The sequence below is a fragment of the Cervus canadensis genome, chromosome 18 (assembly GCF_019320065.1).
Source record: "Cervus canadensis isolate Bull #8, Minnesota chromosome 18, ASM1932006v1, whole genome shotgun sequence".
NCBI lineage: Eukaryota > Metazoa > Chordata > Mammalia > Artiodactyla > Cervidae > Cervus > Cervus canadensis.
The window spans coordinates 38826442-38898530 of NC_057403.1; the positions used below are offsets into that span (position 1 = coordinate 38826442).

General features: G+C 44.7%; 1 long non-coding RNA gene across 1 annotated transcript; it reads left to right on the forward strand.

Moving 5' to 3' along the window:
* The first annotated feature begins 16247 nt into the window (after positions 1 to 16247).
* LOC122420823 lies at positions 16248 to 58683 on the forward strand. Its single transcript, XR_006263389.1, has 4 exons — positions 16248 to 16537; positions 19147 to 19187; positions 20172 to 20244; positions 57506 to 58683. It is a non-coding gene; the product is annotated as an uncharacterized LOC122420823 (long non-coding RNA).
* Positions 58684 to 72089: the final 13406 nt, after the last annotated feature.

Here is a 72089-nt window from a genome sequence, read left to right on the forward strand (position 1 = left end):
GTCTGGTCAGGACAGACAAGCCAGTTTCAGGTTAAAGCCCAGCCCTCCAGGGACTTTAGCTTGTCCCAATAGCCTGGGCTATATGGACGCAGTGCTCATAACTTTATCTTAAATGGTTGTTGCAGCTCTACAATAAATACCTGTTGAAGAGTGAACCAAAATGAATGAATAAGCTATTCAAATGTTGACCTTGTCTTTGGCTACCTGCGGGGCCTTGGGGCAAGTCACTTCACTTCCCCGTGTCTGAGATTTGTCAGCTATAAAATGGACTTTATAATACAGCGTGTTGTTAGGGAGATGAAATGAAATAGTGTGGAAAAGTCCAGCTCAGTTCCTGGTATACAGTAGGTGTCAAGTACGGCATTCCAAAGTCCGGTTCAGACAGGAAAGGACAATGTGTTTCAGACTGGTTTCGTGCTCATCGGTCCCGGGGCATCCTTTCCTCTTTATCTAATCCTCCTGGAACTGGAAACGTGCAGCTGAAAACCATTGTTCTCACCACCTCAGCACCTCTGGAAACACACACCCTGTTTATTCTCAGCCTCCTCATCTGCAGAATGGGGACACGGGACCCTCATGCAGAGAGCTCCACAGGCAGCATGGAAGGCCTCGCCCACCCCTCAGGGCCCTGGAAAGAATGTGTGAGGTGTTATTTCCACCGGGCTGGGCAGAAGGATGGCAATTAGGGAGGATTAATTGTAATTACCTATTTATCTCTGAGATTTGACCTAGGAGTGTTTCTGTTCAAACAGTGGTGTGGAGCGGTGCTCAGCTAGGCATAAAACCTCCATCTGCTCCTTGGTTTCAGTGGACGGGCCCGCGGTGGGGGTGGACCGTCCGCCTCTCAGCCTCACAGGCCTGCGGTGTTTTGTTGTCACCTTGAGTTGATCACTTTGCAGAAACACCAGTGGTGGCTTGAGGACCAACTTGTCTGTCTCTCACTTTTTGCTTGAGGAGTAGAAAGGCATTTCTTACTAAGCATTTGTGGACAGAGACTTAAGGAGGGACATAGCGGCTTCTAAGAAAATGTTAGGATTTTTTTAAATCATTGAAGTATTAGAGAAAAGATAAGTGACTTGCTCTGAGGCTGCTGTGCTAAGGTGAAATATTAGAAGGAAAATATCTGTTGACGAGGTTCAGTTCAAAGCATCCAATTGTCTTTTAAGCCACAAAGATTTAGAGATGGTGGTGGGAAAGATGTTATGGCGGGTGCAGAGGTAGGTGGCAATGGTGAACTAAAAACAATTAAAGTAGAAGTGTCTTTAAGGAGTCCAAGGTCAGGTGAGAGAGACTCATCATGGACATTAACAAATATACCAGTCATCATGGAACGCTGACCTGGACAATGTAAGGGCAGGAAGCCAAGATGGGCTACTTAGGTGGGGTGGTGGAAGGTTGCTTCCTGGAGGCAGCATGAGTCTTCTTTTTTTTGGCTGTGCTGGTTCTTAGTTGTGGCACGTGGGATCTGGTTCCCTGACTAGGGATCAAAACTGAGCACCCTGCATTGGGAGTGTATAGTGTTAGCCACTGGACCGCCAGGGAAGTCCCAGCATGAGTCTTAATAGAGGGAAGGATATAAGCATATAAGGACAAGAAGTGGTCATTTGGGCCTAAAAGGCCTTGGATCAGAGGCCCTGAGAAGGGTCTGACTATGGGACTGGTGGGTGCAAGTCAGAATTGCTTAGGGATAGGCTGGGTGGAAGACTCAGATCCCAGTTTCCACTTTGTGAGCTGGTAGCTGGGCCCCTGGGCTGGGTGACCTCCATCCCAGGGCATCACTGTCCTAGTTAAGTCTCATGATTAATTAAAGTAAGAGTATGAAAAGAGATGTGATAGGCAGAGATTGATTTTGGTTGAACAAACGCAACTTCTCCTTATTCTTCTAATTTCCTGAAAATCAATTCCATGTGCATAGTGACCACTGGAAATAAGATGAGGAAAGCCCGTGACCCACAGATGGTCATTGGGTGTGACTGGCCAGTGTTATCCTCATCCTTCCCCTGGAGAACTGATGGGGAGTCTACATCAGAAGGTGACAGCCTGAGACTCTGTGACCACAACTATTCTGGGCACCCTCACAGCCATGCCAGGAATATGAACCAAATAGGTCTCCTCTGCCTGTTATCCTTCAGCTGAGATCTGACATCCCACCATGGAGTTAGGTACACGCTGCAGCTGCTTCTATGGCAAAATATTCCTACAAACAGTGAGGAGAACTTCTGTAGAGCCTACTGTGGTAGGCAGAGTAATGGTCCCCGAAGAGGGCCCTGTCCCAATCCTTGGACACTGTAAATATGGTTCCTCACATGGCAAGGGGAATTAATTAAAGTTGCAGATGAAATTAATGTTGCTAGTCAGATGTCCTGAAAATAGGGAGATTATCTTGGATTATCTGGGTGGACCCAGTATATAATCACAAAGCCCTTAAAAGTGGAAGGCAGAACAGAGATGGCAGTGTAGCAGCACAATAAAAGATTGGCTCCACATCACTGGCTTTGAAGATGGAGGATGGGACCATGAGCCGAGGAGTGTGGGCAGCCCCTAGATGCTGGAAATGGCAAGGATACAGCTTCTCCCCTGGAGCCTCCAGAAAGGGACACAGCCCTGCCAATGCCTTCATTTTTGCCCCGAGAAACCTGTGTCAGACTAAAATCTATAGGACTGTAAGATGATAAATTTGTTTTGTATGAAGCTACCAAATTTGTGGAATCTGTTACACCAGTTATGGAAGATTCCACCTACCCTCCACCTCTAATTCTCTTTCCTGAATTCCAAAAGACACTGTCGTTCATGTGTTCACTCATTCATTCGTTCATTCATTCACTTGTTCCTACATATAACTCATGTATTCCTATACTTTACTTTCCTCTTTTGTAAATAGAAGTTAATAGAAAATATTTCATGGAGTCTTCTTGATGATTAAACAAATTAAACAAAATGGGTAAAGGGCTTAGCACATTGACAGGCTCGGTGCAAGCTCTTATAATGTTAATTGTCTCTATTATTATTATTATTTTTCTTGTTGCTCAGTCAGAAAACAGTTCTTGGGCACCAGGCTTATCCAAGCTCTTCCTGAGCTCAGACCATGGTGGTTTTTGGATGGAAGAACAGGTTGGACGAGGGTCAAAGAGGGTTTTGCTCAAAGCCTCTCTCAGTAACTGTGTTACTGGTCATTGCTACTTACAAGGCAGCCTGCTAGATTTAGTCCTTCCATTAGGCTCATGGCTGCTCTTGAACAAAACCAGAGTTCTCTTATTAGGGAGGCTGGATTTTAGTAGGAAATTACCCACAGTTGGTAAAGCTTGGGAAATGAGGTTAGAATAGGCAATACTTATTTGAACCATTAGGTACCAAGGCCTTCTGAGATGGCACTAGTGGTAAAAAAACAAACAAACAAACAAAAAAACCCTGCCAGTGCAGAACATGTAGGAGATGCTGGTTTGATCTCTGTGTCAGGAAGATCCCCTGAAGGAGGGCATGGCAACCCACTCCAGTATTCTTGCCTGGAGAGTCTATGGACATAGAATCCAGGCAGGTTACAGTCCATGGAGTCACAGAGTCAGACACACCTGAAGTGACTTAGCATGCATGCATTAGGTACCATATCTTTTATATGTCTCCTTCCACTTAACCTTGAAACCGCAAAGTTAGTGATCTTGTTCCTGTTCCAATGTGATGAAACAGAGACACAACATCACACAACGATAGGCAGGGCAGAATGGAACCCCTGAACTCCAAGAACACTGGACTCCCAAGTCCATGCCCATCTTTCCACCACTACCTCATCTTCAAGGTGGTGGACAAACCCAGCAGATTGAAATCCCCATTTCTTCCTGCTCTTTTACTCTCTGGCTTGACTGTAAAATGAGGTGTGTTTTCCCCTGCAGGACACAGGCTGGTTTCCTCAGGTCTTTCCAGCACCTCTCCTTCAGTGTCGGGGGAACAGTGTTGCACTCAGCACCCACACGACCCTTATCCCTGGGTGAGTGCAGTCAACAGGGAGCATCCCATGTAGAGCCAACGCGAACACAGCCATCACCGCTGAACAGGGCTTCCAAAAGAAACGCTGTCTCTATCTCTGGCTCTTGAGAAACCATGTGTCCTATTAACATTTCCTTTGCAGCTTCCCTGGGCTGCAGGGGGCTGTGCCCAGCACTGCCTGGCACACACCAAGTTCCTCCTCTCACCAGGGTGTTTCTTGCATCACTGAAGCCCATTTAACCTTTCTGTTCATACTTCAAGACAACATCTTGTTTCCTGGGCGCCCACAGGACAGCCGAGCCCATCTCGTGTGAGCCAGTCACATGGAAAAATCCTTCAGGTGGCAAGACACAGGCAAGGGGTCCTCATGGAGGGTCCATCTGTCTGAGCCAAGGTCTGCCATCAGTTGCCCTAACTGAAATTGAGGCACACTAATAATGACAGGGCTCCCCAGCTGGCGCTAGCGGTAAAGAACCTGCCTGCCAATTCAGGAGATGTAAGAGATGCAAGTTTGATCCCTGGGTCAGGAAGATCCCCTGGGGGAGGGCACAGCAACCCACTCCAGTATTCTTGCCTGGAGAATCCCATGGACAGAGCAGCCTACTGTGCTACAGTCCATAGGGTCGCACAGAGTTGGACATGACTGAAGCGACTTAGCACGCACACACACAATAATAAGACAGTCGGCCAACAAATAAAAGGGAGCCTTTAGCTAACATTTGGAAATAATTCTCCAAGTAAAAATCGGATGAGTGATCAGGCCCGGTAGCTGAGGTGAAATCTCTTAGACAAAAGCAGTTGTGCTTTTAGATGCCCAAGGGTGACTGATGGTAGAGGAAAGCCCTCGTGCATCTCTGGGATCATGTGCATCTCTGGGAGGTGTAGGCAGGGGTTTCATAGTGTCCTTTCCTAACCCTCTGTGGGAAGGTCCTCTGGGGCTGAGCTGTGAAGACTTGAACCACAGGACTGGAGACACACCTGTGACTTTCCATGTCCAGCATTCTCTCATCCAAACAGCATGTTTTCCTGGTGTGGGCTTGAGAAGTCTTACTCCTAAGTTAGATTGGCAGCCTGAATTATCAGCCGTCATTCGCAGCCACAGGATGGCTGTGATGGGTAGACAAGGCCGGGTGTGTGCACTGCAGACGTGCAAATCACCTTCACATGCCCTAAGCCTCCCTCACTGGCTTTGTCAACGTTTCCTCCAGGAGAACAGGTAGGTGTCCTGTAGTTTTTCCTGGTTCTTTCTCTGCATGTTTATTTTTCATGCAGCTGAAATAGAGTCCAAAAAAGACAACAGGCAAAATAAAGTTGACTTGATAAAGTACTTACTATGAGTGCGGCTTTGCTCTAAGGGCTTTATAATAATTATATTGTTTCCTTATGGCGGTACTCTTATATCAAGTCTACAGATTGAAAACGAAGGTTTAGAGAGATTATCCTGCCCAAGAACAGTCAGCTAGTAAGTCCAGGATTCAATGCAGATTGGTTTAACTATGAAGGAATTCCTTGCCATTTACACTATATAAATTAGAAACCTCCAATAATCCACATGTTTACCCTCAAGTCTTAGGCAGTGGATGTTTCTTTTTATTTCCTGAAGGCAATACAAAATGCTACCGTACCTTTGAAGCCTTCAGATAAATATTACATTATATTTCATTAAAACTTTGATCAAAAAGCCTGTTGCCATGTCCCCACATTGAAAACTAGAATTCCTGGCACGAGAGATCTGGTCCCTTCCTGTTAAACAGAACATTCAACTCACCAGAGCATTAGGATCCTGAGCATTCCGGGTAAAAGAGTTTTCTCTGTAAAAAAAAAAAAAAAGTGATATATACATTTTGGAGAACTCACAGACTGTGTTTTGAGAAATACTTGGGAGTTAGTGGTGGCTGTATCTAATGACGGATGGTCTTCATTCTGTTCTCTCCTTTCTCTTTGGTTTCCATGTCCTGTCTGGGAAGGTGAGAGGGGAATAGAGGAGGAAAATTATTCATGCTTCATTTTTGCCTTTTATATGTCTGCTCGCTTCATGGGTGGGAGGGGAGATGGTACAGAATCCACAAATCACAGTGACAGTGGAATGTGCTCTAATCCACTGGTAGCTTCCTCTTCTACACCAGGCTTCCCATCTGATAAAGAAGAGGCTTGAGTTAGTCTGCTCCCAAGTCAAAAAGACCTTCTGTTGGTTGTATCTGTTGTTTTCTCTGCATTCCCCGCTTTCCTCAGGAAGGGACATTGCAAAGGGATCACATGTCTATGTATCATCTCATCTCAACACACAAGTCCTCCAGGCTAGGGTTTCAGCCAGTTTATAGACAAGGAAATCGAGGCTCTGGGCATTTAAATGGCTCATCAAAAGTCATGTAGCAGTGGGAGAAGAAGAGGGTGGGATGATTTGAGAGAATAACGTTGAAACATATGTATATATAACCATATGTAAAATAGATAGCTAGTGGGAGTCTGTATAATGCAGGGAACCCAAAGCTGGTGCTCTGTGACTGCCTAGAGGGATGGGGTGGGGGGGAAGGAGGGAGGGGAGTTCAGGAAGGAGGGGCCACATGTATGCCTATCACCAATTCATGTCGATGTATGCAGAGGCCATCATAATACTGTAAAGTGATTATCCTCCGATTAAATAAATATTTTTAAAAAGTCATGTGAACAGTAAGTGGTGGAGCTAAGCATTAAGTCTAGGCATTTCATACCCTGGTAGGAGTTGGGGTCTTGTAAGAGGCTACAATTTCCAGCAGGGAACACTGGTGCAGAAACTCTGCCCTGGAAGAAACTCTGCCCGACCTGGGGGTGGGGTGTCCAATGATACATCCTGGCTTTGTCCACAACCCCCACCTCCTGCATCTTCAAGAGAAGGAATTTGTTGCCTATAAAACTCAGAATAAAGTTTTACTTCTTAAAAAAAACTATCTCACTCAAACGTTATAAATAAGGCAAAGGGGATTGAATGATTGAATGTTAACAAAATAAGCCCCTTAGAAATAAATGAACATTTCATATTGTGCTTCATTTCGGTTTCATGAGCTCCAAAATAGCACTTCAAGTGATTGATGTTTTCTTTATTAACCATAACTAAACCCAAGTAAAACCTCACTCTTTTCTCTCACAAGTTTCTTAGATTGAGGTTAGTTCACTTCTTAACAGTAACCCTTTGGAAGCCACTGTAGTTCACAATGGTAGAGAGAGTATGCCCTTTGTGTCAGGCAGACTTGGGCTCATATCTCGGTGCTGTGACTTCCTAGCTGTGTGGTTCTGGAAGAATGAGCCTTAACTTCACATTATAATATGGAAATTTTAATGTGAGCCTCACAGAATTATGACAGTCTGTTACCTTGGTGGTCCCCAGTGAGCCAGGTCTCCTGGCAGCCATGAGATTTGAATCTAGGCTGTATTTATGGCTTGTTTTAACCAACAGAATGTGGTAGAACTTCCAAGAATACTTTAGGTTTTCTAAAGTTGTGATTCTCAAAGGGAGACTTTTTTACCCCTCATGGGACATTTGGCAATTCTAGAGATGTGTGTGTGTGTGTGTGTGTGTGTGTGTGTGTGTGTTCCCCAGTTGGAAGAGTGCTACTGGCATCTAAGTGAGCAGAGACCAGGGAGGATGTGAAACATTCGGTAGCGCACAGGGCAAGAGTCTGCCACCCTGTTGTGGACTGTAGCCCACCAGGCTCCTCTGTCCATAGCATTTTCTGGCAAGAATGCTGGAGTAGATTGCCATGCCCTCCTCCAGGGGATCTTCCTGACCCAGGGATCAAACCTGCATCTCTCAGGTCTCCTGCACTGGCAGGCAGGTTCTTTATCACTAGCACCACCTGGGAAGCCCAACAAAGAATTATCCAGCCCCAATTGTCAATAGTGCCAAGGTTGAGAAACCCCATTTTCCCATAAAGGCTTACACTGGGAACTGGCCCTCAGTCTTCATGTAAGAAAACCCATTACCTCGTTGGAAAAACCATACAAATATGCTCCCTGGAATTGTTGAGGCCACAAGTAAGAAGAAGAAGCCCTCAGACTCCCTGGAGAGAGGAAGAGAAGCCTGGCCAGCTCATCATCCAGCTGAGCTCAACCCATCACAGCCTCCTTAGCAGCAGAATACAGCCAGTGAGAGGTCACCAGTAAGACCAGCAGAAGAATTGCCCAGCCGAGCCCAGCCCTGTTGGCAGAATCATGAGCAAAATGGAAATGTTTTGTTTGTTTCAGTCTAAGTTTTGGGATGGTTTACATCAGTGAATAACTAAAGTGATAGCATATATTAAAGGAAACTAGAGTGTCTCAATCAATATAAGATTCATTCAGCAGGGGATGCTGTGATGTGTCAACCAGAGTCCCTCTTCAGGACTCAACATGCATCCCCCTAGCTGCTAACAGTATTGATGGCTGACAGTTCACAGTTGAGGGCTTCTGTGGGATTTGCCTTCTATTGAAAACAGTCGCTTCATCCAAGCTCAGAATGCCTTCCCTGGGATAGCTGACATCAGATGACTGGTCCATGTGCAGGAAGAAAGTCCTGGAACACTTGCCTTCAAGTAGGTCAACAATGAAGGGTCATTTCACCACTAGTGCTCCCTGGGACCATTGCTGAGATTGCGGTTACTCAGCCACTCCCTCAGCTGGCTCCAGCTTCTGTTACCTCCTCCAGGTCTTAATCTTGAGGCAACTCCTCCCAAGAATCTCCTGTATGCAGATCTCGATCTCAGAGTCTCTTTCCCAGAAACCTGACTTGGAATATCTTTCTTCTTCCTGTCTTCCTCCCATCTGGAAGTTTTTGCCATAAGACCTCCAGGACACAAGATAATTTGGCTAAGAGCACATCCTGGGGCACTCAAACTACAGTCCCTGTTCCATCACTGGCTTTGGGGGTCTCTGTTAAGTTTCATTTGCCTTGACAAGGAAGAAGCAAAAAGCCATGCCCTGAACGTGACAAGAGATTCAAAAGTTTAACTGTAACTCTGGGAAACTTATAAATAGCAAAGTAATACAGGGAAACATATTAATCTTTACCAGAAACGCAAGAAGTGCAAATTAAATCCACCTTGAGATACCATTTTACACTGACTAAATTAGCAGAACAAAGTAAAAATAAATTCAAATACACATTGCTGGTGACATTGAGGTGAATATTGGGTCCTCTTAATCTGCCAGTTTAAATATAAATTGCTAAGCACTAGAAGAAAGCAATATGGCACTACACAGTGGAAACTGTAAATATGCAGTTGCCCTCTGGCCGATTAATAAGAATGCATCTGAATAAATTTGTTTAAGAGAGGTTTGGGGATTTAAATTCTGATCTCTTAAAATTTCACCAGGCTGGAAAACAAATGTAGTGTAAATAAATATGTACTGGATAACAAGAAGCTAGAACATAGAATTGGAAGATTGGGAGATCTGTGTTATATAAGAGAAAAAAGAGCAGCATTGAACATGTGGTATTGTTTCTCGGAGCATAGTCTTTTGACTACCATTATCCAGATTGCCTGGGGTATTGTTAACAAGTGCAATTCTGAGTCTGACCCCAAATCTCATGTAGCACAGTTTATGTGAGTTGGGCCTGGGGACCTGCATTGTAAGTGAATTTTCCAGGTATCCATATGCCTCCCACATATAACAGATCTAGATTGAAACAATCCCTTTATGCCCTTTGAGGGGTGGTAGAATTGGGAGGAACATTATCTTTTTCAGATTTTCTGTGGTTATTTTGTTATGTTTTTATGATTGTTAAGAGGAAAAAAAATGTAATTTTCCTCGTGCACTCTGGAGAAAAGTCATTTTAATTATAGGTGTCTTAATAGTTCCTCATTAAGGGGCATAGCTTAACCTCATCCACAGGGGTAGGTTAAGTATCAAGAGAGGAAAGTCTTGCACTAAATAAGGGGATCATTCTTACCATAATTCATCTTCCTGGTAATAGATATTTATGATATATTTAAGAATCTTCCATTACTAACCACTCCCGAGTCCCCTTGGGTTCTGTGTCAAGCACACTGTTAGCTCCCAGCTTGGGAGGTTGGGATGGCTTCAGTGTGGTTGGAGCCGTGTCACTGGGCTTAGGGAGAGCTGTTCTGAAGGTTGAGGCAGATATATTAAATCCCAAAGCTTAAAAATTTTGTACTCTTCAATCTGGAGAGGGGCAGAACACCCCCGAGACAGGCGGAACACAGGCATGGAATTAGGAACACAGGCAGACACATCAGATTTAGACTATGTCACCCCCTCCTTGCCTTGTGGAGTCATTAGCACACCGAGATAAAACCAATGTATATTTCTGTCTTAAGACCTTGTTCCAGTGACCATGTGTTTAGTATTTATTGATTTATTTGGTGGTGCCAGGTCTTATTGTGGCATGTGGGATCTTTAGTTGCAGCTTTCAAACTCTTAGTTTTGTCACAAGGGGTCTAGTTTTCTGACGAGGGATGAACCAAGGCTCCCTGCGTTGTGAGTTCAGAGTCTTAGCCGGTGGACCACCAGAGAAGTCCCTCAATGACTATTCAACTCTGTTAACCTAGTAAACTTTCTGTTCTAGAATTTTAGAAAAATATGCCTGGCTTTGTCAAACATTTTTTTTTTTTTAAGTTGGTGGTTCTGTATGTGAAATGATGTTAACTTTATTTCATGTTATTCTGGTCTGTCCTTGGTAGCTCCGTCAGTAAAGAATTTGCCTGCAGTGCAGGAGACCTGGGTTCAATCCTTGGATAGGGAAGATCCCCCTGAGAAGAAAATGGCAAACCACTCCAGTATTCTTGCCTGGAAAATCCCATGGACAGAGGAGCCTGGAGGGCTAGAGTCCATGGGTCGCAAGAGTCTGCAAATTTGAAGAATTGATTGAAACAACATATATTGATACTTCTATAGCAGGTTTGTTTGTATGAAGTGCTTATTTGAATCTCACTGTATGTTTTTAAATTAATTTTTACTGGAGTGTAGTTGACTTATAATGTTTAGTTTCTGCTGTATAGCATAGTGAATCAGTTGTACATATACATGTATCTGCTGCTTTTTAGCTTATTTTTCCATATAGGCCATTACAGAGTATTGAGCAGCCTTCCCTTTTCTCGACAGTAGATCCTTATTAGTTATATATAGTAGTGTGTGTACATCAATCCCAGTCTCCCAATTTATCCCTCCCCCTTCCCTTTCCCCCTTGGTACATCTTTAAGCTCTGTATCAGAGGAACATTGGTCAGGGAGATTTTTCAAAGGTGAGCCCTCAATGCCAGTTTATGTTTCCTCATTTCTAGCCCTGTTATTGATTGGAGGGAATGAAAAAGGATTAGAAAGCAGGTATGATTCATGTGTGCATGCGTGCTTGCACACACACACACACACACACACACACACACCATGAAAGAGCCTCAAAAGGACAAATGAAGAATACAGTGAAGAAATATTACGAGGTTATGGAAGGCAAATACTGATGATGATGAAATCAAATGAGAGAGGCCGAAACATTCATTTCCATCTCTGTTACGTCTGAAGAATACAAAACAAATGTCTGTCCTTGGGTGTACGTGAGCTGGGACCAGGTCACTAAGGAACCAAATGGCTATAGGGGCTTTGACTTCACATTAAGTTGTGTAAACCTTGGTGTCCAGAGAAGTCTCAAAGGTTTTGCTTTTTCTAACGAAAGAAATAGTGATTAGTAAAGGACATTTCTCTTAAGATGGATTCCTATGATTGAGATTTCACCAAATGGATTAAGGATAAGTATGGATAGAAAAAGGTATTTAATTCAATATCAATCTTTATTTTCTTTATATCTTTCCCAATTTATTTAGCATTTAAGCAGTACATCAAGAAATGCTAGTTAAGGTAAATGTGGTCAAATGTCCTAACTAAAATGGCCTTTTTACTTTAATATTAAACTATTCAATTGAAAAAACTCATGATTGTTTTCTGAATCTCTGGTAAAAATGTGTGTCTTATAATTTAGAACATGGATCTCATAAGGGAGACCCTTTTACTCATCTGAAAAACCAAACATAGAATGACAGTAATCGTGTTACAGTAGTGCTAAAGTCTTTAGGTCATTTAGTTCTAGGTACATGTGTGCATGTCTTTTCTTCCTTCCTCTAAAATAGTTTACTTATAAATATAGATTAATATGATACAATATTTTAAAAACATAAAAATCTGAATATTATCATCAGTTAAAACTTAGGGTAAAAAAAAACAAAACACTTAGGGTATACAAGGATCATTTATTGAGTTTGTTTTTGTATTTAGCTATATGCTTGAAATAGTTTCCTTCTAAAAGCAAACACATAAGCAGAAAAATTATCTGGACTATATATAAATATATGGTAGACTTCCTGTGTGTGTCACAGGTAGTAGGCAGAAGTGTTTGTTTTATAGGAATCAGCAACATTTTTGTAGAGGGACAGCTCATAAATATTTTCAGCTTGGTGGGCTATGCAATGATCTCTGTTGCATCTACTCAGCTCTAAAAGCATCCATAGAGAATACGTTAGTGATTGGATGTAATTGAGTTCCAATAAAACTTTATTTACAAAACAGATGGCGGGCCAGAATTGGTTGTAGTTTGCCAATTCCTGGTTTAGAGAGTGTACTGGGCATACTGTGTATCATTAGAACTGTCTTTTCACACTCACCATTTTACTTAAGAGGAACCCAAGGCCCACCCAGCTGAAGTGACTAACCCCAAGACGCACTGCAAAGAACCATATTTCCGTGCTGTTCTCTCAGTCCCTGTAACAGAGTGGAAACCAAAACGAGAGCTCCCTCCGTAGAGTGGAGGGGGCTGGAGGAGGGGTGGAAGGGCAGAACAGAGTGATGGCGTGTGTAAAGGTGCCCCCATGTCTCTTCTCCCTAATGATCGTTGGGACTTGTCTGCATTTTGCCCATGTTTTCATGTTTGGTTTTCAGTGGTGGAAGAACCAGCAGGCGGAAGGCTTGGACCTGCCATCTACTTGGTTCTATGGCCTTGGAGCAGTCACTGCTTCTCTCTGGGCTTCGTTTTCTTTAACCTGTGAAATGAGGGGCTTGTCTTGATGATCTTGAACTCCCATTCTGTTCTCGAGTTTTTCTTCCAGTGTCTTCTTCAGCATCTTCCCCATCAATCCACGATGATTCCTGAGTTGGAATTTACTCTGGCCTTGGATGCAGAGGGGCCATAAGTTAGTAGCCCCACCCAGGTGTCACTGGGTTACCTGTTTTCTCTGCTTACCTGGTCAACTCACTTCCCTCAGAGCATCCCAGAAACCCTGATGACCTCATCGCTTCTTGGGCCCAGAGCTGATTACCATAAAAAAGGCACCCACCTGCTCACAGAGCCTTTCTGTTTTTGACTCTGAACTGCTGAGCTGGGCATTTTACCAACTCAGTAGTCTTACTTATAGATTTATCTATCCCTTTAGAATCTCCACTTCTCTCTGAACTTCTTCACAGTAAGCAGTTTTACAACAAACCAGGCCCTGGCTTCAGCATATGCTGGGCTGGGCTAGATGCAGCCCTCCTGTGGACTTGTTCCCGGTGAGTGTGTTATTGCCACTCGTCCGTATATTTTTGCCAAGGACTCAGATTGTTCTTTCTCCACTCCAGGACTTGCATCGCTTAAGTTAATTTTAGAACTCTAGTTCAATTTTCTTTTTAGAAAATATGGTGCAGGAAACGGAGTACTGGACTAATCTAGAGACCTAGCTTTAAGTCCTGTTGGCATCACGACTTAGATGTGTTACCTCGGGCAAGTCCTGTAACCTCTCTCAGCGGCCCAGGCACTCACTGTTACTCTCCAGGTGATTCTAATGAGCAACCAGGCCTGAGAGTCACAGGTTTTAATCATCTAAATGATATCACTGATATAAACACACATTTCTAAAGGATTTAGCAATGTGTTGTGCTATTACTTTTGTTATTTCTATTTAAAAGAAAGATACCAAAATCCTGTACAAATAAATCCCCAAGAGAAATAAAACAGGCAAGTGAATAAAATGAAGCAGTGCAATACGTGATCTATAATAAGAGATGTATGTTTTGTTTTTGTTCTGTTTATGGCTCAAAGCTTAGAAGTTCTGAGACATAAGACCAGTGATAGTATCTTTTGCTGTGATATTTGGTCTCTTGTCCTTTATTCCTGAAAGGGCTGCAGAGTCATAAAGGTGAGATGAGTATCTTCTTATTCTTAACAATTCCCTTTCAACCACACCTGGGTTTTGTTAATGAGGTTACTTCTGGAAATCTCCTAGAGCTAGGGGAGATAATTGGCAGCCCAAAGCTGGTTGCCTGGGGAGCCAACCATGTGATTGGAGGGTTGGAACTTCCAGTCCTGCCCCCGATCTCCTGGGAGGGGAAACGGGGTGAAGATTGACGTCAGTCACCGATGGCCAATGATGTGATCAATCATTCCTGTGTCATGAAGCTTCTACGTGAAACAGAATGCTGGGTTTGGAGAGCTGGGTTGGTGAACAGCTGGAGCTTCCTGGAGGATGGCTGGCTGGAGAAGGCGTGGAAACTCTGTGCTTTGCCCTCTGCATCTCTTCCATCTGACTATTCCAGAGTTCTGTCTTTCTGTGATAAAACTGTAATCTAGTAAGTGAATGTTTCTCTCAGTTCTGTGAGTTGCTGTAGCAAATTAAACAAACCCTAGGAGGGGTTTGGGCTTGTTGGAACCTCTACTCTGTAGCTGGTCTATCAGAAGAACAGGTGACAACTTGGGCTTATGACTGACATCTGAAGGTGGTGGGGGAGTCTCGTAGGACTGAGCCCTTAACCTGTGACACCTGACGTAATTTCCAAATTGATAGTGTCAGAATCGAGTTAAATTGTAAGATACCCAGATGGTGATGGAGAGCTGGCCTCAGAATCTTACACAGCCCATCCTGTAACATATTTTAGTTTTTGAGATTTTCTTTTGAGGTATACAACCCTTCTAGACTAAAATTAGGGTCAAGTAATTTAACCACCCAATAGCCGCGTGGGACTGGATTAAACGTCTTGCCAATTTGTTTAATCCTGTGGAAACTCTGAGTGTTGAGGTTGGTGGCACCATTTTTCAAAGTGAAGCAATTAGAGCTTGAGAAGGCAAATCACTGTAAGGAAGCTTCTGTCACTGCGAGTGGAAGTGATGGGACCAAACGTCAGAGTCAAGGGCACCTTGCATTAGATCTTTGCTGCTTCCTGATCCTGCCACATGGAGCTTAAAATCCCATCCTTTCAAATTGCAGATGACAAGTGAATAATGCTAATGATGGCAGTAATATCACAGTATCATCTTATGTGATATCAAGTCTTCAAGATGCTTTTATGTATTTTAGAGAATCATCATATTGAAATCACAACCACAGACGTGACTACTAGGAGGCTGTCTTTAATATTAAAGGTAGAGCTTCTGAAGTGACTTTGCCTGCCTGCCTTACAAGTTCTAATAGGGAGTATCTTAGGGAATGAGTGCTGTAAACACATAGTTGATAAAGTTATCAGGCTCTCCTATTGTTACCCTACACAACGCCAAGGAGGACACTGGGTCACTGACTGCTTAGGACACCACCAGGGAAGACAAATTTACCAAGTGACCCAGCAAATCCACTCCAGGGTACCGAACAGAGACATGAAAACACTTCTACACAAAGACTCACACACCAGAGTTCATGACAATACTAGTCGTGATTGCCAAAAAGTGGGAACAGCACAAAAGTCCTTCAACACATGAACCAGGTAGACAAAATATGGAATACCCACGTGAGAAAATATTATGTAGTCATAACAAAGAACGAAGTACTGATACTGGCTACAGCATGGGCAAATCCAAAAAAGCATTATGCTGGTTGAAAGCAGCCAAATGCAGAAGACTATATAATATATCTTTCCCTTTATGTGAAATACCCAGAAAAGGCAAGTCTACAGAGACAGTAAACTAATCAGTGGTTGCCCGGGGCTAGGAGGTGGAAACAGGGATTAATTACAAATGAGCAAAGGATCTTCTGGAGCTGATAGAAAAGTTCAAAACTGGAATTGTAGTCTTGGTTGCATGCTATGTAAGTTAACTAGAAAAGAAATCATTGAATTGCACACTTAAAATGAGTAAACATTATGATATATACATTCTATTTCACTAAAGTTGTTTTGTGTGTGTGTGTGTGTGTGTGTGTGTTTTAGGAGCCCATCAGGAGTATGACAGCAAAGTCGGTGCAGTTCAGACTTTGACTTCTCCTTTTATCACCTAATTTTTTTGGTAGAACATAGGAGGAATTCCAGCCCACAGGGAGTTGCCCCAGAAATTAGATTCAAGAAACATGTTCAAACCAATCTGCAGCCCATAAATTTATATGAAGAAACTGATCTTCCCAGAAACAAGGAGGTGCATGTCGCCCCACCAGGGCTTCGACTTACTGCACTGAATAACCAGGAACTGACTTTCTGGTTACGGCTGGATAAAAGCAGTGGGTGATGGATGGGGTCAGGGGTATTTCACAACAGCCACTCAGGAGACCTGGGACCCAAACCAGCCACTTTCCGGAGAGGCTGTTCATGGACCAGTTTGCTCATGTTCCCAGATCCGGTGACCCTTCTCCTGGAAGTTGCAGGTGAGTCGTTGTCAAGCCTGTCCCTCTCTTTTCTGCTTTGCCACGTTCCATTCAGACAATTACTGTTCTGTTCCAGCAGTCTTTCTTCAAGCCAGCCCATTGTGCAGTATTTTAGGTTTCTTTGTCCTTCTGCATGATGACATTACATATCTGTCTTGAAACTTTGGTGTGGCTATACTGACCCACCTTCATGAGAGTAAGGTGTGACTACAGAGGCCAGTGCTCCCTGGACTCCCCAGAGGCCCTCTTCTGGACTCTGGAGATGTCCACTCCTGTGGGCAAGGTAGTGCATACAATGGCTGAGTTCAGTGGTTTGCGCCTGATAAACTTCCTGTTCTCTTAATACAGATGGAGCAAACAGCTGCCTGTTCTCCACGTGGGTTCAATACTGGAATGCCCTAGCATTCTCCCTGCACATGAAACCCCGGTCCCTTCAGCTTCCTCCTGCTCCTTCCTCGTGGAGTGGGATACAAAGACTGGCATAGAACCGGGTGAACAGTGTGCAGCTGTCACTGTCACTTGTGGGTGGGCCAGTCTGACATGTGTATGTCGCATCATTTCTGCCCCCTCATCTCCTTGAACTGCCCATGACTCAGATTAGGATGCTTGATGCTGGCAGGGCTGTCTGCATGTTTCCAAATTAATTAGTGAGCTTTGGCTGCTCCTTGGGAAGGGTCTGCCAATGGGCTGTCCCCCAGCTCCAGCCCTGATCCCAACCTTCTACTTGCCATAACCTTGGCCTTAGAATTGGATGAACCCTATCTTAAATACGATGAGAATACAAATCACTTAACCATGATGGCTGATACAACTTCATTGCTAATATTATTATTACACTTTTAGCTACTGTTTTATCCTAACCCTAATGGTAGAATCCTATCTTCAGATTTCGTTTTAAAAAATCCCTTCCTTTGTTGAATGCTTAAAGTGTCCTATATCACAATATCTTCCATCTATCAATCAATTTATCTATAAATTGATAATCTATAACTCTCCAAAACAATTTCATTAGCTGCTAAGCTATCTTCCATCATCTGCCTATCTTCCAACCCTGCCTAACCAATCCAAGGTTTTTCAGTATCAACATTATGAACATTTTGGGCTGGATGATTTTTAGGACTATGTCCTGTGCCTGTAGAGTGGGTAACATGATACTGAACGTCTGGTCACTAGATTTTGGTAGCTCTCCTCACCCAAGTCGTGTTGTGGCCGTCAAAAATGTCTGCAAACAATGCCAAATGTCCCCTTGGAAGAAGGGAACAAAATCAATCTAGTTGTTCATTTATCCATTATTATTTTATTCCTTCTTTCTAGAAGGTACAACATAAAGACTCTTCTCATTTTATAGGTGAAGAAACTGAGGCTGAGAATCTAGGTGAATTATATAAGATTGCATAAGTATTATATGATTGATCTGGGTTATAAAATTAGATTTGCCTTATTTTAAAACACCCATGTTCTCTCTATCATACATGGCTATTTTAAATTAGACACCATGATTACCTTTGATTCTCAGTGCCATTGTTCTCCTTTATTCTCAATTTAAAGTCATCCTCAAACTTAAATCTGACCCTCAAGCCCAAACATATGTCTTCCAGCTGAAACATAGGTGAAGGTATCTACACCTCAAACCTCCATTCTAACCCTGTCCTCAACTCAAGATGTAACCCTGTTTCCAGCCCCAGTTCTTAGTTACTTTCTTTTTCTTTTAAATTAATTTATTTTTTACTTGAAGGATAATTGCTTTACAGAATTTTGTTGTTTTCTGTCAAACCTCAACATAAATCAGCCATAGGTATACATATGTCCCCTAAATCTGGTTTCCCATCATCCCAGACGATGAGAGTGTTAACCTGAAGAGCACCTTCCAGTGGCAGTGAACCCAGTGGCCGTAGATAAACTTGTTTGCAGCCAGGGACATGTATATTACTCCATTCCAAAGAAGCAGGATGCAGATGGTCCCTTCTCCGCTGATGCACTGGGTTCATGTACAGGTAGGCCCTGTCTGTCGCAGACCCCCTTAGGTTGGGATTTTTGGCAATCCCCAACAGTGGAAAGCTTCCGTTTGCCCTCTTCAGTGACAGGCTACCTCTGAAAAACTGAGCAAATGAAGAGGTTTGAAACTGATCCGTTGGCTTCTCAGAGCCTGACATATTGGTTCAGCTTCTTCCCAGCAGTTTTGATTCCTGCCCCAATACTCTGAGGCCTATTAGATGGCTGACAGCTTCTGGCCTCCATGTCCAGAATTCAAACATGCAGAGACTTTTTTTTTTTTTTTAAAGCAATTAACAGTGATGCTTGGAAGAGATGGCAACAAACTGAAAAAAATTAATTGAAAACTTAACCTTCAAATAAAAATACTTAGACCTTAGGCATCCATTTGTAAGCAGCTTACGCTGTCTGTGTGCATTTTGTTGTATTATTTAAGTGTTTTCTACACCATTTCTGATTAATACAGCCATGCTATTTTCCAGTCCAGTCTCCTTAATAAATATATGTGTCAAATATCCGTTTCCTCCCCTGAATGCAGAGGCTTTTAATTCCCCTTGTTTGCATGTGCTAACTGGTTGTGTAACGAGATTAACAGCTCTGTCTTTTTCTTTCTGCAGATTTTAGAAGAAAAGCCAGTGGGCTCCCAGAGTTAAAAAAGGTACCTTCTTTAATTTTGCATATTGTTAGCTCCAAACCGGTTGCTAATGTTTGTTTTATTTCCATCTGTCAAAAGCAGTGCCAAAATACGTTGTGTTTGCCTTGAGTTGGCTCAATTAATCCTTCTCTGGAAACAGTTCTGTCATTTCATGTTTGGTTAAGGCCCTGATTCAGTAGCTACCAAACGGGGGGCTCATCTCTGCCAGTGGCAGCCAGTGCACGTTTAATACAGCTTTCTGGGAAGAAGAATATCTGTTTGACAAAAGGGAAAGGTGGGGTAGCGCCCTTATAGGGATGTTGATCTGGAGCCAGCCCCATCGCTCCTGTGGCTACAGATATGTGTGTTTTGGCTTGGTCCTGGGGACCAGCTGCTGGGGAGCTAAAAGAATCCAGTAGATGGATCACACTGTGAGAATGGCTTGCTGGGGTCTCAGTCCGGGGCAGACCACCCTGCCCAAAGGGCAGCCTCTGTCTAAGTCTTGATGATGGTGTATGCGTCAGCCAGGACTGCTATAACGAAATACCACAGATCGGGCAGTTTAAATGATAGACATTGATTTTCTCGAGGTTCTGGAGGCTGAAGTCCAAGATCATGGTGTCAGCAGGGTGGATCTCTTCTGAGATCCTTCAACCTGGCTTGTAGGTGTGGCTCGTGTCTTCACACGGGCTTCCCTTTGTGTCTGTGACTTGTCTGTGTCAGAGTCTCCTCTTTTTATAACCACCCGTCATACTGAAACGGACCCACCATAATGAACTCATTTTAACTCATTGACCCCTTTAAAGACCCTGTGTGCAAGCACAGTCACATCCTGAGATGCTTGAAGCCAGGACCTCAATGTATGCATTTTGGAGGGATGTAATTCAGCCCCAACAAATGGTAACCAGAAAAAAATGAAAATATGATGAGGTAAGAAGGGAGAAGTCTTAGGCCAAACACTATAAAAGCAATCACTCTGTAATTCTCTCTCATTCCTTCCCTTCTTAGCTTCTCGCTTCTTCTCTGTCTCTGAAGAAAAGCTCTCGTCACCATTCCTGTGCATTAGCATATTTTACAGAAGGTAAGCTTTTGAATCAGCATGCTCTGAGTTCAGATCCTGACTTGACTTCTTCCTAGCTGTATGACTAAGGGCAGGTTGTTTAAATTCTGACTCTCAGCTTCCTTCCCTTAAAATGGGGCTAATAACTAACCCCATTGATTTTGTTTTGTAAGGATAATAAGATATATGTGTGAAAACCAATGGCAAGCCAAGATTGGGGAAATGGGGGTGGTCTGCCCTGAGGGCAGGTAGTAGTGGGGGTATGTTGTCGATAGGAAATTTTAAAGTAATAACACAATTTCCATTTTAAAATTAAAAATTTTTTATTTGGCTGTGCCAGGTCTTAGCTGCAGGACTTTAGTTGTGGCAGATGGGATCCGGGTCCCTGTTGTTGTTCAGTCACCCAGTCGTGTCCTGCTTTCTGTGCCCCATGGACTGCAGCAGGCCAGGCCTCCCTGTCCCTCACCATCTCTCAGAGTTTGCCTGAGTTTGTGTTCATTGCATCGGGGATGCCGTCCAGCCATCTCATTCTCTGCCGCTCTCTTCTCCTGCTCTCAATCTTTTCCAGCCTCAGGGACTTTTCCAATGAGTTATCTGTTCGCATCAGGCATCAGATGACCAAAATACTGGAGCTTCAGCTTCAGCACCAGTCCTTCCAGTGATCATTCAGGGTTGATCTCCCTTAAGATTGACTGGTTTGATCTCCTTGCTGTCCAAAGGACTCTCAGGAGTTGTCTCCAGCACCACAGTTCGAAGACATCAATCCTTTGGCTTTCTGCCTCCTTTACAGTCCAGCTCCCTTAATCCTATGTGGTCACTGGGAAGAACATAACCTTAACTATCCCTAGTTCCCTAACCAGGGATCATACCCAGGCCCCCTGCATTGGAAGTGCAGAGTCTTAGCCATTGGACCACCAGGGAAGTCCCAAAGTTCTATTTTAAACAATGCCTGTAGTAAAATACTGTTGCCCCTCAGGGGAGATGCTGCCCCATGCTGACTCACCCTCCCTTGTCTGGAGTTTCTGTCTATTGCGTATTAAATGCATGTGTTTATCCTTGCCCCTCCCCCCACACACTTGTGTCTTGAATTTAGTCATTCTCAGGACAACTGAACCAAAGGTATTTCGCATGACTGCACATCTTATTTTTTATTCATTTTACTCAGAAATTGCCAAACCTCAGAGCTAAATTATATATGTCAGCGGAAAGTCATCATTTAGTTGTTTTGAAAAGAGGAGGCCCAGTCATCTCTGGTTAGAACCTTCTTCTTCCTTCCCAAATCCCTTCAGTTCCTCCATCCAACTTCCAGGGCTGGTTCCTCCCAGAAAACATCCTGATATGAGTTAGGAGTCAAGGTAGGCAATCCCTTAATCACAGGAGAAGGGTGTGTGTGGCTGGGTCTGTTGCTTTTATGATTCCAGACCCCTTTCTGAAGTGGTACCCCATCCCTTGGTGTCTTTATATGAGGTAGCTGCTTGTGTAATTGCTGTAATATGTAAGTAGCTATTTTATGTAAACAGAAGAACAGAAGGTTGGTTGTGCTAAAACAAAAAAAAAATGGCATCATAAAACAGAATTCCTTTTCTCAATGGATGACATCTGTCTTCATACAGCATCAAAAAGCCTAAACCCTTGGCAGGAATCTTTAAGCTTTTCCAGAAAATGTTTTACATTGGAATTTTGCAAAGTGACTTCCTCAGCCTAGATCTCCGAAGGTAGAAGAGATAGATGATGGTATGTACATTGCATGGGTTATCATGCAATTATTAAAATGAAGGCTTTGATGGCCATGTAATAAAATGGAGCTTTTTGATCATATTAAGTGAACAAAAAGAAGCAAAATGCTATATAATACATGTGCTAAATCACTTCAGTTGTGTCCAACTCTTTGCAGCCTTATAGACTGTAGCTCGCTAGGCTTCTCTGTCCATGGGATTCTCCAGGCCAGAGTACTGGAGTAGGTTAGTCGTTTCCTCCAGGAGATCATTCTGACCTGGGGATGGAACCCGCATCTCTCCTGTTGCCTGCATTGGCAGGCAGGTTCTTTACTACTTGTGCTACCTTGGAAGCCCCATGTAATACATGTTGAAAGTTTTAACTGCAAAAGGCAAACACATCAAATTATATCTAATAATATGTAAAATTTGGCACACTCACACTGGAATGCCTTTGGAAAGGGCCCTTTCCTGTGGAGAGAGTGGTAGGTCTTATATCTACTCTGTCCATGTTGGGTATCGGAAGCTTAAACCTGTATCTTGCATTAGTTTGGGCCTGACTTGGATTTCTGTAGTTAATGGGTTGTATGAAGTCTGAGGGTGAAGGGTGGGATCTATTAATAATTTAGGACTTAACAATGGCACTCAACAAGGGGTTAGCATGGTGGAACGCAATCTGAGATGAAAACTTGATGGAGATTTCTAGACAGTTGACATAGCCATAATTCAGATAACCGTTGAATATATCGAAGCAGGGCCTTAACAAAAAGCCACAATGTCTTCTTAGTAGGATACAGTAAAACATCTAGCTTGTATTTACTATGAGAATCATCGCTCAGATGACTCATTTTTGCCAGCCATGTTCTCTCCTCGTGCCCTTCTGGACACATTATAGACTTGCCCCAAGACAACACTTCTGTGGGTCAGGCCTGTAATTGGGAGCTGCAGACTTTTCCAGTTTCTGTTACTAGAGTCTGTTCAGTTGCTAGAATGTGAATAACCAAGTTATTGTAAAACCACATGAAAGGCACCCTGCTCTCCTCCGTGCCCCACCATGTGCAGCCACACCTCTGCTTTGTTCTGTGTGGCTTCTTCTGATTTCTGGTCCCTCATCTGACTTCTCTGTGTTTGCCCTAGAACATTGAGCTGTGGAGGGGTTTTGGTAGCAGCAATTATTTTTCAAACTGGGAAGATACGAATGATAAAGGGACTGTGTCAGCTGCAGGGCTGTAGGTTCCATGCCTCTTCCTAAACGCCATGATTCGACCCTCCCACTAGAGTCTGGCTGGTGGGTCACTTCACATCCAGAGCCATGAAGCTCCACGTGGAACAAGGGGTCTGGAAGGACACATATGGAGATGTTACTAGTGACTGCATTTCAGTCTTGGGGTTATGGGAATATTTTCTTCCCTTGTTTTCCAAATGTCCTTTGATGACTTTGATGAAAAAGAAAAGACTATTTTGGGTTTTTTTTTTAACCATAGTAGTCTTGCTACTTTTTGATGTGCATGCCAAACTGCTTGATATCATGTGAACTAATTCTGTTAATTCAACATTTTTTATTGTCACACATGAGAAATGGAAATACTGAAATTTATAAAGAAGAATAATTAAAAATTTCCCTTAAAATCATTACTATGTGCTGGATGCTGGTAGGAAAAACTTTCTAATTTAAAAATTTGAGAACCATATTTGTGAACTAAAATAATTAGAATAAATAGAAAGAAATAGAGATTATTTTCCATGATATTAAAAAATATGTGGCTCTGGTTCATCCCAACCTTTATTTAATCACTTGTTTATTCATTGAGCATTTTATGTGGACTTGGCCATTGGATGCACTGATGATCCAAGTACAAAGTCCTTGCCCTCAGGGAGCTTACAGTCTAGGTTAATTTTCTATCAGAATGTATTCTTGTCCTACTCTTTGCAACCCCATGGACTGAAGCCCATCAGGCTCCTCTGTCCATGGAATTTTCCAGGCAAGAATACTGGAGTGGGTTGCCATTCCCTGCTCCAGATTCTAGGATTAACAAATACTAAATTAAAAGTGGAGAAAAAGAAAACTGATGGATTACAGAACTATATTTTGCATGCATGGGAGTATGTAGGATAAAACTTCATTTTCCTCTTCACCCAATACCCCCCCCCCACACACACACATACACACTCATAAACACACACCCCTACACACCTACAGTGTCACACTGTCTTTATCTGGCTCACAGACCCAGGATTTATATAGTCATAAAAGTAGTCAGTCATTTATTTAAAGCACTTGTTCTTAAAAGGAGCATTTGATTCCCCTACATCTTGTTCACTCCCAGTGATATCTACTCATGGACAGTTAATAAATAAATGAAAGCAATCAGTGAGGTCAATCAGGCACCCTTATATCTGAGGGGCCATCACTCCTTGAGGGAAAGGGCTGTATTTGGGCAGAGACAAGAAAGCCCTGGCAGCAATGCATACAATAAAGGTGCATTTCATTGAGTCATTGGTTTAAAGTATCAGAGAATCAAACAGATGGATTAGTAGATTATCTCATCTCAGTCTGTCAGGACCTCAGTGGAAGAACACTTATTAAAGACTAGCAATTTCATGTGGCATAACTCAAGAACTTTTATTAAAAAATATATATATATTTTGTAAGACAAAGGGGTGGTTGGGAATACTGCTGAACCAAGAAAGAAATAACTTCATCTTGAGAATGATCTGTTGTGTAAGTAGGATGTGGAGGGCACATATAGAATGTTTGGTAAAACACAGGAAGTTGGGATCCCAAAGCACCATTGGAAAGCCTTCTTGGGAACAACTACAACATAGTCTGATATGGGAACAATGGAGTGAGTAATGTAAGAATAAGTTCCAAGGAAGCTAACACTCAGCTTGAGGGTGATGAACCACTAACTGCCCACGGTGAAGACAGAAATACATGATCAGAAAGTAAAATCCAAGCTGAGTAGGAAAAATCTGAAAACATGTTCCCAGACCAGATCCTTCCTTCCCTCTCTCCCTCCCACCCCACCCCTTCCTTCCTTTTCTTTCCTTCAAGACTGTTTATCAAACAGCTGATAAATGTCAAAGAAGTACAAAGCAAAAGATGAGGTAAGGACAGAGAGACAGGACAAGTATAACTCACACGGTTTTAGATATTTCTAAAGATTAAAAGCGAGCAATTGAAAGAAAACAATCATCAAGGGTGTAATTAGATACAATTTCTGAAGCTGAAAGGATCTAAATATGGAGATCAAAAATCCCCACTGTATTGTTAAAAAAGATAAAGAAAGATCTACACCTAGAAGAGCAGAGTAAATGCCAGGAAATGAAACAACTTGTTCAGTGTTTTCACAGAAAAGCATGTGACTCAAGAGTGTTCTGACTAAATGGCCACTTATGGGTGAAGGAAAGAAAAAACCCTAAACTTCAAAAAAAAAAAAAAAAAAAAGAAAAGAAAAACTCTATACACAAACAGAAAACAAAACAAAAACCATACTGAAATTGAAAAACTTCCAAAATGCATTACCAATAAAATCTTATTTGAGGAAAAAAGAGCTTGAATACAATCTATACACAACAAGTAACTGACTTGAAATTAGTGACTCAAAAATGGGAAAACCATGGCATTAAGAGTATTTGTGAGAAAAGAAAACAATATAAGGTCAAAAGCTAGAAATAGCCTTCCAATTTGAATATATATTCCAGTGTAATTCTCAAAAAAGATGGTCTCAATTATGCTAGTTACACAGTACTAATAGAAAATGAGTTTAGAAAGGGGACATGAAAAACAAACTCATTTAATTGCTCATCTTACAAGAGTATGAGAGTTGACATTAAATCTTACATGTCGGAGAAAAATATGATCTAAATATATAAAAGTCAACCAAGGCAAAATTCACCTGATGAATGGGTGAGTTCCTCCCAAACTCCAGAGGAAAAATAAGTCAAACGTAGCCAAAAATAAAGAGAGCAAGTGATAACAGGATTGATATAAAACAAGATGGCCGAGTCGGTCAGTGTGCTAACTATTCATGTGTATGTCATTACCTCATTGAATCCTCTTACAGATGAGTAAACTGAGGTACAGTCATTTTAAACACCTACAAAGTGCTTGGATTAGACCTCTTGATAGATAGTAACTGGGACATAGATTAACTTGCCATGTAGGAGTCATATAGTGACTTGACTCTCGACATCTCCCATGGCATTGTAGGCAGGCAAAGCCCTCATCTTAACCTGCCTTGGACAGAAGATACTGTCTAAAATCTGTAATATGAACTTCTCATATCTTATCCCCGTATAACGGTATTACGGCTCCACTGTTGAGAATATGGAAAAAGATGGCAGAAGGAAGAAAAATACCTGGAGAGCCCCTGACAGAGAGTACTGTTACTGTAAACAAGTGATGAGGTTTTACCTAGGGGTAACGTATTATTTGCCTCTCATTTTACCTGTGTTCTCCGAGTGCTGAGCTGACTCTATAGCCTAGAGGCATGCGTGCTTAACCAAGACATTCCACCTGGTAGCCAGGAGTGAAATGAAGGGCTGACAGTTCACAGCTCTGCCTCCCGGAGGCAAACTGCACAAGGGAGCTGGGTGTAGAGACTGCTGATGAAAGGTGTCTCTCAGCGATTTTTGGATCCTTTTAAAAGATCCTGTATGATTAACAATATTTTCCAAAAATTGAGAAGACTGAATTTCTCCTATTGTGTTCAACAGTAAAATCCCATCCAGGACTACATTAAACTAAAAGAAAGAAAGGTGAAAAAATCGGTTGCAAAATACTACTGAGGGAATGCAAAAACAAAGAAAGCAGAGCTGACAGCCTTGGTTTCCAACAAACTTTATTCCAGGCCAAATAATATTAAAGGAGACAAAGAGTGTCATTTTACAATCCACAGTACAGATAAAATAGTCATGAAAATTTATTTGCCGAATGACACAGCATCAAAATATATAAAGCTAAGAATGTTAGAAATAAAATGGGAAATTTACAGAAACACGTTTGTTTGGGGAGCTAGTAACATACTTCTTTTACTCAAGGCAGATAAAATAGAGTAAAATCACTAAGTACATATACAAATTTAAATAAAACAGGAAGACTATTCCTATGTTAAAATTGAAATGCTTAAGCTTCACCAGAAGTTTTATAAAATTGTGTCTTATTCTAAGCCACAACTATAAGCACAATAATTAAATAAAAATAAATAAGCAGATGTTTTGTAAGGTCAACTCTCCAAGTTGAAGGTCAGATAAATACAAATCAAAAATAAAAAGAAACAAATAATGAACATTAAAATTTCTCTCTAAATAATTTTGGGTTGATGAATAGTAGGAAGTCAGTTGCTAATTACTTAGAAAATAAAGGTAAGACCATGCCATTGTAAACACATGTTTCACTGCCAAATTCATATGGTAAATCAGTTCCTAATTTAACAAGAAGTGAGAAAAGTAAGTTAATGAGTCTCTTTAAGATGTTAGACTAAGAACTCAAAACTAACCTAGGGAGAGGAGGTAAATGCAAATGATGAACATAAGCACAAAAGTAAAATACTTATAAATATAAATAGAAGAAATAAATCATTGTAGGAAATGGTATTCAATCCTTCTCCCCCACACCCATAACTTCCCCCCCCATCATATAATACTGAAAGTAAATAAAATAGATACCTAGGTCAACTTCTGGTAATCTTATTAAAGAAAAAACAAACAAACAAGAAGAATCACCATTCACCCTTATGGAAAATTAGAAATACTGGATAATGCCAAACATAGAGAGCATTTAAAAATAAGAGAATGCCGTTAGGGTGTACCACTTGAGATAAACACACTGATAAAATTATTGATAAAACCAATTATTTAGAGAAAAAATAAAATTAACTGGCTCAAGGAAAAAAAAAAAAAGCCCAGCTAATTAATTGCATAGATGAGTAACCACAGAAGAAAATGAAAGTACTATTTTAATGTGGCAGACAGTTTCATCGATGGGCACTCTCAAACTATTGAAAATCAGGGAATTTCTATGATTCATAAATTCTTCCAGAGCACAGACAAAATATGAATATGTACTTCTAAGCAATACCACAGACTATACAGATTTGATATACCTTCTACCTTTGACAGTGCAAGAAGACAAACTAGCAAATCAACATAAATTTAAGAGAGGACTGTAGGAATACGCTACTGAGTTTATGGAATGGATTGAGATGTAACAGTCTTAAAACCAAACAGGCCCTACAGTTTAGAAAATCTAGAGAAAGCTCTCAACCTGTCAAGTTCTCTCCTGTTTTTTATCACAGGTACATATTCCAATGCATGCACATATTTATGTATTCTCTCCTACATGCACACACACCGGCAAACACAGAGCTTTGAGACTAGCCCTCACTGTCTACCTTTCGCTGGAAGACCCAGTAGTTCCTCTGATGAGAACAGTAGGTAACCATCCACAAACATTATGGGAAATTTATTATAAACGTGCATGTTCCAGAACCCGGCTCAGTGCTCAGGTTTCCATTAACTTCTCTACTGCTTTGTCGTTTAGTCACTCAGTCATGTCTGTCTCTGTGACCCCACGGACTGTGGCCCACTAGGCTCCTCTGTCTATGCAATTTTCCAGGCAAGAATACTGGAGTGGGTTACCATTTCCTTCTCCAGGGGATCTTTCCAACCCAGGGATCGAACCCACGTTTCCTGCACTGGTAGGTGGATTCTTTACCATTAAGCCACCAGGGAGGCCCCCACTTGCTTTTAAAGATTTAGAAATGTAACTTAGAGAGCTGCAGAAATAAAATTGGTGGCAGGAGAAATGTTTCATTCTGGATTATTTATCTGTGTGTGAAAAAGTGGCGTAACTCATGGCAGGGAAGCTGCTTGTCGGAGTAGGAGAAAATTAAACTTGAAACCAATGAATGAACGGCTATGGCCAGTATTCCAGGAAACCTGGGTGGTGACTACTGATGCTCTTGACCTTGGCTCCTAAAAAGAGTAGGTTTAGTTTTTTATTCCTCCCAGTTTGAGGTGAGCAAAATAAACAAATAAATAATTTAAAAAATCACCGTGGCAGCCTTTGCTTAAGAGGAAAGAAACATTCCTCTGGAGACTCAAAGAAAAAGTGTATCTCTAAAGATTATATTTTCTAAGATAAGTCTAAAATGTAAGAAGTCTAAGACAAGTCCTAGAAACAGTCAACCTCTGTGAAATAGAATCATGGTGGTACAACAAAGGCAAGAGATTAAGATGAATGCAGAGGGGCAAAGAGAGTCCCTTGGGGTAAGAACAGAGGACCAGAAATCTCAAAATGTCATGGTAGAATTTTAAATTTGCATTGGAGGCAACAGAAAACAACTCATGTCACAGTATAATCTGTGACATCCCTGGAATCAATTATGTGGACTGGAAATAAGAGAAGACACATTGTAATCTGCCATATGTTCTCACTGAGGGATTTGGAACGTATTTTAATTTACGTTTTGATAATTTAGGATTCTAATTTTAATGTCCCCCTTTTTTTTTTCACTCCGTTCTAATCAGATGATTCTTTTAGAAGCTTCTGGGTGTATGTAGACTGTGTAGACTTCGACTTACATGCAAAGTTACCCCAGCCTGCTGCATAGTTCTTGGGTCATTCTTAAAATTTTTCTTCTTTGTCATCCTCTAACTAGAGCCCCAATGTCCATAATTTCCTTCTGAGTTAGATCTGCCTCTCTTGCATCCCTTCCAGGCTTTACCTTTAAACATATATGTCTTCTAATCGACTGTGCAGTAGAAAAGCAACTAACCCATGTTATTAGAAGTATGTGAAAAATTAATTGCCATTAGATGTTAAATTTTTTTAATGGTGCTGCCTGAGGTCATGAAGAATTCTTCTTTGAGAGTCAGTTAGGAGACTTTATCATTATTTTAACTCCTCAGTATTTTTTTTTTTCTTCATGGTTCTTTGGTCATTATTCACTCTCATTCTACATAGCAGATGGATTTAATTATTTAGGTGTTTTGTATATAAAATCATCTTAATGAGTATTGATTGAAGTGCACATTTGTACAACTGCCTTGGAGGTATCTATAGAATAAGGCCATTGAGCTTCTTTTGGAGTAATTCACAAAAATGGGGTGTCTGTTGTTTAACAGAACTAGGAGCTGTTTGTCTCAGTTGTAGGAATCGTTGGAAGGCTTAGAGATGAAGGTTAATGTAGGACATTTCTTTAACATTCCTGGGAGCTGGGATGAGCCCTCCATCCCAGCCCCAGCTGTTCTGGAATTCAGGGAAAGCCTCAGCTTATACTTTGTCCCAAGCTTCCTTTTCTAGGGTTGATTGCAGCTGCCAGGCTGCCGAGGGACCATGTCTCACTCAAGTTGTCTGCATGGCTTGAGGTTTAGTTTACGTAGTCACAGTGGAAGGAGTAGGGTGGCCTCTGTGTAGGAGGTGTGGGTTACTGCAGTGGAACTGCCCCCTCAAGCCAGTTTGCCTGACTCTTTTTGTATGGAGGGCTTCTCAGCTGAGGTTCCAGTCATATTGCTCTGTAAAATTCCGTGGGCTGGACTGGAAATCTCCCTGTGGGACAGTCAGTTACTCACTTGCTCTCTGACAGCTCAAGGACTAGAAAATCCCTCTGGGTATTTTCTGTAGTTCCCATTGAGCTAAATAGGGATTCTAAATTTTAAACAAAACAGCCTGAACTATTGGATAGCAGGAAGGGCTGAAGTTGTTCTGGGAACCATATTTTTTAGCTCCTTGGCTTAGTGGTTTACTGAGTACTACCATTGGGCTGGCATCACTGACTTTATTTGCAAAATAGAAAAAGGGGAGAAAGAGAAGAGAGATAAACCAAAATCTGAGGGTCACCTTTCTCTTGAGAAATTTGAATATATGGATCCACCGTGAGTCAGTATCCCCCCTGAGTAGGAGAAAAGGAACTTTTATTTTCAAGACTGAGCTGAAGACTGAAGAAAAAGTAAACCAAAGGAGACAGACTAACAGAACTAGAACTTTTCTCACTTGGACTGTGAAGAATGGAAAGTGAAACTAACTCCCGAGTCATGAATCCTGACTCAAGTAACATGGAGTTAGGATTTTAACTGAGGAGGGATTTTGGAAAACTGTGAGTTCAAACGCCCACTGTGAAGAAAGACACATGCAAACACGTCGACAAACAGCTCTCACTGGTAATTCACATTTTTCTCAGCCCGACCCAGAGTGGAGGCAGGATTCACTGCTAGCCTCACACTGCCTCGGTCTTCTCTACTCCCTTACCTCTCCCAGAAGCAATAGTGATCATGTTCTAGCTTCTCTTTCTTTTAGTTTCGGCTTCCCTTTCTCAGTCCTGGGGCTGGGGCAGACTTCAGACAGTGGATCGGTCCTGAGTGCAGTTTGGGTGTGGACAGAAAGATTCATGAAGTGAAATTGCTCTCAAGGCCCTGGAAGGCCAAGACAAAGTGACTGCCCCGGGTAAGATGAGGTTGAGACATGAGCATAGAAGCCTGGCCTGAGCAGGAAATGGATGGCACACTCGTACTGCATCCTTGATGGAGAGGGGGGAGAGGCTGTGCTGAGAGCAGGACCCAGCCAGCTTGAGGAAGCTCTGCAGAAGTAACTGATCTTCTTCTCCCTCTCCTGAGTTCCCTGCAGGGTCTCTTCACTGGCCACATCCAAAGAGATGCCAGAAAGCATGGCGTCCCTGGTGCAGTCCTAACTGGTCATTCCTCCGGGACGAGGGCAAGAGAGAGGACGGAGAGGCAGGGACTTGGAGATAGTGGTGGTTGTCATTCAGTCGCTCAGTCACGTCTGGCTCTTTGTGACCCCTTGAACTGTAGCCTGCCAGGCTCCTCTGTTCATGGAACTCTCCAGGCAAGAATACTGGAGTGCGTTGCCATTTCTTTCTCCAGAGGATCTTTCTGACCCAGGGATTGAACACGCGTCTCCTGCATTGGAAGCAGATTTCTTCACTGCTGAGCCACCGGGGACTTGGAGGCTGCACAGCTCAAAAGTGGAGATACATGGAAGTCTGGAGAAGTCCTGTGACTTTGACCCAACTGCTGTCTCCCTGGCCACGGCACCCATCAGTCTCAGGGAACGTCAGTGTGAGAGGGAAGGCATGGGAACTGAGTTCCCTTTCCTGCCCCATCCACTGGACAGATGAGCCCAATGCCATGCTGCCTCGCATGGGACAGGACAGTGATTTCTAACAGAAAGCTCTCCCCAGATAACACACCAGTCCGTAGGTTAAGAGATGTCTCAGACTCAGGAGAGCACAGAAGCACGTTTGGCAGGACCACTGATAGCCTGTCCCCATCACTGAACTAAGAGTAAGAGCAGCTCAGGAAAGCCCTTCTGGTTATGGTGCACACACCAGAAGATGCCGTGATGTCTTTCATCATTTGGTTTTAGTAGAGGTGGTTTTCAGATGGAAGCAATCTGTCTTTGCTGTGTCTGGGAAGAGTGGTTGTTAACTATGGAGAAACTGTCTCTAACAGTGGGTCAATTAATTACTGCATTTTAGAGCTGCTCCTTGAAAAACAGCAATTAATTTCACTGCATTTCTGGGTATTTCTTCTCTACACCTTATCCATTTGCAATCACTGTTATTCTCAGCAGATATGGAGACTTGATTATTTCTGAGGGCTTTACAGGAGATCATATTCCATTTTTTTTTAATGAATGCAGGGAGAGAATTGGGTTTTAATTATCACCGTCACCTTTTCACTATTAGAAATAGGCTTAAGAAGACAGAAAATGGGAAGAATTCATACTGAGAGTTGGTACATACTCAGAAAGACTATTTATCCAAACACATCTTAAGTGAAAAATGCTACCTGATATGAAAAACAGAATCCAAACACAATGTGGGGTATTTCTGTTTACTGATTAATATTCTTTGCATTGTCCTGGTCTATCTAATGGGTTAGTTCTTCTATAAGATTTTTTTTTTTTTTTGGTCTGGGTGAGAAAAATCAAAGGGACTATTCTCACCTCTTCCTTAACCTTTTAACTCAGCTTCAGCTGCATTATCTTTGACTGGGTTGGACTCTGCTGCCCTCCTGTTTAGTTTCTCAAAAAAACTACAGAGGACTTGACTGACTTTTCTCCAAAGGGCAGTTAGCAATCATTTTTCATTGCCATGTATCACCTGGGTGTGGGAAGTGGCTACGTCGGGGTTTAGAGATACACGTTGGGCGCTTCACGCTGACTTCTGAGGATGTGTGCTTTCAAGCCATTCTCATAGGTAGAAACCAAGGTTTCTCAGCCTCAGCACTTGTAACATTTGGGGCTGGCAGATTCTTTGTGCATTGGAGAATGTTTTGAAGCATCCCTGGCCTCTACCCACTAGAGGCCACTAGCAGCTCTCTCCCCTCAGCTGCGAGGATCAGAACTGTCCCCAGACATTGCTGAATGTCCCCTGGAGGACAAAATCAACTCTAATTGAGAACCACTGGTGTAAACCCAGCTATTGATGTTTACGGAGATAGATGATAGACTATAGATAAATATACATGAGCCTGTGTATTTATAGCTTAATAATATGAGAGTTGTGGGGAGTTTTGAGAAATTCTGTATCTTAGGCTCAAGAAATAGAACCAATAGGATATAGATAGATTAAGATATGGATGTGGGTATAGATATATAAGAAGAGTTTTTGTTTTGATAGGAATTGGCTTATTTGATTATGGAGGCTGAGAAATTCCACTGTCTGCCATCTGCAAGCCAGAGAAACATGAAAGCTGATGGTATAATTCAGTTTCAGTCCAAAGGCCTGAGAACCAGGGCTTTGTCCTGGTTAAAGGACAAAGGACTGATGTCCAAGGGCAGGAGAAGATGGATGTCCCAGCTCACCAAGGAGAGCAGATTCTCCCTTCCTCCACCTTTTCATTCTAGTCAGGCTCTCCATGGGCTGGATGATGCCCACCCACATCCGTGAGAATAATCTGTGGGTTCACATATTAATCTCTCTTGGAAACACTCTCGTAGACACACCCAGAAATAGTGTTTTACTGGCTATCTGGGCATCGCTTAGCCCTGACAGGTTGACATGCGCAATTACCTATCATGCCTTGTGGTGTGCATCCAGGCACATGTGGATTTCGGTCCAATCTTTGGGAAAAGTAAGCTCTGGGATCCTCCTTCCTCATCTCTGGATCCTAATAATGTTGACCCCGTAGGTTTTGGTGGAAAATACGTGAGCTTGCCAAGTGCCTGTTACTGAGCCCAGGACGCAGTAGGGGCTCCAGAAAAGCTATTTCTGCCCACATGCAGAAGCTGTTAGATCAATAAATAGATCGATAGCTGTGGTGGAGACTGAAGCGTTGCCCCCCACATGGACAGATATTTCTACCCTTTGTGCTCTGTGTCAGCTGGAAGAGACGTCAGTCTGTGTATCACTTCACATGAGATGGCTTTTCTCTAAAAAGTATGTGTGTCAGCAACATACACATGCCCAGTGCAAAGCTTCAAACACTACAGTTAAAGCTTGAGTCTCTCTTGACCTGTTACCCCAAGGCCACCCCCATCCCAGGGCGCAACCACAGGCAGGAGATTAAGGTATTTCCTTCTCATGTTTTTATGTCACTGTCAGTTTATGTGTGTAAACATAACATGTTTTCATCTTACACACACTTCTCTGTTACCTTTTTACTGAATATACTGTTAGGATACAGACCTGGCTCATTCATTTTAGTTGTTATTTGGGCAATCCACAGTCTAAGGTCTTCCATTTTTTTCAAATTTGCGGTTATTACCATCAATCCTGCTGTGAAGAGATTACATCTCATTGGGCCGTTATGTACAATAGTTACCAAGAAGTAAAATTGTTGAAACAGAGATAGTACGCCTATTTTAAATTTTAACAGAAAAGGCCAGGTTGTCCTCCAAAGTGGCTGGAGCATTTTATATTACCAGCATTCAGTAACATCAAATCTTTTTTTTTTTTTTGCCATTCAGACGGAAACAAGCAAACATGTATAGTTTTAATTTACATTCTACTGATTACTGCCCAGAAGGATGTATTTTCTTATGTGTGTTGCCTTTTTTTTCCCCCTTTTGAGATTTGTTTCTTCCTTTCTCGTGCCTGCTTTTGTATTGGATTGTCGTCTTTTTCCTATTGATTGTATGACTATTTCGTATATGTTCTGCATCTTAATTCTTTGTTATACACATTGCACTAGAAAAGACTTCAAGACCCTGCCCAGTAAGCATTTCAGAGGGCATCAGGTTAAAAAGCTGCTGTCGGGGGCAGTTAGTGAGCTTGCCCAGCTGGGCTGTGTTCCCGTCTCTCGGTCCCTGCTCTCCCAGTTGCAGCCATGATGTGGGCTCTGCTCAGCTGCAGATGTCTCCCTGAACCTTCTAGATCTCCTGCGTCCTGGGCCATCCCCCACCTCCCTGCCTTTGTGCTCAGAGCCCGAGGCCTGCCCCTGCCCCAGGCCAGCACAGCAGTGAGCCTCACACCCTCCCTTCCTCTGAGCAGCATTCCCAATGTGCATCCCATGCCATCTGCAGAATACTGATAGCCGTGTGAGCAAACACGACTCTAGACAGAAGTTTGCAAGATACTCAGTTGAACCAAAGTCAATACCTGTTCTCATTGCAGCCCAGTTTTCCCTCTCAGTGTCTTTGCCATCCTGCACGGTGTCCTTCCAAGGCGGGGGGCGGGGGTGAGTCAGCAGCATTGCCCCCATGCCTTTGGTAAGACAGGGCTTCTTTCCTAAGCCCACCTCACCACGGAGGGTGGTTCAGGGCATTTTGTTGTGGTTCATGCAACAAGGATGCGGCGTGAAAGCTGTCATAGGCTCTCCCTGGAGTGGGTTTGTGTGTGTGGGTATGTGTATGTGTGTGTTCGTTCCGTGCAGTGTCCTATTTCCTTTGTGATCTTTGGGCATCCCCCCTCCACATACAGGGCATTGCATGCAGTAATAGTTTCATGACAGCAGCTAAATGTTGGGTGTGCTGTGCTGAGTCGCTCAGTCGTGTCTGACTCTTTGCGACCGCATGGACTGTAGCCCGCCAGGCTCCTCTATCCATGGGGATTCTCCAGGCAAGAATACTGGAGTGGGTTGCCATGCCCTCCTCCAGGGGATCTTCCCAACCCAGGTCTCCCACATTGCAGGCTGATTCTTTACTGCCTGGGCCACCAGGGAAGCCCATGATGTTGTTGGTACCAGCAGAATAAGTGTGGGAAGTTGGGGTGGAGCTCCCAGGATGGTGCTGGTGACAAGTTTGCAGGGTTGGGTTTGATGAGCTGTTTGACTTTGGAGCATTTACTCAGCCTCCATGGGTGGGAGTTTGCCCACTCTCCAGTGAGAATGATAATATCTGATTGTCTGGAGATTGAGGAAAATCAAATGAGATAATGAATGCGCCGGCCTAAAGCTGGTGCTTGGATGTGTTCTCACAGCAATGCGTTTGCAGTTTGCATCTTGATGCAGTGTGATGTGTCTGGGAAACCCAGAATCTCTAGTGTTCTCTGATGTTCCCAATCCATTCATTTTTTTTTCAGAGAGATATGTAGTACTTATTATGGAAATAATTTGGGGGAGGAGATTATAGTGGCTCTCATCCTTTCTCATGGTTCTTTCTGTGGGCGTCCCATAAGTTTTCTCATTTTTTTTTCACTCTGCTGAAGCAGCAGCTCTTCACACTTGGTAGTTTTTTCCATCATTTGCAGAACCAGCCCATCGCACCCTCTTGAGGTACCCACCGCCACCAGTGCGCATCATCACCTCTGCAGAGATCTGAGTCCCAACTCTGTGGGGCCCCTCCCCAGAGCCTCCTAGTTCCAACCTCTTCTCTTTGTTTTCTCAGCCCCAGGGGGCTGTAGCTACTCCTTTAACTGGTTGAACTCTGATGCCCTAAGGTTCTCTTTTTACCCTCTGAATACCTAGTTATCACCTTTATTCCTACTGAAGAGTTCTTTAGACTAAGTTCTTTCTGTTTGCATAACTGGGTTGGGTTCTGTCTTCAGACTGGAGTCTCACAGATGAAAGAAAGAAGGATGAACAGAAGTAAAGAAGGAAGGGATGGGCTCAAGGGAAGGACGGGCATCGCTGATCCTCTAATTCCATGTCTTGTGTTCATCCCTGGAGCTCTCAGCTACCAGGCAAGTCCTTGACTGGCTGAGTCACACCCTTCCTTCTAATGGAAATCCAAACACTTCGTGTGCAAAGCTTCCCTCAAGCACAGTAACCCATTTACCATAGATTAGCTGGTTAATCGTGGGTGGTATATCTCTTGTTTACTCCTGGGATTGGCTGCTCAAATGTGTTTTTCTTTAAGGGGATGGAAAGGCATCCATAATTCATTAATGTGTTCTGGTGATGTTGATTGGTGTTACAACGATTGTTACACTGTTGTATTAGGTTATAGGTATTAACATTCGTCTCTTTTACGGGAAACCAGTAATGAGCCCCATACACATCCGATAGACTAAGCCCATGAACTTGATGTTTGGAGCCTGCTTATTTCATGAACTCAGATGGACCCTGGGACTTTTCTAGTGATGGACTCAGGGGTGTGTGCTCTGAAATCAGACAGCTTGGCTCTGCCTTCTACTTACTGTGGGGCTCTGGACAATTCACTTAGCTTTCCTGCTGTTAGCATCCCCAGCTCTGAACTGGTGTCAGTGATGATGTCAGTGATGATCTTAATAATAATAGTATTATTACTTCCTCATAGATTGTTGGCAGATTAAATAAGATCAGTGAGCTTAACATACTATCTTAGGGCACCCAATGTCTATCATTGCTTCAAATAAACAGTTCCAGACACAGTAATTTTTGAGCCCCAAAGAACTTTCTGTTCCAGCCCCAACTTTGAAGCTGATTTCTCTCACCAGGTACTCATTGAAACAAAGAAGTGGATAGACTTTATTTCTGTGTGCCAGAGTGAACTAGAATAGTGCCTGGCGCTTAGTAGGTACTTCATAATGCTTACTGAATGAATGAGTCCATTGGCAAGCTCCGGGCTTTGAGATCATAAAGATTGAGAATGAATCCATCATCTAACACTGCATAGGCTAGATAAGATACTGATTGTCCATGGGCCTCATGTTTCTCATCTGTAACTGGGGACAATAAATACCCATCTAACTATTATTGTTGCTGTTCAGTTGCTCAGTCGTGTCTGACTCTATGCAATCCCATGGACTGTAGCACGCCAGGCTTCCCTGTCCTTCACCATCTACCAGAGTTTGCTCAAACTCATGTCCATTGAGTCAGTGATGCCATCCAACCATCTCATTCTCTGTTGCCCCCTTCTTCTCCTGTCCTCAATCGTTCCCAGCATCAGGGTCTTTTCTAATGAGTCAGCTCTTCGTATTAGGTGGTCAAAGTATTTGAACTTCAGCTTCAGCGTCAGGCCTTCTAATGAATATTCAGGGTTGATTTCCTTTAGGATGGACTGGTTTGATCTTCTTGCTGTCCAAGGGACTCTCAAGAGTCTTTTCCAGCACCACGGTTCAAAAGTATCAATTCTTATAGTTGTTCCCCAATGAGAATCCCTGGGAAGCTTGTTAAATAAGATGCCTATTCCCAGGCTTGCCCCAGGAAATGCTGAATCAGTAAGTCTGGGATAGGCTCTGATGCATATGTTCCAACAGGCTTCCTAGGATGGGGGGAGGGTGTCATGTGGGTGCCCTGAGGACCATACTCTGAGAAACATGGCATTGCAAGCTCAATGTAAGACTTTAATGTGGCTGTACATGGAATACTCCTGGCTGGTGTCCAGTCCGTTTTAACACCTTCCTCTTGATAAATTTGGGATCCTTTGTGGTGGGGTGCCTTCTGGAGTTTACGTCAGGACGTTTGGGCTTCAGTGTCAGACCTGCTGAGAAGACAGCTGTGAGAGATAAGGTAACTTCCTTAACTTTTCTGGGCGTCTCTTTTTGCTTCATACATAATACAGACTTGAAGGGATCTTTTTGAGAGTATCACATGAGAAACTGTATGAGAAAAACACTTTGCAAACCATAAAAGGTCTTTCAAATGTTATGTTTTCAGTTTATGGGTTGTTTTTCTTGTTTATGATGAGCCCCTAAATCCATATGCTTAATCCTAAGCCAGAAGTGATTTTTTTTTTTTTTCAAATAGAAAATCATTTATAAGGTGAATTGGAATCAAGTTAGCCCAGGGGACTACTCATAAGGCACAAAGCCAGAGTTGAGAGTAGACCCAAGTGTCAGTGGCCAGCCTGATGGTGAGGTGGCTGATACAGGGCCTGAGGACTGAACGGGGGGTAAGTTGAGGTCTGGCCTGTGATGCTGCCCATGGCTCCTCCTCCTGTCACTGCCAGAGGCTCCAGCCTGGTCCTCACCACTCACTCCCCATGTTCTAGTCTCCGTCTACACATCTCTGTCCTCCTCTTCTGCCCTCCACAGGGTGGGGTCAGGGAGAATCCCATACCTTTCCTGTTGCCCCCTCCATTTCTCTCATTATGATGAGAAAAGGCCACATCTCTGGAACTAGGACCCTGGCCGCTGTCTGATTGAACAAGACCTGATGATGGGGAGAGTCAATGTGTTTCTGAGTCAGACAGACTTAAACTAGAATCTGTGCCCTGTGAGTTTTCTGTCTCTGATACATCCAGACAGCCTCTGACTCTCATTCTCTTCCTTACCCCGTGGACAGTAGCCCGCCAGGCTCCTCTGTCCATGAGATTCTCCAGGTGAGAATACTGGAGTGGGTTGCCATGCCGTTTTCCAGGGGATCTTTCCAGCCCACAGATTGAACCTGGGTCTCCTGGATTGCAGGCAGATTCTTTACCATCTGAGCCACTAGGGAAGCCCAAAGATAAGTTCCTTTCTCAATTGACATGACGAAGAAATGGGAATAAGGAGTGGAAGAAAGAGGTATTAATCCATCACCTACTGTGTGCCTGACCCTCTGGCTGTGATACCCCGTGTGGTCCTCCGAGGCCAGTGTTGTTGGGTTATCAGCAGCATCATCCTCTTCAAGCCGGGTGTCAGGAGAGCTGGGGGATTTGCCCATTACCCTGACTAGGGTCTCCCCAGCACCTGGGACCTGGCACGTGTTCTGTCACGCTCTCTCCATTTGGAAGGAAATGGATCCTACCAGCAGGAAAGTATCAGCAATCTTCCCAAAGCTGCATGGCCTGGAAGTGGCAGAGCAGGAACCCCACCCCAGCCTGCCTGCTTCTGAAGCCCTGACACCATCATGCCCTTACACGTGGGTGGCCCAGCTCTCGGGACAGGCTGGGTGCCTCTGCCACACTATGGACCCCTGGGACCTGCGTTCTCATGGACTGCTCCTGTCTGCCTTAGATCTTTCCCTTCCCCCTTGCCATCTCCCAGACTCACCATCACCTCATTAAAATGCAGTTGCAGGATTTATCAACCTCATAAGAGAAAGCAGTTAGATAAAATAGAGACAAATAGTAGTATTTGCAAAGACGAGTAGTCCTGAGCTTTCCACCTTCTCCAGGGGCTAAATGCACACTTGGAGCCATGCCACCCTAACCGTCAGGAATCCCCCCAAGGGTAAAGTAGGTTTTTTTCTTTTTTTTCTCTTCTGTCTCTTATATGATCTTTGATCTTTACATTTCGCCCACCATCATGAAAGCTAATGGCATCATTTTCATGCATGGACACGGGCCTGCCAGCTGACAGTGGTTAGCAATTCTTATTACAAATATATCTTCTAATTCCCGAGCTAGAATTGTAAAGCTTTTCTATAGTGACACTGAACCAAAATATCGAAATTGCTCAAGCCTTTAAAGAAAGCGGCAGCAAAAGGTTGCGGAATGCCTTTTAAGTAATGCTGCAGCCAGGCTCCCCAGAATACAGAGCGGATGCCTGACTGAGTTTTCCTGTCACCTCAGATCACCCGGGAACTCAGACTCAAAACTTCCAGCGCCTTTGGCAGGAGTTGAGCAGAGAGAAGGAGAAAGAAGATGAGTGTGTGTGTTGGGTGGGGGGTGAAGAGAGAGGGAGAGGAATCTCTTTGAAAAGAAACTCTGACACAGTTTTTTATCATTGCCACTCTCTGAATGAGGAGGGGCCGCTGGGGCTTGCAATAGAAGGCTGAAACAGGATGTGTCCATCAGATACCACCTGTAGGCCTATGGCAGGAAGGAATCCTCTTCCCTGTTTTCAAGCCACGTCCATTTGGAGTCTGCTCCAGACACAGTTCACTATTCATATCCCTGATGGGGCACCTCTTCATTTCTTCCCTCCAGCCCTAGGTAAGCCAAGGCTGTACAGTCTTTGGTGTTCCACTACCTACTGGGCTTCTGTCTATCACAGACAAGCAAGTGTAGACAAGTGGGAAAACTTCTGGCTTTGAAATTGATCTGAGTTTCTGTGTTGGGCCTGTGACTTAGGATATAGGGCAAGACATTGAACCTCTTAAAGCTTTTATTAATTCACCATCGAATGGGGTTCATGATATTCACTGTGTGGAAGTGTTTTGTGGGTCAGATGAAAAAATATTCGCATCTCCATGAAAGGTGGGGCTTACTTGTCTCTTTCTGGCTTTCCTCACATGTGATTTGGGGTGGCTGTCTTCTTCAAAAGATGGGGTTCCCTGGGAGACCAGCTGGATCCACAGCTCTGAGGATGCCTCTGGAATTCAGCTTCTCTTCTGATCTCCTGGCCTGTGATCCCTGTGTACTGGCTTCTTTCTGCAGACTGGCATTCTCCCTGTGGTTAGGAAGATTAAAGGTGGCAGCCCTCAAGTAGAACCATGTCCTCATGGCTTACCATTCCACAGGGGCAAGCTGGGGTAGAAGGGAGGGACCTTTTCCCCCATGAGATCCACATGTTAATCTCAAGGAAGGCTGGCTGGCCATCTGGGTCAAATTTCCACCCACAGATCCCATGTGGGTGCTAGAATAGTACATGCCTAGAGTACCAGATGGTGCTAGTTGTAAAGAACCCACCTGCCAATGAAGGAGACATAAGAACTACGGGTTTGAACCCTAGGTCAGGAAGATCCCCTGGAGGAGGTCATGGCAACCCACTCTAGTATTCTTACCTGGAGAATGCCATGAACAGAGGAGTCTGGTGAGTTGCCGTCCATGGGGTCACGAAGAGTCAGACACGACTGAAGTGATTTAGCATGCATGCACACACTGCCTCCGCCCTTGTGTTCTGGGGTGGAGTGGGCACCTGGGAGCCTGTCCCCAAGCACCCCTGAGCCAGGGACAGTTATTCAATAGAAGCACACTGTTAACACCAGGAAAAGGGCAGGATTCCTGGGAAGTGAGAAAAAAATAGATATGCTTTGCAAGGCCAAACTCTGCTTTATAAATCAATCAACAAGCAAAGGCATGAGGTGGGGTTTTGAGCAAAAAGCCCTGGCTTGTGAATAGGGTAAATTAAGTTCAAGTCCCAATGCCTCTGTTAACTCAAGTGATCTTGTATATTTAGACCTTGCCTCTCTGGGGCTGGTATCCCAGGCTACAGACTTTTCTGGTTGAATCAGAAGATCTCCAAGGCCCCTTCCAATGTTGCATGTCTATTATCTATCTCCTGCTGCTTTTTAAGAAAGAATTATAAGTTAATTGGAACAGGGCCCTTTCTACAGGCTCTGGAGAAAACCATATAGAGATCTATAGGTTAAACAGGGTAATGGCAGGTTTTCCCTGACTTAGGGGAAGTGTAATTCAGAAAGTGAAAAATAAGTAAGACTGGCCGTCATATTTAGGACAGTGTTGAGTGCTCTTCAGGGAAGACCACGGGCATAGGTATTGCGCAGGCGGACCATGGGAGACTCAGCTTTTCTGACAGGAGGGCTGGGCTGGGCTATGAGGACAAGGACAGCACGGGGAAAGCACATCACTGTCACCATTCTCAGGATCAGGCACAGTTTATTGGGTGATCACGTAGCCTTGCATTGAATAGGTGAGTAAGCAGAGGCTCCGAAAGGGGAAGGAACTTGGCCTTTGTCTCCCAGCCAGACTGGGGTCTGAGAGACCCTGGGCTGAGTTCCCCAGGCTCTGTGGAAAGGTCTGAGCTGTATCCGTCACGTGCTGGCCTTGGGTCAGGGATGGGGCCCACTTGAATATGAAGAGTCAGTATCAAGCTACTCAATGTTCAAGGCCAGGCAGGACTGAACCAAGGGTCTAGGGAGCCCACCTTTGGCAGCCATCGGGGGCGGGATTGGGGGCTGTTGCCTGAAGCCCAGAGCCTAGCAGCCCTACCTCCCCTTCCCTATCCCTCCTCCTTCTTTCTGCTCTTACCTCCAGCACATCGGACACAGGACTCCAGAGGCCAGGTGGTGGTGTTCAGTCAGTCGTGTCCAACTCTTTGTGACCCCATGGACTGCAGCACGCCAGGCTTCCCTGTCCATCACCAACTCCACCAGAGTCTGTTCAGACTCATGTCTATTTGAGTCACTGATGCCATCCAACCATCTCACCCTCTGTCATCGCCTTCTCCTCCTGCCCTCAGTCTTTCCCAGCATCAGGGTCTTTTCCAATGAGTCAGCTCTTCACATCAGGTGGCCAAAGTATTGGAGTTTCAGCTTCAGCATCAGTCCTTCCAATGATATTCAGGGTTGATTTCCTTCAGGTTTGACTGGTTTGATCTCCTTGTTGTCCAAGGGACTTTCAAGCGTCTTCTCCAACACCACAGTTTAAGAGCTGTGAGAGCTCTATCATGTAAGAACTTGAGCGGTACTTAATCCAGCAGAAAGCAGCTGTTCATGGCCCAGGCTGGAGCTGGAGGACCCAGTGGTCAAGGCCCCTGGGGAGAGCTGGGCCTGTGCTGCCAGAGCTCTGGGCACTGCTTGCCTTTCTCAGACCAGCTTTCGTAACTGCTGGTCATTTCCCCCGGTCTTTGTTTCTCTCTGCATCTATGTCTGCCTCTCTCTGACATTTTTGTTTTCCTTTGGTTCTTTTGCCCCTTATGATGCCATTTGCTTTTGAGTTTCTTTTTTCTCTTCCTGCCTCTCAACTTCTTTCCCAACTGCCTTGCCCTCTTTTTCCTCTCCTGCTGCATCTTTCTCTGTCTGGGATCTTCTCTTCCTCTCTCTGCTGCCATTCCTGGCCCCCACTCTCTGCTTCTACCTTTGCAGAGCTCACTTGGCTCCATGCAGAGCCCAGCACCCTCGCTAGCTTAGCCCCATCTACCCTGGAGCTCTCTGTCCTGGGGACTTCTGCCCCAGTCTGGCTGAAATGGAGGGTGTCCCCCTCTGGGCTTGTCCCCAACCCCTCCTTCTATGAGGTCCTCTCAGCCTGGGGATGTTGTGAAGCACCCTCTTATCCCAGATGGAAGCCTGGCCCTCTGGAGAGTGGAGGGGGCTTCCAGGGCAGAGAGCCAAGACATGAGGCTCAAGCCTGGCTCTGCACTCCTCCTGGGCCAGCCCGGCTCCCCTCTGTCTCCAGGTATGCCCTCCAGAGACCCCACTGCCCATGCCCAGCACTGTCCCAGAGGAGGTGAGGGCCCGGGGACAGGGCTGTCTGTGTAGCTGGACTTCAGTGGATGCTGCCCCCGTGTCACTAGCCTTCTTCCTGTTGTATTCCAGGGGCAGTCCTTTACCACTCTGGTCAAAGACCCCTCACACACTCCACAATCAGCCAGCATCCACTGAGCACCTACTGTATGCACAGTCTTGTGCTAGCTGCTGCCCTAACCCTGACAATACAGTCGGGAACAAGCTAGGCATGTGGCCCCTCTCCATCACAGGGCTCATACACCACGGGCAATATCACAGAGCAAATGAGAGCCGGTGGTGCTGGGTGATGAGGCCTGTGCTGGGGGAATTGAAACACCCTGTGGGTGGGGTGGGGCACCCAACCAGGTCAGGAAGGTTTAGGGAAGCCTGCTCTGAATGCTCTCAAAGCCAGGACTGAAGACTGGATTAGATTTTCCAGGTAGAAGTGTAGGTATGTCTGGCGGGGATTGTGTGAAGCCTTGGAGGTCAAGGAGAACTTTCCTCCCCTTGCTTGTTCCCCAGAAGAACACACCTTCATTCTTCAAGATTCAGCCCACCTAGACCCTGCCTCCTCTGATTTCCTGTAAACCCTCCTCATTCCTCCAGGAGAGCCTCATGTCGCTTACTCCCTGACAGCCTGGTCCCAATGGCCAGGGGCCACCTCTGACATCCCAGAGTCTGGTACCGCATCTGAGAATATTGTGGAGTTCTGATATATGAATGGACAGAAGGGTAGATGAATTAAAAAAAGAAGAATAAAAAAAAGAAGGCATTCCAGGCATGATCCGAACTCCAAGGCTGCCAGGGCTTTTTCCATCTGCCCAGGCTCCCTCCAGAAACCCCATTTCTTTCCAGTGTCCTGGGGATTTTTTAAAGGCTGATCCATCATTATCTCAGGCTGCCAAGAACTCCTTTTTCTCCAAGAAATCAAACTAACCCCCAAATATTGGGTGCGTTCGTGTGTGTTTCCTGCAAGCCGGGGCCTGGCTTTCGAGAAGTAATCAATTCCCATTGATTGGCAAAATCTGACTTGTGTTGTCTCAGCCAGTTTTGGATGGCAAAGTTCATTAAAAGCGGGCCTCTGGCAAGCAGACGCCCCTCAGAGCTACGGTAATAAGGGCTTGTTATGCCAAGCAGCAGGATCTGCCCTAAAGAGTCCCTGGCATGATTTCGTGGGGACTTGCCCATCTGTAGCAGCATTTTTTTCATAAATGAGTAATTTGACCGTGGTAAATATCCATGAGGAGTTTTTCCTGAGCTTGGCCAGTGGACGGTCGGGAGAGAACTTGATGGAGAGGAGTTGGGGAAGCTTTCGGCCTCTGGTGGTGTGGATACCCCTTCTTCTCGTTCCTGCTCTGATCCCCACTTTCCTGGACAGAGATTTCTCTTGGCACCAGGCAGTCAGAGGCTCTGCCCTGGAGCACCGTGGCCTCTCGGAGAGGACAGGCACATGTCTCTGCTGCAGTTGTTTGCTTTCAGAGGCTCCACCAGCTGGAGCTGGGAAAGTATCCATTTCTTCCTGAATCTGCACAGGGCAGCGACTTCTGGAAGTCATCACCTCTGAAAGCAACCAGTGCAGGGCCCCTGTGCGGGCAGTCCAACCCCAACGCAGGAGCTTGCTTCGAACTGGTGTTTACAGGGTGCCGGTCATGTGCCAACATCTGTGATGGGCTCATCCACACACATAGCTGCCTTTATATCCTTTATAGCAAGCTCCAGAGCTGGAGGTCATAATGCTCTGGTCTGAAAACAAAGCCTCATGTTTTGCTTTCCATTTGAAAATGTTCACATGGAAGTCCTAGAAGGTGATACAAAACAAGTGTTCAATTCCTTTTGAGAACTGGAAACTAGAAGATTGGGAAAGGTTTTGGATTTTTACCAAACACTCTAAACATGTTATTTGTAAATTTAATTTGTAGTTATTAAAATACCTATTATAGAAAAATTAGAAAATACAGACAATAAGGCAAGGAAAACATGACACCTGTAAGATATGATTAACATTTCCATTTTCATCCAGCTCAACTAAGTCTCCACACACCCAAGTTCATGTAGAGATGAACCAAGATTTGGCAGTGTTTTCCACCCTCCTGAGGTTTCTGAACATGTTTTTTACATAACCCTTGGTCCTAGGAGACTTTCCTCTAGAGGGAATAACAGGCTCTATGCTCAGATGAAAGTGCGATATGGTGGGTCCCATGCCTTAACAATTGATAATTCACAGACAGTGAGCTTACAGCGTACATTTGCTTATTAAAGGCTCTGAGAAGTCCTGTAAAACTCCCACGAAACTTCATTCTGCCCATTTGGGAAAATCCATGCTCCCTTCTGCTCCTCTGTGTCCAGCCTTCTTCCACTCGTGTCTCGAGTCTGTGTAGGCAAGTGGGACGCCCCAGTGGAGACAAGAGAGCAGTGATCTCCAAAAGTCACTTCTGGGAGGAACAGTGGGAGTCTTACTGGCCAATCCTGTGTTTTTGTCTTTGTTTTTTTTTTGAACAGATGAGGAAATTGCAAAGGGGAAATGAGAGTGCCTCACCTAGGGTGGCAGAGGAAGTCAGTGGCAGAATTGGGATTTGAACCACAGTCTCAAGAGCAGGACCTGGGCTCCTATCAGATATGACTCCTTGCAGAGGCCTGAGGTTCAGGCCAAGTGATTATGTGAAGTGGGGCCTAGCTTCTCTGGTTGTGGTGTGGTGAATGTCTCCATCAGAACCTGATCATGAACGCTAAGGTTTAGCACCAGAAATACACCATGGAGACTGGCTAGTGTTTTGCTTTTGCAACATAGTGGAGGTTGGTGGTTCTGAAGAAGAGTCTTGAGAGTCCCTTGGACAGCAAAGAGCTCAAACCAGTCAATCTGAAAGGACATCAACCTTGAATATTCATTGGAAGGACTAATGCTGAAGCTCCAATACTTTGGCCACGTGATGCAAAGAGCTGATTCATTGGAAGAGACCCTGATGTTGGGAAAGATTGAGGGCAAGTGGATAAGGGTGTGACAGAGGATGAGACAGTTGGATAGCATCACCAATTCAATGGACATGAACTTGGGCAAAGTCCAGGAGATAGTGAGGGACAGTGAGGCCTGGTGAGCTGCAGTCCATGGAGTTACAAAGAGCCAGACACAACTTAGCAACTGAACAACAGCAAGAGGCTCTTTCTGTGAGGTGCTGCTTCTGCTCAGTTTTCCTAGCAACCCCCCACCTCTTTCCATGGCACATAAATCTGGGACCCAGCCGAACTTGTCCTGGGGCCTCCTGGGGGCCACACTCTGTGCCCAGTGTCTTATCTGGCTCCTGCACTCAGTCTGCTCAGAGATCCCATGCGTGAAGGGGTGCAACCCCACCTCTTTCACATGCCAGAGAGGACCGGGGTACATTTCCATGGCCAAGAGCCCAGGCCCCAGAGACCACTCCCTACCTTCTATGAAACCATCACTGATCAATAGCTTTAGAAATCCCAACACTCCCAGTGGCCTGTGGGCATTAGAGATTCCTGCACCTTACATTCATTGGCTTACTTTTTCATCTTTTCCTGAGTGTGAACTAGAAGCCAGGAACCATCTAGACAGTGAATTCAACAGTAAGGGGGCGCCTAGTTGGGGACTGTTGTGTAAAGGGCTCTGCGAGGTAGTGGTGCTGATAAAACTTAACTTCTGGGTGTAGGAAAGTGGAGGAAGGCCTTGTGCTGAAGGGACAGCTGAGATGAATTTTGAAAGATGAAAGTGTTAGTTTCTCAGACGTGTCCGACTCTTTGCGACCCCATGGAATGTAGCCTGCTGGGCTCCTCTGTCCATGAAATTCTGTAGGCAAGAATACTGAAGTGGGTAGTCATTCTCTTCTCCGCAGGGTCTTCCCAACTCAGGGATGGAACCCTGGTCTCCCGCATTGCAGGGAGATTTGTTACCATCTGAGCCACCAGGGAAGCAGGCTTAATAGGAAGAAGGCAAGTGGCTTTCTTTTCAGGGAAAAAGCTTAGCTAAAAGGGTGGAGGTGTGGAATGGCACATCTGGAGCCCAGCTGTACCCAGGAACAGGGTGGGGTTTGGAGAGAAGGGAGTGAACCTGCCTCAGTGGTAGGCAGTGGTCAAAGGCCACATCTGGGGAATGGCATGAATAGATGCACATTCAGAAAAGAGCATGGTCCGCAGGGCCACGGACAGACTGGAAGGCCCCCAGGGGATGCGTGAGAACCAGCAAGGAGACAGTGCCCTGAGCCAGGGGGTGCCTGGTCAGTGGAGTGGTTCCGAGACTGTCATGGGAGGTGGGGGAGGCACCTGAGAGGGGAAAGCCAGGGAGGGTCTGCTCAGGTCGGGGGCTGCAGAGGGAAGGTCCAAGTCAACTTCTGTGTCTCTGATCAGTGTAATTGCAGAACACAGACCGTCATCTCAATTTCACGTGAATATGAGCTGGTAAATGCATAACTCATCACAGTCTGATAGCTAGACTTTGGAAGTCTTTTCCCATATATTAAATCATTCATTAGTCATTTTTCTAGGCCTGGTCTCAAACAGTAGCATATCAAGGGCTGGACAGTGGGGAAGGTCTGTCCTAGGTGTAGATAATAAGAGAGTACTTTGTTGGCAGAGAATTCAATAAAAATCAGTCAACTTCTGTTATCACCTCATGCCAGAAATTCTAAACAATGTCAGGAATGAAATACAACTTCCTAGCAGGTAGATTTCTCCCACCACTGACGGGCCTTAATTTGTCAGTTTGATCCTTCAGCCACCAGCCTTACTGGCTAAGTTTAAGTCAGTGTCATTGAGGGGACTACTAAGTCTGGATTGGAGGGCTTTTGAGTGTCTTCCTTAAGAACATTTTTGAGGGCCTCAGTATCCCTATATACACCCCCTTTTCAATCTTTAGACTCCCTACAAACTGCCCTAAAGAGTGGGCAGTGCCTCACAGCTTCTTACCAGCAAATCTTCAGGCATATTACTGATCAGGGCCTCTGACCAGGAGGAGACCCAGCTGGCTCCTCCCCAGGGAGAGCACTCCTGGGCCCTAAGTAAACTGCATAAGTCATGCAAATGCGCCCCCGCCCCAAGGAGCCTGCAATCTTTGGCCTTTCTCTGGGGGCAGCAGCAATGATTTACAGGGAACATACAACATATTACTCACAGTGGGCGCTGTGTCAGGGCCTCTTGGTATTAAGGCTCTAAATAAAGCTTTGTCGTGAATGGTGCAGCACTGGGGGAGGAACTGCAGGCGATCCCTCCAGAAAGGATCTCCGGAGTCGCCTCCTGAGAGGGTGGAACCTGGCAACCGGCCGGAGGAGGGCAGGGCTCAAGGCTGTAAGGTCTGGCTGTAAATTGCCAGTGGCATGCTCAGCCATTCTTGCAACTGCTGGTCTCTGGTCCCTCTGCCTTACATTTTCATGAGCAGACTCAGGGGGTCTGATTTTGGGGTGGGAATGATCGTGGGGGACACTGGGGCACAGCACCTGGACATGAAGACAGAGCACTCACCAGGAATCATGATTTTTATGTTCCTCCTGGACCGACCTTGCTGCCCCAGAGCAAGGTCAAGTTCCTCCCTCTACTCTGCGCCCTGGGTCAGTGGCTTGAGACTGCAGTTCTGGGTCACGCCCAGCTCGTGGGTGTCTGCCTCCTAACCCACGCCACCTAGGGCCAGGCTAGGGCTGCAGATACAGCAGTTGCTATCCATAGATGTGGGACCTGCGTTTGCTGGCGGCCGACAAAACCCCGGGTAAGGCTGCTCTCACTGATACTCCTTCCAACAGGTGGGTTCAAGCAAGGCCTTGGGTTCCCTTACTGTCACCCAGACTCCAGACTGATACACATTTGCTTAGCCCTGGTGACCCTCTGGGTGAAAGCGGTGTCTTAGGTTGCTTGCATTTTTGCTCCCTGATTACCAGTGATGGCGAATACTCTGATGTGTGTCGTCAGTTTATACTTCTGTCTTTGGGAATTGCCGATTCAAATCCTTAGGTCATTTTCTGTCAGCTTGTTTATTTAATCTGTTACCAATTGATTTATAGACATTTTAATATGTCCTCACCTTTAATCCTTTTTCTCATGACCAATATTTTTTTTTATTATAGATTTTGAAAATATTTCTCATTCAACTTTGTAACCCAGTGTTTTGCTGGGTCTCTTTACAGAATTTGTGCTTAGAAAGCCTGACTTAACCTTAATATTAGGAATATATTTCTCTGAGCTTTTTCTAATTATTTGACATTTTTACTTGTTTACTGTGTGATGCTTTAATAAGTCTAGAACCTATTTTTGTGACTGTATCAGGTAAGGAGCTAGGTAGGAATCTACTTAATTCCTTATGTCATATCAATAGCCACTTGTTTTCACACCATTTATTGAACTGTCCAAAATTTCTCAACAGATTTGAAATGTTCCTTTGTCATGGAGAACATTTCTATATGCATGTGTTTTTATATACATATGTGTGGGTGGGTGTGTTTTATCCACACTCAGATCTCTGTGTATTTGTATTCTCCACATTCATAATTTTAATGGAAATATGGGGAGTTGAGTAATGGGCATGGTGGTTCTGATGCCATTTTTGAGGTCTATGCATTAATGATAGCACTCTAACATATCTCTGCTAAGTCTATATTGCTTAACATACATTTAGCAAATAACGTATCTTGTGGGTGAACATAAAAAGCTATTTTCCAGGGGTTCTCACCTTCTGAGAACGCGTATGCCCTTGTGAGTGGGCCGACATTGGACATGTTTCCAAGGCTGAGAGATTTATAAATAATTAAACTAGCATCTGAAATCCTGGATTGGATCCTGGCATAGAAGGACTTTAGAAAAAACAGTTGATATCCAAATGAGAGTTTAGTTAATAGTCTTCTACTGATGCTAATGTCTTAGCGTTGACAACTGTGAGGATTATGGAAGATGTCAACAATAGAACAGGCTGGATGAAGGGCGTATTGAAACTCACCCTATTACTGCTGCAATCTTTCAGTAAATCTAAATTCGTTCAAGGATAAAAAGTTTACTTAAACATTTTATTTTTTCTGAATTGGTATGCAGAGTTGATACAAAAATAGAGACGTGGTCGTGAGCTCCTCTTGGTCAGTCAGTGAATGTGTCCCAGAAGGTGGAGCCTTTGAGGTGTGTGGCTTCTCAAAGACTCTTCATCAATTTGGGATTTGGTTCACATTTTTCCTTCTTTCACTCTTTTTTTTTTTTTTTAATTCATTTGGCTAGGCCAGGTCTTAGTTGTGGCATCTTCACTGAAGCATGTGGGATCTAGTTCCCTGATCAGGGATTGAACCCGGGTCCCCTGCGTTGGGAGCACGAAGTCTTAGTCACTGGACTACCAGGAATGTCCAGGTTCTCATTTTTCTTATCATAAAGTGGGAGAAAGTTGTAAGATGAAGCTCTTTCTGTGTTTTGTAGAGTGGCTTGCTCGCTCTATTGGGAAGTCCCTAGGCTCAGACTTCTTTGAACACCTGCAAATTTCACACTCAATAGATGCTTAATGAGTTTTGCCTTCAAGCAGGCATAAGTCATCAAGTTGTAATATTGAAAGTGCAAGGAGCTCAGGTCAGAAGAAAAATCACCTGAATTGCAGGTCCGCAGACTGACCTGCTGTGGTCCTTTGGCACAACAATTAGATTCTCAGAGCCTTGTTTGCTGATCGGTAAGGTGGGGATTAAGAAATTGCTACCTCCCAGGGCTGCTGTGACAATTGAACATGAGAATACATGTGGAGAGTATACCTTTCGATACATGGTGTGTTGCCAGTGTCTATAAACAAAGTTCCCTTCCTCACTTGCCTCACTGTTGCAGCATTTTAACTCCTGTTCAGATTAATATGGCAGCAAAGAAAATCTGGTTAACAGCCGAAATCTCATTTAGAGTTTGTCACCATCTTCTTCCAAACTGTCTTATCACTCCGTGGTTACATTTCTTTCCAGTGCTGGAAACAATCAAGAAGGTGAGATGCTTTCTCAATAATGCAAAATGTGATTTTTTTTCCAGGATGATATTGCATGAGGAGGGCATCTGAGTAGAAAGGAATTTTTAGTAGGCTCACTGTCACAAATCAGATAACAGGAAATAAAAACAAGACTCAGACAGTACATGGGCAGTGTCAGGTTTCTTAAAAAGCAAGCATGCAGTCCTGGTGGAAGTTGAATACAAGCTCCATTGGGTACAAAACAGAGAGGTAAAAGCAGGAGCTTGGGCAGGGCACCCGTGTCACACAACCCGGGAGGGAGGGCACATTTTCCTTACTGTTGTTGTTCAGTTGCTAAGTCATGCCTGATTCTGTGCAACCCCATGGACTACAGAACGCCAGGCTTCCCTCTCCTTCACTGTCTCCTGGAGTTTGCTCAAACTCATGTCCACTGATGCTATCTAACCATCTCATCCTCTACTGCCCTCTTCTTCTTCTGCCTTCAGTCTTTCCCAGCACCAGGGTCTTTTCCAGGGAGTCAGCTCTTCACATCAGGTGGCCAAAGTATTGCAGCTTCCGCATCAGTCCTTACAGTGAATATTCAGGGTTGATTTTCATTTCAGTTCAGTTCAGTTGCTCAGTCGTGTCTGACTCTTTGCAACCCCATGGACTGCAGCACACCAGGCTTCTCTGTCCATCACCAACCCCCAGAGCTTGCTCAAACTCATGTCCATCGAGTCGGTGATGCCATCCAACCATCTTATCCTCTTATGTCCCCTTCTCCTCCTGCGTTCAATCTTTTCCAGCATCAGGGTCTTTTCCAATGAGTCTGTTCTTTGCATCAGGTAGCCAAAATGTTGGTTTCCCCTTCAGCATCAGTCCTTCTAATGAATATTCAGGAACGATTTCCTTGAGGATTGACTGGTTGGAGCTCCTTGCAGTCCAAGGGACTCTCAAGAGTCTTTCCCAACACCACAGTTCAAAAGCATCAATTCTTAAGCACTCAGCTTTCTTTATGGTCCAACTCTCACATCCATATGTGACTACTGCAAAAACCATAGCCTTGACTAGACAGACCTTTGTTGGCAAAGTAATGTCTTTGCTTTTTAATATGCTGTCTAGGTTGGTCATAGTTTTTCTTCCAAGGAGCAAGAGTTTTTTAATTTCATGACTGTACTCACCATCTGCAGTGATTTTCAAGCCAAAAAAAAAAAAAAAAAAGTAAAGTCTCTCACTGTTTCCCTGTTTCCCCATCTATTTGCCATGAGGTGATGGGACCAGATGCCATGATTTTAGTTTTTTGAATGTTGAGTTTTAAGCCTGCTTTTTCACTTTTCTCTTTCACTTTCATCAAGAGGCTCTTTAGTTCCTCACTCTCTGCCATAAGGGTGGTGTCGTCTGCGTATCTGAGGTTATTGATATTTCTCCTGGCAATCTTGATTCCAGCTTCTGCTTCATCCAGTTTGGCATTTCGCATGATGTACTCTACATATAAGTTAAATAAGCAGGGTAACAACATACAGCCTTGACGTACTCCTTTCCCAATTAGGAACCAGTCCGTTCCATGTCCAGTTCTAACTGTTCCTTCTTGACCTGCATACGGATTTCTCAGGAGGCAGGTCAGATGGTTTGATATTCCCATCTCATTAAGAATTTTCCACAGTTTGTTGTGATCCACACAGTGAAAGGCTTTGGCGTAGTCAATAAAGCAGAAGTAGATGTTTTTCTGGAACTCTCTTGCTTTTTTGATGATCCAGCGGATGTTGGCAATTTGATCTCTGTTTCCTCTGCCTTTTCTAAATCCGGCTTGAACATCTGGAATTTCACGGTTCACATACTGTTGAACCCTGGCTTGGAGAATTTTGAGCATTACTTTGGTAGTGTGTGAGATGAGTGCAATTGTGCGGTTGTTTGAACATTGTTTGGCATTGCCCTTCTCTGGGATTGGAATGAAAACTGACCTTTTCCAGTCCTGAGTCTTCCAAATTTGCTGGCATATTGAGTGCAGCACTTTCACAGCATCAACTTTTAGGATTTGAAATAGCTTAACTGGAATTCCATCACCTCGACTAGCTTTGTTTGTAGTGATGCTTCCTAAGGCCCACTTGACTTCGCATTCCAGGGTGTCTAGCTCTAGGTGAGCACATCTTCGTGGTTATCTGGGTCATGAAGATCTTTTTTGTATAGTTCTTCTGTGTATTCTTGCCACTTCTTCTTACCGTCTGCTTTTGTTAGGTCCATACCATTTCTGTCCTTTATTGTGCCCATCTTTGCATGAAAACTTCCCTTGGTATCTCTAATCTTCTTGAAGTGATCTCTAGAGTTTTCCATTGTATTGTTTCCCTCTATTTCTTTGCATTGATCACTGAGGAAGACTTTCTTATCTCTCCTTGCTATTCTTTGGAACTCTGCATTCAAATGCATATATCTTTCCTTTTCTCCTTTGCCTTTTGCTTCTCCTCTATTCACAGCTATTTGTAAGGTCTCCTCAGACAACCATCTTGCCTTTTTGCATTTCTTTTTATTGGGGAAGGTCTCTATCACTGCCTCCTGTGCAGTGTCATGAACCCCTATCCATAGCTCATCAGGCACTCTGTCTATCAGATCTAATCCGTTGAATCTATTTGTCACTTCCACTGTATAATCGTAAGGGATTTGATTTAGATCATACCTGAATAGTGGTTTTCCCTACTTTCTTCAATTTAAGTCTGAATTTGGCAGTAAGAAGTTCCTTTAGGATTGACTTTAGGATTTCCTTTAGGATTGACTAGTTTCATCTCCTTGCTATCCACGGGACTCTCAAAAGTCTTCTCTAGCACCACATTTGAAAGCATCAATTCTTCATTGCTCAGCCTTCTTTGTGGTCCAAATCTCACATCCACACATGACTACTGGAAAAACAATAGCTCTGACTGTATGGACCTTTGTCGGCAAAGTGATGTCTCTGCCTTCTTTCCAAGGTGCCCACACTCTGCCTACAAATACTGCTTCCCAGGGTTCTGCAGTATGCTTCCTCCAGGGGGTGCTCGGAAGCCTTGGGGCCACATCCGGGCTCCTAGGCTCAACTGAAACAAAATTCCTTAATTCCTCCAGACTCGATGTCTATCTGTAAAATGGGGCAGGATTAGATGACTCAATAGAATCTATAGCGTCCACTGCAATACAGTCAATTTTCATGAACTCTCATTAAAATTAGTTTCACAGAGTTTATTGCTAGGTGAAATTCCCCTTTTTTGTCATTATTGAGACTATTTGAAAAATACAGCATAATGTTCAAAAAATGGGATGCATGAGGCCACACATGGTATAATGCCATTTTTGTAAAGTTCAGTTCAGTTCAGTCCAGTCGCTCAGTCGTGGCCAACTCTTTGCGACCCCATGAACCGTAGCACACGAGGCCTCCCTGTCCATCTCTACCTCCCAGAGTTTACCCAAACTCATGTCCACTGAGTTGGTGATGCCATCCAACATCTCATCCTCTGATGTCCCCTTCTCCTCCTGCCTTCAATCTTTCCTAAAATCAGGGTCTTCTCAAATGAATCAACTCTTCCCATCAGGTGGCCAAAATATTTGGAGTTTCAGCTTCAACATCAGTCCTTCCAATTGAGAGGGTAACAGGCAGGAAGGCCAGGGGTCTCCAAATGGAGGAAAGAGGCTGTAAGTGCCAGACATTTTTATCTCTCTTAAATGGCAAGAAGAAACAAACCAGCGATCTGTTTTTCATTCTCTATACAAATTTAAAAGGAGGTTTCTCTTAACATTCTGTGTTGCCATGACACCTGGTCTCACCTAAAGCTAACCACTCTCAAACTTTGAGTTAACCAATACATGCCTTTTTCGTATGGAAATGTGGTCTTAAGCTATGTTAATGAACCCCAGACTCAATCTTCAAGTTGGTTCCGCTAAACGGCCTAACTTACTTCCTCAGGTATTGTTCTCCTAATCTATGTAAACGGAACTATTTGTTGGTATTCTGCCCTTCTAAAAGATTCAAGTCAATCGTTTTATGGCCTGGGATGAATTATCTGATGCCATTCTAAATTTTATGACATTCCTTTCATTTCATTAACAGACTGTGAGTGACTATATAACATACAGCTAAAGACTAGGAGGGGGGTACTCTTTTGCCCCCTTCTGATGCCTATGTCAGAAGCTTTCTCTATACTTTAATAAAACTTTATAACACAAAAGCTCTGAGCGATCCAGCCTCGTCTCTGGCCCCGGATTGAATTCGTCTCCTCTGGAGGCCAAGAATCCCGCGTCTTATCGTTCAGCAACAACCTTTCACAATGAACACCCAGGACTGATTTCCTTTAGGATGGACTGGTTGGATCTCCTTGCAGTCCAAGGGACTGTCAAGAGTCTTCTCCAATACCACAGTTCAAAAGCATCAATTCTTCTGCACTCAGCTTTCTTTATAGTCCAATTCTCACATCCATACCTGACTACTGGAAAAACCATAGCCTTGACTAGATGGACTTTTGTTGACAAAGTAATGTCTCCGCTTTTTAATATGCTGTCTAGGTTTGTAAGGTACATAAACAATACAAGCTAAATGATGTATCTCCAAGGGATACATTGATATGCATATGAGGTGTGTACATCTATGATATATCAATATGTATGTATTATATATCTACAAGCAATCTGGCAATCTATGAATGCAGGCTTTCAGGAAGGGGGTTAATTCTGGCAGGGAGAAGGCAGAGGTGGAAGGAGAGAAGAACACTCAGAAGGTTTCAACACTTTAGTAACAGTGCTCTTCAGGCACAGTGGTCGACTGTGATGACCGGTTTTATGATTTTTTTTTTTTTATTTCTTTCACATACCTAATGTATATTCCATTATGTATGAGATACTACATATTTTAAGTTATAATTATGAAGAAACCCAAGGTAACCACTCAAGTTTATGTTAAGGGGTTTATCAAATGAAAAAAACTCAAAATACGTTATCAGTCGTGAGATGTACGGACATCTTCCTTGATGGATCAGTGGGTAAAGAATCTGCCTGCAGTGCAGGAGATACAGGAAATGCGGGTTCAACCTCTGGATTGGGAAGATACCCTGGAGAAGGAAATAGCAACCCAGTCTAGTATTCCTAACCTGGGAAATCCCTTGGACAGATATGCCTGGTGGGCTACAATCCATGGGGTTGCAAAGAGCCAGACACAACTTAGCAACTAAGCCACAAGACTATCCCTGTATATAGTCTTCAGCATCAGGTGCTCAGCAAGAACTCCTTTCCTGTTCCCTTTCCTCTATTGCTCACTCTCAGTTTCTCCACCCCTGCAAAGGTGACAAAATTCCCCTACTTCAGATGGACCCCATGACAACCCCAGGAGGAAGACAGGTGGCAACGTGGGAACTGGAATAGAAGAGACAGCCCAGATGCTTCTTCTCACAGGCTGCTTTGGTCAGCTCTAGCCGACACTTTGCCTTTGGGGGCCTGATATTCCTGTTAATTGGGGACACCCTTGACTGCCTGTTTTGGGGGCTTCTGGGCAGTGATGGAAGGGACAGCACTTGGACATGTTACAAGTATCTTTCAGAGGTAGGAGAGAGAGGCCGTGTCTCCAGAGGCTGGGAGCATCTGTCCATGCAGCTGATCGGTGGTCCACATGCCCCTTGTTGGTTATAAGATGTTGGTGTCGACAGCAGTGCTTTCATGTGCATCCTCACAGCCTCGACCCATTCACGTGTCTCCCTTCGGCTCAGCTGCTCAGCCTTAGGGTGAAGGCACAACTCACAGCACGGGCATGTGTCACCCATGGGTCATGGGTCACGCAGAGGTCAAGACCTCTCTCTCCCGGGTCCCCTGGGAGCAGAGGGCAGCTCCTTTGACCCACCCCGCCTGCCCCTGGTGGGCTTCAGCCAGGAGCTCCCCTTGAACCACAGCTGCAACACTGGACACCATTTGTGACACATGAAATTCAGCGTTGGTCCACCTGGGGAGGGGTTTTCAGTTCCCAGAGGTGTTGGAATGCAGACGGGTCTCTGGCCTGCCCCAGAGGGTACACTGTGTTCACAAAATGGGTTTGGAATAATTGTTCATGACTGGGGGAAGGGGGACAGTGAGGAGCCTCACTGAGCTGGTGGCCTCAGAATTCTGGAGATCCACACGGCCTGAGCTTTCAGGACCGCTGCCTGGTCACACATCCTTTCAACCTCCTATCACCATGCCTGGGACACCTCGCTAATTAGGCTGTGTTCCCCATGGCCCGTCAGGTTCCTTTTATCTTTTCATTCCACCCGGGCCAGGTTTTAGCTGCCTGACCTTGGACAGGTGACCTCAGCACCCTGAACCACAGCGGCATCATCTGTAAAAAAGAAGAAACGATGCCTTTCAGAATTATTGTGAAGATCAGAGCTCACGCGTGCAGAATTCTCAGCACTCTGCCGGAGGCCCTGAACATTCAAGTTACTCCTCAAGTCCTTGCTCTGTAATTGTTGCACCACCAGCACATAAAGTCTGACTTTGGGGGCTCAATGTGGGTATTTGATGACGGTTTGATTATTGTCTCTATAAATTCTTAAATCTTAAAATGGGAAGCTGGAAGGAGAAGATATTTTTGAGCTGAAATATCTGTTCTTTTCCAACTTGAGACACATTTTCTTAAGATGCATCGAATTAAGGAAATGAATTTCTTCCCTCTCTTATCATTGGGCTATGCCACATCTACCTGCTGAGTGGGTTCTTGAAGGCTACATCTCCGTCCTGTTCATCTCTGTCTGGGGTTTGTTGCAAACCTCACCACCTCTTTGAGTCATGGTCCTCTGGACAAGCTAGCTGCAGAAAGCCCAGTAACTAGTCAAGGCTGTGTTCTTGCCTCCAATAGATGAGGTCAAGCCACACTTAGCATATTTAAAATGTGTTTTTCCTAACTTGCTACCTCCTAACAAAGAAAGAGCCATATCACACCCTCATTAGCTTCAAAGAGAAATACTGATGTTTGGTGTTTTTTCCCCCCCCTCCTTTTCTTGCATTGGCAAGAGATTTAGTTTTGCTTAAAGGAAACACAGATGACGCTAATGAGACAGCAGTGTCTTAATTTGCATATTAGATGAGATAAATATTGAGCTAATTAACACCTAGGATGAATTTGCCTTGCCTGGGACAATTGCTCTGTGGTGATAGTAGTTCTCTGCTACTTACCCAGGAGCAGAACAATTTGAAGAAAGAATCACTTCCCCACAAATACTTCAGGCCAACCAAAAATCCTCCAGAGAAATGCCATCCAGAAATTCTTATGCTAATTTGCAACAAATCCTGGACCCTCTTTCAAGTAACCCTGATCCTGTTGGCAAGTGATACCAACAGAAGGTCTGTCCCACAGACCAGAGAAGAACCGAATGGGACTGGGAATGATAGGGGGCTGCTGGCAGGAGTAGTTGGTGAATCCCATCTGGGATCTTGGCAGAGGGTTTGAAAAGGACAAACCAGGGCTGGACAGTCATTTATTCTAGGAGCAGGACTGGCTTCACAATTTACCACATGCGTGCATGCTAAGTCGCTTCAGTTGTGTCCAACTCTGTGTGACCCTATGGACTGTAGCCTGCCAGGCTCCTCTGCCCGTGGGATTCTCCAGGCAAGGATACTGGAGTGGGTTGCCATTCCCTCCTCCAGGGCAGTACAAAATAGAAATGTGGGGTCCCTTGTTCAGAAATTAGGAAGCTCAAGATGGCCACAGTAGAATGTCAAATCAGTAGTGGTCCTTCTAAGCAGGGGGCCCTCTGTTCTACTGAACAGCTTAACATGCTTTAAAAAAAAAAAAAAATTCTTTTGCCCACTCTGCACTGCATGTGGGATCTTAGTTTCTCAGCCAGGGATCAAAACCATGCCCCCAGCCTTGGCAGCATGGCACCTTAACCACTGGACCACCAGGCATTTCCCACACCTTACATGCTTTTGAAGTCTGTCCTGTGGTATGTGAGCTTTGGAGAGAAGAAAAGAAAGGAGGACATTTTTAAAAATAAGTAGTATTTCACATCTAGTGCTTTTCATGAATTAAATGAAATGAGTGTAGATGAATATAAATAAAATGAAAAAAGAATGCTGAGCACCAGGCCTGCCAGGGTTCCCACCTCCCCCTTTCCCTTCATTTTCCTCTCCTCTCTGCATCTGTTTGCATCTGTGAATCACGGACTAGGGCTCTTGACTCTCCTGCCCACGCTTCCAGAACTCTCCCCTATCTTCAACAATGCTTGCTTCACTTTCCACTTGCAAGTGTCAAGCTTTGCTCTGCCTTTTGTATTTTAATTGCTTTATCTCTTGCTTTTAATGAGCAATCAGGGCTATTTCTTTATTGAGGACCTGTTGGGAAATTTCAAGCCGAGTGTGTGCGTATGAAAGGACCAGGTGAAATCCCCGTTTTCTGACGTGATGAGCTGTGGGGAGGTGTGGAATTGCCATCTATCTAAGGGAAAATGTCCACTTAACTTGCGGGCTTAATTCAAAGGAAATGTCAAGCACTCGACTCTCTGCTTTGTGGCAATTGAAGAGAAGATTGGAAGGAGGGTTGGTTGAAAATAACTGAGACCACAGCCACGGCAGGGGAAATTAACTTAGGTGAGTGTGCGTGCCTGTGTGTGGTGGTACGCGCCTGTATTTAATGTCCAGCATTGTCTGTCAGAATTAACTCCCTAGCAACAAGTAGGCAGAAATAAAGGCTGCAGAACTGTAGGCTAAACTAAGAGAAGCCATAAACTCATCATTATGGAGTAAGAAGCTATATTTGTGCAGGGCACAGTTGATTGTAGAATCACTTCCAAGGAATGCACCTTCTTACCCCAGATCTTCTTTCATTTATCTGATTCATAATAATGTTGCCAGTGGGATATTTGTTTCTTCGAACTTCTGTATTTTTCTACAACCACCTTGGCATCCTCCGCTCAGCTTACTGCCAATACATGTGCCTGTTGATTGACAGAGTTGTAGGAAGCCATCAAAAGCGTTTCCTCCCCCTGGGGGAATGGAAACCACGTGCCTTCAATTAGTGCCTCTCCTTCTGGCTGGAGCTCTCCAGTATGACAAAGGCATCAGGTTACAGAGGGATGTGGGGAATTGTCCTAGCAGCACCGCAGATGTCACACGCGTCCCAAGCTCTCAGAGACAGCTGAGCTCAATGATCAGAAGCATGGCGATGCGTCCATGTCATCTTTATGGGGCTCCCCTGTGCCCTGAAGTGCAAACTTCCTGGCTTCAAGTGATAACAGCGTTGCCCCAGATGGGAACAGGGCTCTCAGAGCTGCCAAGTTGACTGCTTAGGTCAAACTGAGCAAATATTCTATATGAGTTAAACCATCTCTTAAAAGCCAAACCATGAAAATGACACATTGCAGCACTTTATAGAGACAAGCTCCCCGCTTTTCCCATTTTAAAGCAATGGAAAACTGGTATGTTTCTTTCCCAAGGGAGGACTGGACATGTGGAAGGTCTGAGTGTTCCATGATGTCAAGCATAGATGGTGGGGGTGGGGAGGGCTGACGTCAGATGTCTGTGTGAATGTGTGTCTGCTGCTGCAGGGATGGTGGTTTTCAGCTCGGTACCCTCCTTGTCAACCTGACCGTTGCCCGTGTCATACATACTGTTGTTGCAGGAAGGGGGACCCTTTCCAGGGCCTGAGAGTGGGGTCTCATCTAGCAGTCAGAAATGAATTGTCTGAGGAGACACACGTGCTGACAAAGCAGAGACTTTATTGTGAAGGAAGGGGTGCCCGGGCAGAGATCAGTGGGGTGAGGGAACCCAGGGAGAACTGTTTTCCATGTGGCCTGTAGTCTCAGGGTTTATGGTGATGCTGTAGTGTCCAGGCTGTCTCTGGCCAGTCATCTTGCTTGGCTCTTAGGTCAACTCAGGGTCCTTCCTGGTGGAGCGTGCATTAGTCAGCCAAGACAGATTCTAGCGAGAAGCACTCTGGGCGGTTGGTCGTCTCCTCCCTCCTTTGGCTCCTCCCAAATTCTCCTGGTGCCGTGTTCCTCATCAGGACCTCCTGTTGTGAGACAGCTCAGGCAAGCGGGCCTGGCCACGGCAGGAGGCTTCGCTCAGTGGTTCCCTGACTCCATGTCAGATGGAACCGTGGACCATTGCATTAGTCCACTGGGGCTGCAATCACAGACTGGGTGACTTAAACAATACATATTTATTTTCTCGCAGTTCTGGGGACTGGAAGTGTGGGATCAAGCTGGGGTGGCTTCTGAGGCCTCTGTCTTTGGTTTGCAGGTGGCTGCCTTCGGAGAAGGCGATGGCACCCCACTCCAGTACTCTTGCCTGGAAAATCCCATGGATGGAGGAGCCTGGTAGGCTGCGGTCCATGGGGTCGCGAAGAGTCGGACATGACTGAGCGACTTCACTTTCACTTTTCACTTTCACACATTGGAGAAGGAAATGGCAACCCACTCCAGTGTTCTTGCCTGGAGAATCCCAGGGACCGGGGAGCCTGATGGGCTGCCGTCTATGGGGTCGCACAGAGTCGGACACGACTGAAGTGACTTAGCAGCAGCCTTTGGAGAAGGAAATGGTAACTCACTCCAGTATTCTTGCTGGAGAATCCCATAGGCAGAGGAGACTGGCGGGCCACAGTCCATGGAGTTGCACAGAGTCAGACAGGACTGAAGCGACTTAGCACACACACATGAAATACATAGTATTATAGCATAGAATTTTATGGAGAAGCTAAGTCACTTGCTAAAGGCCATTCAGCTATTATCTGGCAGAGCCTGATTCAAATCTCACCTGTTTGGCTCCGAAGGACATGATATCTCTATGTCCCCATCCTCTCCCACTCATACACAACCACAGTGTCTGCACTGTCATCAGTTGAGAGACAGATGCTGTCATATAAAATGGGCCATGCATGTGATGTAGAAAAAGTTCTAGGTAGAACTGGAAGAAGTGTGGATTGTAATAAATTATCTTGTCTTCCTGCAAAATACCAGAGGCGGACTCAAAGAGAAGGTGGCCGTTATCTGGGTCTGGTAGAGTTACAAGTTTGTGATCTTCATGTAATGGTCAGCAGAGGAAACTGCATGGTGAATGCCAAGCCTGCAGGAAAGGAAGAGTGTACCCTTATCACCTCTTGTTTGCCAAGGGTATTAATTCAGCTAATTGTACTGAGTACCTGGGCTGGACCTGGATCCTGGAATGGACAGGGCATGCCTTGTGCCCTTGAATAACTCACAGTCTACTCAGGGAAACAGAATCATGTTTTGCTCAGTGCAACTTGGCCATGGGTTGGGGTGATGGGCTCTGTGCAGCTCTGGTATATGGGGTCATCTAGCCGTGTGGTGGCATGCTTCACAATCTGGATATTTCTCTGGGAGAGACTCCCAAGTTTGTGGGTGTGGACTGGCCAAGGTCTGATGAAGAGAGCCTTTGTTTTTTCACCAAAGCAATCATCTTCAAGAGAGTGGGGATTCAGCATCTCCTGTCAACCCAGAGTCAAGGAGAAATTAAAGCTCTTGATCTGCAGTTGATCAGCTATTAAAGTCACAGTGTGGGGTGTTTCTGTTCTCTGTCTGGGTTTTTTTGCTTTGTCTTTGTTTAATATTTGCCTTATTGGGGGGAAAGGCACTTCTTCATTTAAAACACATGGGAAGTGTTCTTGATTTATGCTGTGGAGGGTCCAATTTGTGGGACAGATAACAGGTGCTCTTTGGGGAGGATTAAAATGACATTGTTGTGAAATGTTTATGCTAATGAATAGCTCAAGTAATCGCTCCTGCTCCTGGGCTGACGGCTCAGGAGTAGCTGTCACTGCCTGAGAAGCAGGTTCTGACGGCAGTCTCCTCCACATCCAGGCTCCTTGACCTTTAACGAAAAGTTAGAATACAGGACAGACTCTCAGTTACTTATCCCCAGTTAGGGACCTGCCATTTTTTAATATTTTAACACATTTACTTGATCCCACGGCAGGCTCTGCAAGGCACCACATGTATCCCCATTCTACAGATGAGGAACCGGAAGTTCAGAAAGCTCAGGGAAGTTGCCTGAGGTCACACAACTTGTCAGAGGTCTCGCTTGCTCTGTCTGGTTGGAAAACTGGTGTCTCTCTTCTCTAGAATACACTTTCCCTCCTAGGCTTTAGAATTCCATTCATTGGCTTTCAAGATGTCTTGTACATTTTCTATGACACTCAGAAAGATAAAGGTTGGAGACAGAGTTGTGTCTCATCTGACATATGAGATGAGGGGGGCTTCTGTAAGCCCCTCATGCCCCCGTATAGGCAGGCCTGATGTATGCAGACTCTCCAGGAGCGTGAAGGGCAGGGCCTGGTGGGTGGGAGGGGAGCAGTCACTGTGTACTAACCATTATCCTGTGGACCTTATATGGACAGAGCAGCCTTGGGGTATATACTATTACTTCCACTCTATGGAGGATGCAATGGAGACATAACGATGATAAATGAGTTCCTCAACATTATTTGACAACCAGGAGACAGGACAGGGATTTTAAACCTCTGGCTTCTAACTCCAAAATCCATACTATTTCAATTAGGTCACCATGTCTCCTAGTCAGGGGCAAATAGGAAAGTGCAGATACATTCTGAGGGAATGTGAATCAGTGAGGGGGGTGGGAAATGAACAGTCGTATTTGGGAGGAGGACACAGCCTATGGAGGACACCATCCCCTGTGAGGAGAGTCAGAGCCCAGTGGGCCTTCGGGACGGGTGGAGCTGGTCGTGGCTATGACAGTCTGTGGTGAGTGGGAGCAAGCTCCAGATTTGGAGAGAAGGCTAAAGAAGCCCTCTTACCCTCTGTGTGAGGCATTCGAAATGATCAAGCTAAAAAATAACAGGTGTCCTCTCTTTGAGATTTCCGTGCACTCCTTACACGAAATTGAAAAAAAAAAAAGATGAAACAAACCTAGCTGTGCCCTAAATGCTCTCCTCACTCCACACTGTTATTCTCCCTTCCAAAACCTTGAGACTGGTGGGGCAGGGGGATTGTTTTTATTTTGTTTTGTTTTGTTTTATGGTAGCCTGATAGCCTGCAGTAAAGCCAACTCTGGTTAGAAAGAGATACTGCCATTCCACTTTGAAAAGTGGGATGCAGGAAGCAGAAAAGTTTATTCGATATTTGGATAGTGTGAGCACAGTCAAGTTGGTAGTTAAGGATGGAAAAGGGGAGTTTAATAGTGTTACACAGCTGGGTCATGTCTTTGTAATGGGAAGCTCAGTGGCGTCACACAGGATGTGTCTTACTCTGGGTTCTGTGCTTTTGATAGCAAAGAGGAAGTGGCTTGTGCTAGCAAAAGGGGGTTAACAATACTGAGGTAAAAGTGGAAGCTTGCCCCAGGGCTCACATTGTAGCCGTAATTGCTGTACAGTCCTGTGGTTGGACCATAGATAGTGGGACCTCACAGGCTGGCACTAATAAGCAAGTTTGAGGAGTTAGGAATATGAGGCCTCTAGCCAGAAATGGATAGTCCAGTGCATACAGACCATGGGAAACAAGCATCTCAGGGGCACCCATTCACTCTTTCAAAGCATATTTATTGAGGGCCTACTAGAGAAGGGGTTAAAGATGCATCATCTTTGTGGAGCCCACATTCTAGAAGCTGGTGAGCTAAGCCAAATGTTCATTGTACTATTCATAATAGCCAAGATGTGAAAGAAACCTAAATGTCCATCAACAGATGAGTGGGTAAAGAAGATATGGTACATATATACAATGGAACGTTACTCAGCCATAACAGTGAAATAATGCCGTTTGCAGCAACATGGATGGACCTAGAGATTATTATACTTAGATTATCATACTAAGCCAAAGACAGATATCTAGGATATCACTGATAGGTGGCATCTGAAAAGATGATACAAATGAGGAGATGGAGGGAGGGTCTGTGTTCAGTCATGTCCAACTGTTGGCAACTCCATGAACTGTAGCCCACCAGGCTCCTGTGTCCATGATACAAATGAACTTATTTACAAAACAAATAGACTCACAGACATGAAAAACAAAGTTATGTTTACCAAAAGGATATATTCCTTTTGGTATATCCAGTGGGTTTGGGTTGAGGAGGAGAAATGAGTTTGGTATTGACATATACACACTACTATATATAAAATAAACTGTACAGCACAGGGACCTGTACTCAATATCTTAACCTATAGTGGAAAAAAATCTGAAAAACAATTTATATGTATAACTGAATCACTTTTCTGTATACTTGAAACCAACACAATACTGTAAATCAACCATACATCAATTTTATAAAAAGGAAAAGAAAAATGAACTTGCACCCTCCCTTACGTGGGTTGTAGATGATCAGACATGTTTTAGAGCAATACTTTTCACATGCTGGTCTTGTTAGAACACAGATTCAGATTCAGTAGGTCTGGGCTAGGGCCTGAGATTTTGCATTTCTGTCAAGTCCCAGGTTCTACCAGTGCTGCCGATCCTGACCTCACAGTTAGGAGTGCAGGCCAGGCTCCCAGCCCACCATGCTCTCTGTGTGGTCTGTTCATTTCAGTTTGTGGAGTCACATGCATCCAGTTCTCCTTGCAGCATGGATTTCAGAATATTCAGTAAATCCATCCATCATCTTGAGGGAAGGGGCCAGTGATAGATTCCTTCTTAATGTAGATAGAGACCTGGAGGAAGCTCCATCTCCCAAATCTTGGGGTCAAGACTCTTGCCTAGAGTAGAACAGATTGCAGGAATACGTCTTACTGCCCTTTCACTTTCCACTTGGGCTGGATTTCAAGGGCTACCCCTAATTATATGGAACTTGAAATTGGTCAGGTTCATGCTTGACTTGAGTGTGTGCTCAGTTGCTTCAGTTGGGTCTGACTCTTTGCAGCCCCATGGACTATGTAGCCCACCAGGCTCCTCTGTCTATGGGATTCTCCAGGCAAGAACACTGGAGTGGGTTGCCATGCCCTCCTCCAGGGGATCTTCCTGACTCAGGGATTGAACCTGCATCTCCTGTGTCTCCTGCTTTGCAGAAGGATTCTTTACCCACTGAGCCACCTGGGATGATGTGCTTACCACCTTGTATTTTTCAGAGGAGTCCCCAAAACACAACTTGTTCCTTTTGTCTCAAAAAAACCACACTTTTTTAAGGCCATGAGTGCCTGTGTTATTGCAGACAGACAGATCCACATATTCTTTGTTGTTTCTGGTTACAATTTTCAGATTGGGCCACGTTTCAGCAATGCAATTAGTCCCCAGACTCCCAGCTGGGATGCTGAGATTTCCGCACTTCCCAAACTTCCAGTTTTGGGAGGCTTGGTTTAGTCCACGTGCTCCATTACCCCATTATAACCGACACTCAGAAGCAGTGAGAACAAGGACATCGGAGTGGGGAACTGAATAATGGCCTCTGAAAATTGGAAATCCAATTAAAGTGGGAGGCCATCTCGTCCGCACCCTTGGTAAATATTATAAAGTGAAGGAGCTATAACCTCTGAATTAGCGTGGAGAGAGAGGCGGTGGAGTGCAGCAGGCTATCAGGGAAAGGTATCGTGTTTGAAAATGAGGGCTTGATGCAGGATGAGGAGCAGAAAGTGCAGGCCTTTTACGTTTGGCCAGAGCTCAGCAGCTTCTCCTCCCCTCAGAGTTCCTGGAGGGATGAAATTTCATCGGGGAGAAAGGGGACCGACATGCAGTCGGCCGAGGCAGACAGAGCTTCCGAGACGAAAAAAAAAAAATGCAGTCTAGGGTAAATGCTATTTATTCTAAAATATGAACTACAAAGAGAGTAATTGTTTGATCATCTGGGGCCTTTAAAGAATTCACTTTTTGTGGCTTTCTTCATCTGAGCACCATTACTTCTGTGCTGCCCACCTGTTCCCCTGCCAAATGGGTATGTAACCCAGTTAATGAGGCCACTGTTCAACACTCACTGCAGAAAAAGGGGGAATTTCACCTGGGATGAAGAACACACACACACACAAAGAATTTAAAAAACCCACTGTTTTATGAACTTTATTTTTTGCTCAGAAAGTGTGGAGAAAATGGAATTGGCCATAAGAAATGACAGGAGAACGCAAAGCACAATTTAACCCTTGAATGTAATAACAGTAGGGCACATACTTGCTTCCTTGATAGCTCAGTTGGTAAAGAATCCGCCTGCAATGTGGGAGACCCCAGTTTGATTCCTGGGTTGGGAAGATCCTCTGGAGAAGGGAAAGACTACCCACTCCAGTATTCTTGGTCTTCCCTTGTGGCTCAGCTGGTAAAGAATCCGCCTGCAATGTGGGAGACCTGGGCTCAGTCCTTGGGTTGGGAAGATCCTCTGGAGAAGGGAAAGGCTACCCACTCCAGTATTCTTGCCTGGAGAATTCCAGGGACTGTATAGTCCATGGGGTCACAAAGAGTTGGACACGACTGAGCAACTTTCACTTCACATGCATCACATACTTGCTGGAAACCACTAGACTCTTAATTAAAGGGGCACAGATCTTGAGATTTCCACATATTTAAGGATTAATCATCTCTGTATGTGGTGCCACTGGCCCAAAGTAGTATTTAACGTACAGTACTCGTGTTTCTTTTAAAACTCACCCCAAATTCCAGATTTAGGCTTTGTTTTTATAAATGTGGTTGCTGTAAACTCCAAGCCGAACCAACTTTTATTTTATTTTTCCTCCTTTTGACTTTAAGAGCAAGCCTAATAAAGTTGCTGAACGTTTCAGGATGCCTACACAATAATTTTTAAGTCATTTGCAGATAAGGGAAGATTCCATAGCCCCAAGAAATAGAATAAATACCGGCCACCTTCATTAACCTGCTAAATTTCAGGGAGAGATAATGGTCGCTAAGAGAGGCTCACTGTTGGATATCTAGCCTGCGGACACCTCTGTAATGAAACACCGGGAATGATTGGGGGTGGTTTGTGGCAGTTTATTTCCAACACCATGGCGCTTGCGGTTATTCATGTGCTCAGGCGTTTGACGTCTATCAGGACCTGCGCCAAAAGACCGTGGTCAGAACGAACAACGTCAGCAAACACGGAGAAACTGGCTCCTGCCTGTTCTGTGTTTATAGTCGAATCTGTGAGACAAACACAGACTGAAGAATCAGTGGAGAAATGCGGGGTGATGCCACAGTGAGTGGGAGAAGGGGGCCATGGTGCCCTGAGAGCTAATGGCAGGAATCGACCGGGTCAGGGAGCATGAGGGAAGCTTCCAGCAGGAGCAGTCCAAAAATGGTCCTCCTCTAGGCATAACCCCTTCATTCCTTCAGTGTTTAAGGGTTTAGCTCACCTTTTACTGAATCCCCCTCTGCTCTGATCTTCACAACGGAAAAGCAAGGCAGAGGCTCTCGTCCCCGTGTCGCAGACGGGGACAGTAGGGCAGGAGGGGGCGAGAGCAGGCTGCCTGGGAACCCCAGCCTCTGGGGTTTTATGCCATCGTCCTTGCTGTCAGTCAGCCTTGTGTCTGTTTTCATCTGCCGCTTTCCGAATGATGTTTTACATATTAAACCTCATGAGACGTGGCTGTGACCACCAGCCCCTCAGCAGCGGTGAAACTCTGAGTCACCGAAATCAGATCCTTCAGCTGTCAGCTGGCCGTGTCTGTGGTCTCCTCTATATCCTTAGCGCCGCTCGACTTGATGCTCTCAGGGATGGGACCCTGGCTGCCTCCTAAGCCCGCCCCTGTCTTGGGACAGCTGCACATTTTAGAAGGATCTTTAGGATAAGCTGCTCAAGTTCTCACAGGGGTCTTCTTGGTCACGTGACCTTTGGAGCAAGGATTCATGGAGAGATTTTTGCAGAGGTGGAGGGAGAGGATTTGGGGACCTTCTGAAATGTAACAGGGTAATAAAATGGGGCACATTCGGTCTGCTCTGAAACGTGGGGTTGCTAGGTTTGCTCAGGGACAGAAGGCCATCTTCCCTAACTCCCCATCAAGACTAGAACTCTAAACAAGCAGGACCTGCATGAGACATCCTGGGTGGTCCTCCCAACAGATAAAATGAGTGCATCCTCTCCTGCCCATCCACCAGCATTTCCCCAGCTCCCCCCGTACCCGGTTCAGTGTTTCTGCATGAACTTCATAGAACAGTGGGCTGTGAATTAGATGAAGGAGGCCCTGGTGGGGGAGCAGGGGTCCGTGTGGCTAGGGTCTGTGCCCCTGACCCCGCTGGACTTGCCATAGTGGCTGGAAGTGAATGTCTTCTGCTCACACTCTGAGCCAGCTGTCCCGGGGACCTCCAATCACTGGGTGTCCTGGAAATTACAGCTGGGAGTCAAGAGCTGTGAGTTCCTTTGTTTCTTTAGATGATTACTGTAGACTCTCCTTGTTCCCATAAATAGGCCAAAGATGAAGTGCAGAGCCAGTGCAGGCGGCCCAGGGTTTCTCTCAGGTGGCAGGCTCATACTCAAGAGGTAGGCTCAGACAAGGAGAGCTGGGGACTTCATGCTGCAAAACCTCTGCTAGTGAAAGGAGAAGTTCTTTGGCTTTGTTCAGGGAGAGAGACATGAAAGTTAGGCATCTCAGGAAGGACATGACGTCTTCCAGATACACACCTGGAAGCCCTATGCCATCCTCCCCTTCCTGACAATACGCTTGGCTCTCAAGGAAGCAGAAAACAAAAACATCATTCCACTCAAAAGACAGAGTTGGATTTAGCGTCAGCTGATGAAACTCAGCTAAGCAGTGTATGTGAAATAGTGGTATTTTATCACCTGCTCTAAGCAACATGTCAAGACAGTGTCTCATTGCTTGTGGGGGGCGGGGTGGTGGGGGAGCCTGACACATGGATTCAAAGGTGCACGTTTTGCAGATGAGAAGAGCCAGACAATCAGGAGGAAGCCATATAATTTGGACTCTGGATTTGCCAGCCTAAGAAGCCCATTCCTTTTCAAGTTTTCTCCTCAGGAGGCAACACTTGGCACTGATGTCTAAGGCCGGCTGGAGGGAGTGGCCCTGTGGAAGGAGAAAGCCTCGGCCAGGGGCAAGCTGTAGTGGGTGCTCCTGAAGACTCTCAGTGCAGCGGGATGGACACAGCTAACAGTGGAGAAGACAGGTGGAGGCTTCTTGCCATGAGGTTTGAATTCAGGTGTCAAAGAAGGACCTTAATAAGCACTGGAAGATGGGTGCTATGGACTGAATGTTTTTATCCTCCCCAAATTCATATATTGAAACCTAATCCCCAGTATGGCAGGATTTGGAGGTGAGACCTTTGGCAGTAGGTGGAGCCCTCACGAATGGGATTAGCATCCTTGTAAAGGGCTTCCCTGGTGGCTCAGACGGTAACGATTCCACCTGCATTGCAGGAGACCTGGGTTCAATTCCTGGGTCGGGAAGATCCCCTGGAGAAGGGCATGGCAACCCACTCCAGAATTCTTGCCTGGGAAATTCCATGGACAGAGAAGTCTGGTGGGTTACAGTCCATAGGGTTGCAAAGAGTTGGACACAACTTAGTGACTCACACTTGCACTTTCAAAGGAGACTCCAGAGAGTTCCATGTCCCTTTCCAGCTTTTGAGAACACAGTGAAAAGATGGCCATCTATGTGCCAGGCAGTGGGCTCTCACAAGACACTGAATCTGCTGGCTCCTTGATCTTGGGCTTCCCAGCTTCTAGAACTGTGAGAAGTGTTTGTGGCTTTAGCCTTCCAGTCTGTGGTGTTGTGTTGTAACAACCCAAACAGACTGAAACAACAGGGCCTCCTGGTGAGATGCTGGTGTGGGCAGAGGCCTGTTGGGGGCACGCTCAGGCAGTGGTCTACGAGGCTGATCAGACCCTGCAGTTTGTTGCCTGCAGGTGCATCTGGTCACAGAGAGGGGACGGACACAAAGGTTTCCTGTGCACCTGTGGTCTCTGTGATACAGTCTCTGGCCTTCAACACTGTTGACATCTTGGGCTGACTCGTTGTTGTGGGGGCTGTCCTGTGAATTGTAGGATGTTTGACATCATCCCTGGCCTCTACCCCA